Below are 65,643 nucleotides of genomic sequence, written 5' to 3'. Positions count from 1 at the left end.
TACAGTCTGGGTGTTCTTGCCGACATTCTCGGAAAAAAATCACAAGTTTAAAACTGCAGACTGATTGACGTCACACAGGCGACGCAATTACAACTTATCACCATAGGTGTCGCTCAAGAAAACCAAACATAAATCTTCAAAAATTTAACTTAAAGATGTTTGATACAGTGGAGAAGCAGTGAAATCCTTAAGTTACTGGACATGGATGATGACCGACACAGCACAGGATCTGTTTGCTATTTTCCTCCCAGCAGCTACAGTTTTATGCACCAAAGAGTTGTTTACTCTACCAAACACATTTCAAAGAGAGTGTGCCAATTCACTGAGCCTATATGGTCTCACAGACTCATAATGCTGTTCATATTGTTTTCTTTAGTATTACAATTTTGTATATGAAAGGTTTAAATTACTAAGTATAGAGTTAGAAAAGGTTGTTTACATATCTCAGTCCAAATCATATCAATAAATATATAAACACTCATACCTCAAAATATTTTACCTCTGAAGTGTTGAAGGGATTTCTCCTGCCATTTTTCTCAGTGAGTAATGTATTGAATATGTCTTCATTTTTGACATGCCTAGTTTTGTACATATCTTTTGTTTTCTTTTTTGTATTTGATTAATGCTGATTGGACCTGTTCAGAGTGACGCACCGTCTGCCTTCGTATTTCTAATGTTTTCTTGTGCTTGAGGATTATAGCCATTAGTTTCTAGTATATCATTTGTGACAGCACAGTAAGTGCATTTAAATTAAACATGTATTTGTGTAAAATTATACACTTTTAAAGATTGTGATTTCATCTGTTCAGACAAAACTCAAAGAAAGGAATTTATTCTGGAATAATGCTACTGCTTCTGTAAACCCTACAGTACATGTTTGATGAGAGCATGGTTGAAATCGCTACCTTGAACAAATGAGATTTTTCTAAATTTAGAAGTGCTTTAATCTGTTACCTTTCATTTAAAAGAAGAGTATAATGCCTTTTTATATGTAACTTTGACATTAAACAAGTGATGAAACCCACTTATGTGCGCACATTATTTCAGGAAAATGGAATACCGTCTCATCTTATTATTGATATCCACATCCAGGTATTTTTGAAAGAATGCAGTCATCTATGTAAACCTATGTAAATCTTTTTTATTTGTGTCTTTATTATAGTAGCATAATGACAACTAAGCTAACTAATCAGTGTCATCTGAAAAGTCCATCCATCTTCAACCGCTTGTCTCTATCAGGGTTGCGGGGGGGCTGGAGCCGATCCCAGCTGACATTGGGCGTGAGGCGGGGTACACCCTGGACAGTCTATAACAGGGCACATAGAGACAGAGACTGACAACCATTCACACTCACATTCACACCTACAGGCACGTTTAGAGTAATCAATTAACCTAACACGTGCATGTCTTTGGACTGTGGGAGGAAGCCGGAGAGAAGGCGACGGTGCTAACCACCACACCATCGTGCCGCCCGTTGAAGTCAACCAATGTAGTCTAAAGAACGTCAAAGTCTGTGAATGGGTCCCACAAACAGGACTTTCACCCAGCTATTCGTGGCCCGTGTCAAAGCAAAAGTCAGCGTTGGCATATTTTACGTTTCTTTACCTTATGCCACATAGACATGTTACGTAACAAACAAACTTATTTGAACCCCAACCATGATCTTTAGTAGTTTTGTTGTGTAAACAGACATTCATAAGATAATGCATGAAAAATTGTGCATATATTTTCGTAAGCTATCATAGGAACTATATGTTGAGTCATTTGGTCCCCATTTGCACTACTTTCAGGGTTCCTTTGATCTTCTGGGACATTATACGATGCTTCTCCTTCACTTCAGACTGTGTCTGTGCTCATTTTAATAAGCCACACTGGTTGTAACTATGACTGGGATAGCCGTGCTACCACATTTACATTACATGTTAGTTTATGTTGCTGTCCAAAGATCTCAACTCTAACATCAGTCTGAGTGTTTTGGAAGATCTTTACTGCACTGCTTAGTGGGTTTGTTTGTGTAAGATCAAGGCTGTAACTTTTAAAAGCAACTTGACCTGGCGTGACTTGATGTTGTTATGCCTTTCCAGAGCATCTTAAACGGTAAAGCTGGCTGTGAGGAATTAGACCCAAGCAGGATAGACACCCGTCATTAAGCACAGATGCAGCCCACATGCTCTCATCCAGGTCCTCAGAGGTCATGTCAGGTCACACAGGTCAGTAAGCGCTTCAAGTCAAGGTCGCTTACATTGAGGATTTTTAGTGTGTGAAATTATAAAACAACATATACATAAAATACATATTGATATATCCACATCAAATATGAATCACCCGTTATTTAGCCGTCCTTAAACAGCCTATAGAAAATGAAAATCTTTTCTACAATGTGTGATACAGTTATGAGTCACCCAATGTAAATATAACATCTATGCAGGCTCCAACAAGAGCATCATCCACCGCATTAAGGCTGGTGATTTGATCAGTGTTGATTCCTTAAATTGGCAAGCATTACAAATGTGTGTATGCGCAACTCTTTCTGCAATAAAAGCACACCATTGAGTCATGCGGCTGTTATCCTAAAGCACATCGAGGCATTAACTTGTAGCAATGAAGTGCAATAAATGAATGAAACCAGTTTCTGTCGATTCACATTATATGTATTAGCTAACAAAAACATGCTGTACCTCTAACACACGGTTTACAAATAGGTTCCAGGTTATCAGCCCCAGGGCAGGCCCCCTGAATTAAAAGCTCTTTGGTTTCTCCACGACTTTCGATTGCTATCAGTGCACATTTTCAACCGTTCCCACTGTGACTCATTCAGTCAGTTTCTTGAATAACTGGCACCGAATGAGCTGTAGTGTGTGTGCAGTTGGGGCCCCTTAAAAGAAGTTGTGTGGCAGTAAATATAAACATTTAGCAGTTAATAGAAATGGAAACACTTCATTGAAACAGAGCGGGGTTCTATTAAGGCCCAAGTATGCTTCAATCTGCAAGCGTCTTTGTCATCTTGATGCAATGTTGGGGTCAAAAATAGAGAGCTTCTTGCAGTTTGGCAGAGTTTAATATTTTAAATGAATAAACAATGAGAGTAGTTGCCTGTGGTGCAAAAAATAGTAAAAGAGCTGTCTCCATGTGACAGTGATTTGAAATGATCACTCAATCCGAAACTGTTGTTTTAAACTTGCATCTTGATTTTAGGATGCCAAGGGACAACAGATTAAAACAGGCCCTTTGGCTAATTCTGGCATATTTACAGCAATGTTCATCAATATACACTGCCCCCTGCAAATACAATAATGAATTAATTTATTAAATAACTAAAACTCATAGCTAATGAGGACTTGATGATGTCCCCGATGATGATGATGATGATGATGATGATGATGATGATGATGATGATGATGATGATGATGATGATGATGATGATGATGATGATGATGATGATGATGATGATGATGTCTCCGTAAAGAAACCCCTAGAGCAGGTATCTCCAATGCTGCTCCTGGAGGGCCACTGCCCTGTATGTTTTAGGTTTCTCTCTGCACCAACACACTAGAGTTTAATGTTCTGCTCGATATCAAGCAGTTTGAGCTTGTCCAAGGTTTGATAATCATTAGACTCAGGTGTGTTTCAGCAGGAGAAACCTAAAACATGCAGGACAGTAGCTCTCCAGGAGCAGCATTGGAGATACCTGCCCTAGAGCAAACAGCTTCAAAGGTACCATATTCTAAGAGTGAGGTTGGGGTGCTGTATAGTGAAAGTATCAAAATGCTCAATCCACAGAGAAATACACACAGTCCCCATTCAGAAACTGTGTCTTTAAAGTCCCAGTGAAATGAACAATACATTTCCTCAGCTTTAATCCTGTGTTACTGTGTTAATTGTTCTCTTATTTCTTGATGTATGCCAAATGTATGTCAAAAGAACATAATCATTTTTTTAATAATATTTTTCCTGCCTCTTTTCTTCCTGCAAAACAGTTTAAAATGTGTGATGACTCATCCTGAACTCAGGGGCGAGCGACTTTGCTGTATGAGGGCAAAAACACCTATATTCATAGAATCTAGAGTTATAGTATGTAACCACTACTTTTATTTTCAAAACAATGAGGCTGAGGTCAATTTCAGGGAGGCTTTTGGCCAACTCTGTTGCTGCAGGCGGGCTGTGTATGCTGACTTTTGCCGGGAGGTGGGCGGGAGCTCCAGGCAGCTACAGCATGGGGCATTGGGAGGCAGGGCGTTTGTGTGTTTGTGTGTGTGTGTGTGTGTGTGTGTGTGTGTGTGTGTGTCTGTGTGTGTGTGTGTGTGTGTGTGCGTGCGTGTGTGTGTGTGTGAGAGTGTGTGAGAGTGCGTGTGTGCGTGCGTGCGTGTTTGCATGCGTGTGTGTGTGTGTGTGTGTGTGTGTGTGTGTGTGTGTGTGTGTGTGTGTGTGTGTGTGTGTGTGTGTGTGTGTGTGCGTGTGTGCGTGCGTGTGTGTGTGCGTGTGTGTGTGTGTTTGCTGACTGCACCAGCATGGAGCCAGTTGAAAGCCGGTGGCAAGTCTTGAAAGTTGAAAGTAATACCTCACAGATGCTAAAGACGCTACAAGACCTTAGATGTGCCACGAAGACATACGGTTGCGATGTCACAACTATGCTATATATACTATATGTTTATATTGCCACTATAGTAATTCCCCAGCCGCAAAGGCGGTGCAGACGCAGATGCGGAAGACCTGGAAATGCTGACCAATCTGAGCAGACTGGGCTTTTAATCTCAGACATAGGTTGAAAACTGGCATAGTCAGATAGACAATATGAAAAACATAAAGTGTTTTTTTGAACATTAAAACATATAAGCGTGTTCTAGCAGAAACCCAAAACACAACTATGAAGCTGAAAATGAACATAATATGGGACCTTCAAGATGAAGACCTAACCTTAAATCAGGAGCGATGAGCAGATTAATCCGTCACTTTTATTTTTAATACAAATAAAAATCTTGGAGTTTTCACTGAACATCTGTGAAACTAAGCTGCTGGCAACGATGAGCTTTCAGAACATTAACTGGCTGCAACCCATGACTACCCACAACTGCAGAATAGCTTCCAGGAAACTGGTAAAATTGTCGGGGTAGCAAATGTGAATAAATTGTAAAAAAAAAGTCATCCTCCATGTGGTCTGTTTCCCTTTGCCACCTGAAGCTTTTTCTCTGTAATACTGAAAGGCTCTAATACACAACAGGCCTTTAATATTTATTGATAGGAAAGATTGAAGTATATTTTAATTAAAAAAACCCTAATTGAACAGGATAGAAAGCGTCTATTCACACTTTGGTTTCTGTCAAACATAAGGGGTTGGTTTCCTGTATGACATAAGGCCACAATAGAGCTACAACAGGAGGCAGTATTTACTGTCTCCAACTTCATCAATCAGTTTATGTATTTTTATGTCTTCTTCCATCACTATATTTCTCCAACATATTCTCTTAATGCGCCTGTTTAACACACAATTAATCGCATGAAAGCCATTCGGCAGCAGGGAGGCATATCACAAAGCCCATAAGTGGTTGTTGTTTCCAGGGCCGTCAGGTCACCTCTCCTGCCTGACTGGTCAATAAAGTGTATTAGTAGAAACTAGGTGGGTGGCTGAGTGGGGTTAAAGGGGCGCCCGCTGTTATTTATTTGTTTGACTGGGACACGTCTTGTCAGCCTCATTGGTTACAAAACCTGATCTCTAAAGACCAGTTCAGACCAAAGATTCGCAATGCAACACAACTTCTTTAGAACGTGCGTTGTGAACTTACCCGTCTCGTCTGGACTCAAACCGGCTGATTTTGTCGCCTCCGATTCAGCATGTCAAATCACCAGCAGCTGGTTTGAAAAAAAAGGAACACACATCACCAGTTGCAACAGCCAATTAAGTCCTAGCAAAGTCTGCTGGTCAAGTCACTTACAAACGGTCAGCTGTGTATGAGAGACAAAGAGAAAAAGAGACAGAGAGAGAGTGTTGAGCAAGCAATACAGAATAAGGAGAGCGAGCATCGTAATCCAGAACAAAGCAGTGAATCAGGGAAATAAAACTATATTTTCGCCGATCCTGGAGGGGGCCTGTGAGTATGCCCATTCAATCTCTATGTGCTTTGTGGATATGAAGAAGTTATATGACCGTGTCTTCCAGGAGATACTGTGGGAGGTGGGGGGTGATGCGGTCACTTCCAAGGGCCATCCAATCTCTGTACACTCAAAGCGAGAGCATTGGGGATCTCGTCTCCCGATGAGATGTTTTTTCTCAGCACTCACTGGATCGGTTCGCATGTGAAACGGCTGGGATGAGGATTAACACCTCTGAGGCCATAGCTCTCAGCAGGAAATCAGTGCAAGTCCTTACCCCAAGTGAAGGAGTTCAAGTACTTTGGGAGCTTGTTCACGAGTGAGGGGACGATGGAAGGTGAGTTTGATGAAAAGAGAGCTGAGCCGGAAGGCAAAGCTCTCGAACTACCGGTCAATCCTTTTTCCTACCTTCACCTATGGTCATGAAAGCTGGGTCATAACTGAAAGAACGAGGTAGAACTTTTACTGAAAGTAACACAGGTATCGGTGGAAAACACAGGTTGGGAGTCGTCGTTTCAGCCCAAATATGACGTTATCCAGCACCAGAGGAAGCCATGGCAAAGGGAGAATAGCATTAAGAGGTCAACAAATCTGCTAGCTAGCTAGCAACTACTTGTAAAATCACAATTTGTCATTTATACATTTCTATTAACATGCTAATTGTGTTCTCTACAGGTGCTAGTAGGCTGATTTTGTACTGTTGGACAGTGACAGGCTAGCTGTTTCCCTCTGTTGTTACTCTTCACACCCAGCTAAGAGTTTACTTGCTGTGGCTTCATATTAGCTTAGAGACATGAGAATGGTGTTTTTTGCTGCCCTCCATTCACTCAGTGTTTTATTCAAGAATTATATTTATTCAACAGGCACTAGTAAACATAATAATTTATAAGATAACATGCATCAATATTCATAAATATGCTATATCGGCAATGTGTGTGCCACTGCATGAATTGTGATTAATCCCATCCTCATTTTATGTTGGTCTGTGAGTGACCTGCGGATGTGATTTATCACATCACTAGAGATTTAATTAAAATATTAAAAACATTTGACTTTGTGACTGAATTATCATTATTAGAGATTATTCTGAACACTGACAAAATGACAGATTTGCGACACAGTCATTACATCATGACACATATGTGGTTTACAGGTGTCCTCCTGTGCTCCCTTTCCTGGTTTATGCTTCTAATTGACTCATAGAAAAAGCAGCAGAGCTTCTATTAACATCTGCATGGAGTGGAAGATGAATGCTTGTTAATGCTCAGAGCTGGTGAAGATTATTCTTGCTATGTTTGCGAGGCCTGGAGAGGGCACATGCGGGCTGGGGCTGGACTAATTTGTCAGTATGGTCGGGGCACAAAGCCAGGAAATTAGGTGGTCTGGGCCAATGGAGCTTTGCTAATATAAAACACAATATGCACATGCACACCCAGCGTTAGACCTGCAATGCATCTCTGTATCTCTCAGAGGGAGGCCGCAGAGAAGAGTAATTCATGATGACTTTAACCTGGCAGCGGCTGATCAAGTCCCATCACATGACTCTTGAACAGGAAACAGGAAATCAGGTTGGCCATATGGGTGCAAGCGACTCTGGCTGGATCTTGGCTCAGGGTTACAGAAGAATCATGGCTGCTCGCAATTTCAAAAACTGCTCCGATAAATGCTACTGAATAAGAAAGCTACAGTATGTTTGGGTTTGTCTTCAGGCAAAAGTGCTTTTGAGAGGGAAAAGAGGTTTGACAAGATGGTAGAATCATCCATTTGTTCAGTTGCAGTGACTTTTCTCAGATTAATATTGAGGCAAACCACAATATGGTTATGAACTATTCATTCTTTTTACACATCACTTTTTTTGTTATTGATTGTTTTGAAGATCTTATTCACATTGTATTGAAAAATATAAACACACTTGTGGAAGTTTTAACTTGAGCTGCTTTTTGGTCCAACTGTGGATCGAAATAATCATGTATGGTTACTAAATAACACAATATGAAAAATAATAGCGGGTCAAAACAACCCATTGGTATTGGGTAAAGTTATGTACGATCCTTCACCTAATTAAACGAACAATCTTATTATACCACACCTAATTTTATAATGCACATAAAATTCACCCTGCCACTCATCTAAAAACTAAAATCTTTTTTTTGACTGACTGAGGTGAAGTATAGTTTAAAGTTATTTGTATAACAATTGTATAACCTCAATACCATGAATATATTATGCGTTAGGGGGCTGCCAATGGTTGTGCTAAACAAGAGTTCCCTCTGCAGGACAAAATGTGGAAGCACCACCACAGCACACATCAGCTAAATGTTTTGATGACATAGTGCAAGAGAGAGGATTAGGCCATTGTTTTAGGGTCTCTGGATGTATATATCTGAAGTGTCTTATAAACAAAGAATTTCATTAGCAGTCAGAATGTATTCAATAGAATTAGTGACCTGCAAATAAAACACAGGAAACTATAATTGTGCATAACCTTTATTAGTAACTATAGTTTTGCTATAGCGCTTAGCACACCTTTGGTGGTAGAAGAAAAATAAACTAAACAAGCTGACTTATCTATTTGAAAAATATAAAGACATCTTTATTACAAGGAAGACTGTGCAAATTATATTCAGGCGTGTTTAGCGTCGGAAAATGATGGAAACATAAAACAGAAATGCAGTGCAGACACAATCATTGTTAAAATTGTGAAAAAAATAGCATTCAAATTTAATACGCAGCATAAAGAGAGCCTACAAAGGCCCTACATGTGTGTGTTTAGACAGTGTCACTGTAAACATAACATATTCAAATGTAAAAGCAGCTTTGAAAAAACACATAAAGCTACAATATTCTTTCATACTACACATGTATTGTGTATATTACCACATGCGTACTTGTACAGGAGGCGAGCAGTGTCTAATTAAAGAATGAATCTTGGCAATGTCTGTCCATCAGTGATTACTTGAGCTAGATAAGAAACAGCGACTCATTAAGCTGCAGTATCACTCTCACTACAAGGCTGCAGAGCTAAATCCTCTGCCTGGTCCACATCATTACACTGATGCATTTACAACAGTCACACATCTGCAGGTCTTTTTTAGGCTGTGTAGGGCAGATTAACATCAAAGCACTGTGAAACAAAAGTGAAACATTGAGCACTGACATTACACTTTTCCCAAATGTTCTCCCACTCATGTGAAAGCTGCTGTTGGTAACTTGTTCATTTGTTTCTAATGATATTTGCGAGATTCCGCCACGCCTGAACTAAAAAACAGAGCAAGTTTGCTTCCAGCTCGTGTGGTGGGGCTTAGTTTTTGGCACGACTGTTTCCAAAATGGTGGCCGGACCAAAAACTTTCTCATTTCACAGCTAAACGGCACAGGAAAAGATGTTTCTGGAAACGTTTGAGGTAATAAATAAGCAATGTAGTAACAGAGTCTCAATTGAGCAGCGCTTCCTTGTTTGACAGTTTGAGTTCACAAGCAGTCATGTACATTGCCTCAAAGACTCCTCAGCTCTGATTGGTTATTTTTTTTGTTGGGCATGGTGGAATCGTGCAGATGCCATTAGGAGCCCTAGGAGGGGGAACGTCATTTGACAGTTTCAGAAAATAAGACGCATTGCTTTTTTAAGGTGAGCAACTACAGCTAAGTATTTGTCTTATTGCTGTCCAAGGGGAGTAGAAAAGAGACTGAGCTGCTTTGCTACAACCAGGTGAACCTCACATGGGGGTCTGGTATAAAGATGCCTTAATTCTATGTAAAGGTACTGAAGGTATCAGAGATTAGCATTGCTAGCAGGAAAGGCAGTGTTTGAGCAGTTATTCAATACTATTACTCAATAGCCATGTCAGCCATTTGAATACTTTCCCGGGTTACATGTTATATTTATAGCCGAGCAAACTGATGAGGCTGAACTGACAGACACTCTTTAATGGATCTGGAGCATAATAAATCCAATCATATGGCTCTCTATTCTTGTGTTTGAGGGAAGATCTCTGCTTTTAATGTCCGTGTGTATAATCAAAACCATTTGTGTATAGGAGAGTTATAAGATGCAATATAAATCTATAAGAAGCATCTGTTTTTCGTTAACAAAACAAAAATACAAAATAACACAAAATCTATACTTATTCGGTCATTAATGATTAGATTGTTTACACAGATACTGTAGGTCCCAATTAAACTTATTTACACAAGAGACCTGATCAAGGCAACAGATTAAAAACCTGCTATTATAATAGAAAATGAACACTGTTCACTGTTGCATTTGTTTGCCATGTCTTTCATCAGATATTATCATGATTCCCTTCTCCTTTTGATAGCCTAGCATTGTAAAACAATGGTGTTCAAGGTACATTGGGGAGAATGACGTCTAATTCACACCTCACACCTTAAAGAACAGCCCAAAGCTCAATGAAAGGTTGATTTCATTCAGTCTAATTTATTGAGAGGGGTTTTCATGGCTTCTACTTTCTGCTTAAAAAAATAAAATAATAGAAAATAAAACTATCAACCATCAAACCAGAGTGAGTCACAAACCATGTAAGAAAGGTCCATTGTGTCGTGACCATGTAAAAGGGAGAGTTCACGGACTCAGAAGACCCACAGTCACAGGAAGTGACATCACCAGGGGAAAAAACCATGGCGCTGATTCGAACATTACACTGATTGCAGAGCAGATAGGAAGAATCCCTGTAGTAGAGCAGAATGGGTATTTAGATATAGTTTCAGGTGATGATTGGAGGAAACAAAGACCCGAATAACAAGCTTAGGCGAACTCTACTCACTGTGATGGACGGCCATGCTGTTCTCCTTCCAGCTGTTGCCCTGGTAGACCCTGCAGGTGTAGGTGAAAGGCCTTTCATCAGCCAGCGGGGCCCAGGTGAGACGGCACAGATTAGGACTGACCAGGCTGACGTTGCTCCTCCTGCGGTCCTCTGTGGCCACATAGATGACAGCGTTGGGGTAGGTGCTGCCCACCAGGCGACTGTCCTGCCGATACTCGCAGTAGGGGCCAGGAACCTTGTAGGTAGGTGGAAACTCACAATCCACCCTGACGTTTCGCTCCAAGTAAGTTAGACATGGAAACATTTGAGGCCCGCGAGGAGCGAAAAGAAATGTAGACACCGAGTTCACTGAAAGAAATGCAAACAGGATGTGAATCACAAAGTATCTCTGTTTCAACGTGGTATAAATGTAAAGAATGATACATTCTATAAAGAGCTTGAGAGCATTAACTGATTCAATACTGAATAATTAAGAGAAACATTATTAAATAAATAAACACAGGCCTAAGTGAAAGGATTATTAAAACTCAAAAATGTATTATTTTCATTGTAAAAGAGCAGAGTTTTATCTGACACTTAAAATACATGTATTTAATGGTGTATTTATAATTCTTCATTTCATAATGACACATTTTATTTCATACTGTCACTTGTCTCCACAGTGTTTTCACTGCCCTCACACCTTTTGATTATTATTTAAGGTTTATTTAAATAGGGACGGATACAAGAACATAGATATGCTTGAAAACGGCCATCTGATTTATGTATCACGTTTTTAGCAGAGGCTAATTCAGGACACCATTCCTCGTTGTGCTTTTGGTTAAAAATAAAAATAAATAAAATAATAATAATAATAAAATTGGGAAATGGAAATGAGATAAAAATGGAAATAAAAGAAAACATACAGAGAGAGCACAGTGTAAAAACTAAATATGAGAGCAAGATTGTTGCTGAATTAGCCACAACTATAAATTTCTTTTAAATGTTACAAATGTAGGGATACATTTCAAGTGGTCTGGCATTGACTTACAACAGTTTGTCCCTTTTACTGAAAAGGTAGTTTGAGCAAAAGATCTGCAGAAGGTGATCCTACAACTGCCTTTTGGCATTGCTTGGGTGGTGGATCTGGTACCACTATTCAGTCTGTTATTGCCTTGGAGAGCAGTTGGGGAGCAGCATTATTTGGGTATTAGGTATTTGAAGACCAATTTACCTATATGTAAAGATATAAAATGACCAAAACTTAGGATCTTATATTTGCATAGTATTTGGCAGTGATGATTCCTTATTCTTTTCTTGCCCAGGACTTTCAAGGCTCGGCTATAGAGACAAGGTATGGCCTTATTTGATGACTGGGGAGCCTGGGACCATGTGGTTAAGCCATAAGATATACCGTATGTGAGAAAATCATCAGTTAAAAGTCAAACAGTTTCTTATAATCATAAAACAGCTTAAGGTTGCCTTCATGGTTTTATTTTCATGACTTTTAATGTTCAATTGATAGTTTATAATTATTCCCAGATAGTTTACTGGTTTCCAGGCACTTGTTCAGTGAGCTCACCATAGATTTTTACATTCAGGAGGTTTGTTAGAGGTTTTTTGATGGAAAAGGTAGAGTTTGTTTTTTTAGTGTTCAGAGTTAAACAAGATGATGCCAGCCAAGATGATATTCTGTTTAAGTTAGCATTTAGTTTCTCAGTCACAAGAGTAGGCCTACAGGTTTTACCAAATGCATATACAACTGTGTCATCTGCATGCATCTGTACACCTATATTTGTGCATACATCTGCTAAATCATTGATATAGAGGCTGAAGAGTATGGGTTCCAAAACAGTGCCGTGGGGTCAATCACATGCCTCTCTCAATCTAGCCCGCTCAGCAACTCCTACCAAAAAATAGCCAGTTAGCTTCCGTTAGCTACACGGTTATTCTGAATCAACCAACTAGAGGCTGCTGCTGTATATAAACACAATACACAGACACGGTAACAACACCGCTTTAGATTGAAAGGCTTAGCTTAAAGCTTTGCATGCTACCTGCTAGCTATAGCGAGGATGGCTTGTTGTGAGTTATTACTCAGCATAAAAGTAAAAGGCTAGTGTAAGCAGTGTTAGCAGTCTCTTAGCTGAGCAACCACAGAGAAAGATTGCCTTTGTTTTTGCTCTTCTAAGAGTTGTGTGTTTTCTTGGAGTAACATCTTTAAAATTCAAATGAGGCAGAAGTAGGCTAACTGAATTCACCAGCTAACGTTAGCTGTTGCCGTTTACATGATCTCTTCACTTTGATGCTGAATCATAAATCATGCAGGATCATTTAACAACAATTTATTAATGTAATTATTCAGTTCATGATGAACAAGCTAAAAAAGACTTTAAAAATCTTGCATGTACAACTCGTTGTTCTAAAGTCCTGTCAATGTATCGTCAACTTATCCCGCGATGGGTCAACTTGTCACAAATGCACATCCTGCACTAACAATAATAAAGTGAGAAGTAAGAATCTAAAGATTAGCCCATACATTTGTGCACAATCATTTATTATTTAATTATATAATACATATAAGTGACTGGGATTTACTGGGACTGAAAAATGTAAGTGAAAGCAGAAAGTGTGACCAGATTCCCCGCTCTCACCTATGTAGGCTGTGATTAATGTAGGTCTTTATTGATCTCAGTGGTGAAATGTGTTTATGACACATAATTATTGGGTTTTCTTTGTCTGTCATGGACAATCTGGACATGGAATTTAATTATCTTCATTATGACATCTTTTTTGACATATTTCCACATTGGCCTTTATAAATCCAGCTTAAATAGATGGGTGCCGCACATCCAACTAACTTGTTTTCAAATGACATGTTTCTGAGCACAAACAAAGAATGACACATACTGTGAGTAGTTTGATGCGTTATCATTATCCTGCAAAAGAGGAGACAGGCCGTGGCGAACAGGTGCAGCTCCATGGCGATGATGAGTGTCTGTCCGATCAGAACAATAACCTTCACACCACCTTAAGGCTAGCAGAGTTCAGCATGGGACAACATGAAAAAGTTGCACACACAGCATCGGAAAATCATCACTGATAAATGCAGAAAAAAACATGAGGTGCTAATAATCTTCACAGAGTAAGTAAACATGCAACCTATAGGTACAAACTGCACCACAGTACGCCACAGGCGCAGTGATAGCGGGCCTGGGTGTACTGCTCCGCCTGCAGCCCAAATGCAGATAGGACGACGCCTATGCAGCAAACTGCCGAGCTCCCCTGACTGCGCACATTTTTCTTACTGCAGGTGAATAAACCGGACAGCCGCGCAGACATGCTTCTGATACACGCAAAAGCCAATCTGCAAATGTCAGATTCGCTACACTCACATGTCTAAGCCTATTTTCACTCTTCAGATCAGACAGCAGGTCTTACCTTCTATGTGGTCTTTAATTGTCCCGAAGTTGAGCTGCTGAGTGTGTCGATATGCGGAGCAGCAGCAGCAGGATCAGCATCAGCACCAGCGGAGCAGCGTTCACTGTTGGACTGAGTGCAGATATTGCTCCGTACGTAGTCACTCAAACACGCACACATAACATGTGGCTGTCACCCTAAAGAAGAATTAGAAGAAGAAGAAAAAGATCATTATCTTTATTGCACAGCAGGGATCCAGGAACAGGGAAATTAATTTCCCTTTCCTTCCATTTATCAGGGAGTAAAGTTACCCTGGCCAGAGATGTAATGCTCATCAGCCCATCATGTGTGACTAAAGTCTCATAGGTGACGTTTTAATGCAGAGTTCGTAATTTTAAAAGTTGGGGAACTGGAACTTTACACATAATGGTTATCAATTTGCTTTTCATATCATTCTCCCATCCAGAAGATTGTTTTAGGGGAACTGTTATATCTTGGTGCAGAAGAAGAGTTCCCTCTGCAGGACAAAAACTGCACCACCACATATAACAAATACAGCAATCAATGTTTTGGTGACAGCTAGTGTGAAAAGAAAGGTGTGGGTGGAGCACTTTCAAACCTCCTATGGCTTCAAGAGTTCAGAGTCTTTAATCTAAATTTGTTCCATCCACCACCACTCATTCATGCATGTTTTCGCTTATTGAAAGTTAGCATAATACAACTATAGGTCTAACTCTGCATTGGTTTCTCTACTGCAATCTCAGTCACATTAAAGGAAATAACAGTGACTGGTAAAATATCTTCCTACTGTCAATGTACAAATGCACCGTAGTAGCAGGAGGGATTTTTATTTCAAGCATTAATTATTTTCAGAGACCTGCCATGATGAATGCAATCACTAATTAAAGCAGAAGCACATATGATGCTTCCAATCCACATAAAAAAACAAAGTAATCCTGCAAACAGATTGCAGACCATGCAATATGTTACTGTATCCAACTGGTGCAATAATAGCAAACCTGGATGTGCTGTCCTGCCTGCAGACTAATGCAGGCTGCAAATGAGACTACACCCGGTGTCTTTACACTGTATACTGGGTCAGTGGCCTACTGGAAAAAATCTTTTTGCATTACTACGATGAAGATTAAGCACTAACATCCAGCTTCTTGGTATTGTTATGCAATACAAAAGGGGAAAGAATGCACCAAACCTTTAATATAGGCCTTTACATATAGCACGTATTTAAAGAGGAAAGGAAGAGAGGTAAATTCTATTATCTACTATCCAAAAAACCTTATGCAAATGACACTTTCATAATCAAAATAAGCTCTAGTCGATTTTTTTCATATCAATTTGAGTCAATCAAGCAAACATGGAGGAATAGGAAAACATTATGTAACATTGTAGGCTAACAGTAATTTCCAGCTGTTGTCTTTGGGGTGTGGGGAGGTCTTCTACACAGACTGGAGCTGAATGTCTAAGACCCAGCTGTGTGCTCTGCGTGTTCATGTGTCGGACATGCCTGAACTGGATCCCGTAAATGTAAAGCATGTATCAATACTCTGTTTTTCCAGTCTTCATGCTAGCTGCAAATGAAGTGTGCTGTTGTGAAATAAACTCTGGCTGGCATGAACAGTAGCGTGGAAGGAGAATCTGTGCAAAACAGTGCAGCTGCAGTAAAGGAGCCGTGTTAATTTAATGCAAACACACGTTAGGATCCTTGATCAGTGGAGTTAATGCTGCTTACCTCTCTGGACCACACAGTCTGCACTCAGGACCATCAAACTTTCCATGAACTTTGCAAAAAGCAAAGTCTGCAAACAGCAACTTAACTCTTTAGGATAATTTCCTTCAAAATAAAAGTTTTGGGTTTTATTTATGTTTTTACTTTGGGAAAGCAATAATGCATACAATGTAGCATTCTTACACTGCCTATATAAACTCATGATACCCTTTTAAAATAGTCCCTTTTTTTGTTTTGAAGCCCTTTTTCAAAATTTCTGAAAATTGATAATAAATAAAGAATTAGAGTAGCAGGGTTGGGAAAGTCATGAGTCCCCAGATTTAATACTTTATGGAGGCACCTTCTGCTTTAATTTCAGCCATCAGTCTGTTTGGATATGTCTCTACCAGCTTTGTGCACCTAGACTGGGAAATATTTCCCCATTCTTCCTGTCCTTTAGCCACTGTGTTGTTTTTATGGAAGTGGGTTTTGGGTCGTTGTCATGCTGAAGATGAACCCCCAGCCCATTTTAAAGTTTCTAACAGAGGGCTGCAGGTTTTCCTCAAGAATTTGGGTGTATTTGGCAGCATCCATTTGTCCTTCAGTCCTGACCAACTGCCCAGTCCCTGCTGAAGAGAAACAAGCCCACAACATAATGTTGCCACCACCATGCTTCACTGTAGGGATGGTGTGTTTTGGGTGGTGTGCTGGGTTTGGTTTCTGCCAAACATAGCGCTTGGAGTTCAGCCAAAAAGTTACATTTTACTCTCATCCGACCATATAACCTCAGAACCTTCATTATGTTTTTTGGCATACTGTAAACGAGACTCAGTGTGATGTTTTTCAGAAGAGGCTTTTTTCTTGCCACCCTGCCAAACATGAAGAACCTGTGAAATTGTTCTCACATGCACAGATCAACCAACCTCTGCCCTTAAGACTTATAACTCCCTCAAGGTCACCATGGGCCTCTTGGTAGCTCGGATCCTGGCTCAGTGATCCAGTCTAAAGGGGCGGCCCGATCTAGGCCAGGTCTGGGTGGAGCCATATGCCTTCAAATCTGGACTCTGAACGGTCCTCAGAGGGATAGTTAAAGCCTTTGAATTCTTTTTATATCCTTCTCCTAACTTGTGCCTATCCACAACATTATCCCAGAGCTCTTTTGAAAGCATCTTTCCAACCATGGTGAATTATCATTGGTGTTACCAGGAACTACTAGCAGATGAATCCTCAATGAACATCTGATTTTATTCTGAAGTAAAATCAAAAACACCACAGTTGATGCAGGTGGAGGCCAATTAACTGTGTAATCTGGAAGGTGATTGGTGATACCTGAGAACATTTATAATGGTTATTCTAAAGGGACTCATCACTTGTCCAACCCTACTTTTCTAGTTTTTCATTTTTTATTCATTTTCAGAAAAAAAAAAATCACTTGAATGTTGGATGGCAAAATGTGTAAATCACGCTGAAAAAAAAAATAATAAATAAATAAAAAATATATATATATATAATTAAATATTATCATTTCAGGCTGTAAAAAAGTGACTATTTCAAAGGGGTATCATGACTTTCTATAGGCACTGTATAATATGTAGATTGGTCAACTTTCCATAGTAGGGAAGATCTCTACTAAGGTAACCGCATCTCTGTTTAATTGTGCTTCCTACCACTTCCAGCCTCCCACCAGACCCTCCCCTACTAGATGCACAAGCCAAGATGTAGTTCTAGTAGTTGTGCCTACATAAATTAAATACAATACATTTCTCTTTTTAGAGCATGCAGATCCATTCACAGACCAAATGGGGTATCCATTAACACTTAGATATCTGTGCCGACAGTGAAGTGTATTTCAGTTGTACTAGCTGATACAGAGCCTCTTGCATCTGTTTCTAAATCTAGTTAAGGGTTTCTTCTAAATGTGAGGAGTCTGGCCCCTAAATTAGACTATGTTGATATTCTGATCCAACAGGCAAATCCTTATATTTTAGTCATTTCTGAGTCTTTGCGGAAGTAACCTGTTTTAGATTCTGATCTGGATTTTGAAGGTTACATGCTTTTTTAGAGCAGGCAGAAAAGGGAATGGTGGTGGTGTAGCTATCTATTTTAAATCATGTATTGTTGATGCATCTAATATCATCCTTATTTCCAAAAGAGTATGAATGTCTGGCTCTGTCATATACCCCCTTCAGCTATTAATAAATTAAATGTATTTTTACAATTGGGTTGGACTACATAATCAAATTGAAACCTGCCAATCACAATCGGAGCTTTCAAATGACAGGAATCCTTGACGTTGCTCTTTTAGTCTACTCTCTGAAGTGGATGTGGGTGAAGATAGACTCGGGTGCTGCTCTTCTTGACCCTGTCTTTTGAGGAAAAAAATATTGTATGTATGATATGTAACCAACATAGAAAATGAGAGCTCGGTCTCAGGGGGTCTTCCCTGGCTAATTAGACAGGATGTTGGGGCAAAAGTGCATGATTCAAAAAGTAGTGACTGAATAAATACTTGCAGTGCCATTTGATAATATAATGGTAGAATAGGACAGTAGAACAGTATAGTGTACAGTATGGAGGAGGAATGGATAATGGCTCTGTGTTACATCTGCAGTGTATCAACAGCAGCATCCAGCAGAAGAGCAGCAGAGATAGCAGCTACAGAATATTTAATGCATACTTTTGGCAGGAATCACTACGCCTGCTTTCTCTGCTTTTCAAAGGCAAGAGGGAGGAGACACATTTTTAAAGTCATGTTAGACATATAAATAAAGAACAGTGCAAAATGGCAGATATCCTCTGCTTGCTGCGGTATGTGCCTTTGAGAGAGCTCTGCAACACTTCCGTCAGTGTCCTGGGAGACTGCTTCAGCATGGCAGTCGTTCAGCAAAGACCTTGACAAAATGGATGAGCAGTGTGTAGAGGATAAAGTGGATACAGAGGATACAGTGAGAGGATAAAGAGGACACAGTGGGTCTATCTCAGGGGATTTGACAAGATGAAATCCTGGTTGTTTGTAATGTTTTTAGGCACACAAGCCACACTGTTACCTCATTTTCAGATAATAATATGTATGATTTCAATATTTAGCTTAACAATTGTGTCTGGTTTATTATATAAGCAACTATACAGTGCTCACATGTCAGGCTTAATAACCCCCTGGATTACTCCTCAGTTAACAACTCACTAGGGTCCTTGGATAAGTGGTATACTGCTGAGTGTTGTGGTGGTGTGTGATATAGTCAGTTAATAGTTCGAGAGCTACCAGAGGACTTTAGATATTCATTTTGCAATGATGTTGATGCCATTGACATGTCTGACATTAATGTAACGTCCTTTGGGAAAGCAATAATGCATAAAATGTAGCATTCTTACAGTTCCTATAGAAAGTCATGATACCCTTGTGAAATAGTCCCTTTTTTTGTTTAAAAGCCAATGATGTTGATGCCACTGACGTGTCTGTCATTAATGTAACGCCCTGTCTGTGTCTGTTGTATAGCATGATATATGGCGATGCAGCAACGTGCACAACGTGCCCAGGACAAATTTGTCTTCAGGGACAATCACATTTTATTTTATCTTATCTTATGAGGAATGATACAGGCCTCTTTTTTACTAACACTGACTGAGCAGTTAGGACTACCTCCATTAAGCCAGGTGTCTGTCAGTCTGGTGATCCACCACTCAGTCCCCCTCAGGATGAATTATTACTTCTACTCTTCATGTAGCGCCATAATCAGTTCAAAAAACTCTAATTTCTCAGATATTTCGGTTTGTATAAAAATATCTGCAAATTTCCATCTGCCTAAACCTGTACTTTGTGAACAGAATAGAATAGAATAGAATAGAAATACTTTATTGATCCCAAGCTGGGAAATTGCAGTGCTAATTATCAAATGTTAGCATACTAACAAGCTGAACAAAGACGGTGAACATTACCTGTCATTGACAATATATTAGCATTAGCATTTACCCCACGGAGCTGCTATAGTAGCATGTCTGTAGACTTGTTTTCAGTACCTGTGAAAATGACCAAACCGTCACTTCAGTCAGGGGATGACTGTAGCAGCACTTCTACCTGTATATAGTATAGATGTGACATCACAACCGTACAGAAGTCCTGACGGCTCGTTTAAAAGCCGTTTCTGAATACAAGCTGTGTGCATTTCTCAGTGGATTGAGCGTTTTCATGATTTTACAGTATTCATGTAAAAACACACCTTGACCTACTTTGTCATTTAAAAATTACTTAATCTAAAACTCTAATTTTTGACAATAGGGGACCTTTAATGTAATGTAGTCATAAATGATAAGACTATTAGTAAAATACTCAAACACATAATAAGTGTCATTTTGTTTTATTTTAGGCAGATGTAAATGTAATTTAGATTTTTAATACATTAGTTGAAATGAATTTCAACTGTGTGCTTGTGTTTAATATGTATATATTTTAATTTATGTTGGCAAAAGCAGCAGAGAAACTGCTGACATATTGTATTCGCACACTGAATGAGGAAACAGCTGCTGAGGCGTCTCAGCCATTCAAACCCTCGTCACAACATTTCCTTTTTCTCTGTCATTCAGCAAAAATTCTATCTTTCAACATGAGGCCAGATGTTTGTGTGTTGGTAGATGATCCTCTCCTCTCTCCTGTGGTAAAACACAGGGTAAAAATCAATAACAAAAAAGAAAACCTTACACAATACTGACAAACATCCCCAAAGTCCACTGGACTGGAGCAGCATTCCCCCCCTCCTCTTCCCCCACTCCCCTCCCTCTCTGTCCCCCTCCCCTGCCTCTCTCCTCTGTTTCTTCTATAAGCCGACCTCTACTGTATCTACCCCTGGCATCACACTGCAGAACACTGAGGAAAGCTCAAACTGCATCAGACAAGGTGAGAGTGATTCATATACTATTATTTTCTAGATCTGAGCTATGGTAAATATTAAACTGTACTATGCACAGTGCATTTATTCTGGATGAAATACCACTGGAGTCAGCACTAAAGCAAATATTTGAATGAAGACGAGGGGGTTTGCATCAAGCAAACGAAACAGAGATGAACTGCTTCAAGCATTTTCTTAACATTAAATACAAGTGGGCAAATAATAAGCATGAACACATGAATGTGTTAATGTTGACAATTAACCAGTTAAGTTTGCAGTTCATCTGTTTGCGGCGTAAAAACAGTGATGCTGTATTGTACTGTAGTTGTTCAGTTATGGTAGAGTGGCTTTTCTCCAGTAACCTCTGCAGAAGTGTGGTATTCATGTCTGAAATCTGACCCTGCTCTTTACAGTATAGTCAGCTATATCTGATTTGAATTTCAACAAAAAGACACGACAGCAAAATAAATAAACTGTTTGGTTCTGGTGTATAGTAATTGCCATGGTGTTGGTTTGCACAAAATGTTTTATTCTTTCATTTTTTGCAGGATAGTTGGGAGGATGTTCTATCTTGCCACAATTTTACTTTTTGGTAGGATCATTTATGGTTAACATAATGTGAATAGAGGACTTTTTCCTGATATTTGCATGTTTTTTGTTCTTTCTTAATGAATCATTTTCAATCTGTTTTTAATGTCTTTGGTAAATATCTGATCATCTCTACACATAGGCTTTGCGTCAGCCCAGAAGGTGATTCAGCTGTACTACTGCTCAATAGATGAGCACACCCTCAGAATGGATTGCAAATACGCAGTTCCACCTGAGTCGCCTGAACCGTTTTGCAAGTATACAAACGGCGAGAGACTCTTTGACACCACCGACCCAGAAGAGGAACAGCACGCCCCCTTCAAGAAGCGTGCAAGAGCCCGCATCTTCCCGGGCAACAACTGTCGCCTGCTGTTTAGAAACCTGCCCAACGGCAAGTCCAACTTCACCTGCACCATCAAACTTCCCGATGCAGGCACAGCATCCAAAACCACAGTGGTTGAGAAAAGTAAGCTGCTTGTGCACATCCTGTTGTTTTACACAAAGAAAACATTTGATTGATTGATGAACGAAATGCTCCTCCCTCTTAACCTGCATTACTTTTTCTTATTGCAGAGCTCCTCCTCCCATGCTCGGCGTGGAGTGTCTTGTTACAAAGCTGCAGTGGCCTACTGCTGACCTTGATGACACTTCCCATGCTGCTGGAAATTCACTGGCTGTGAGCAAGGAGCCAAACTGCTGCATACATTAACGCTGCACCCATAATCATCTGGTGACTGCTGTTAGACCCTCCTGAAGTTGTGTGTATGCACAAAGTGCAATGAGTTGAAATGATTGAACGTACAATATAAAGTTGGTACGTCACAGGCCTGCTAACTCTGCATTATGCACTCAATACCAAGCACACGTACTACCCCATACAGTTTATACTCTCTCACATATAAACAGTTACTGAAATGTGCACTAGAGATCTGTTGAATCCATGTTGATTTCCGACAGACATGTCTAACAGAGTAAAAAGCATGAATGTGACTTGGTCTTAAACTCTAAGTCTATATTCTGTAATATTTATATCTACATGCAATAAGTGATTTTTTATTAAACGCAATGGAAGATATTGAGGACAGCAAACAAGAGGAATTTTAAAGAGAATTTCAATTTTCTCAGCTCAGAAGTGATGCAACGTTGCGCTCCGTTGTGTGGCATTATTGCAGAGTATCATCACTTTTTAGGGAATGCAATCTAATTTGCTTGACTGAAATCTCTCCCCTGTGTCTCCTTCTTGGCTGTCAAACGATGAGAGCAGACAGAGGCGACCTTGTGCCACACAGGCCCACTAGTGGAAGATTGTGTTGTATTAGTCGATGAGAACTGGGCAGGGCAACAAAGATAGCTTTGGCAGGATTACATCTAATGACAAGCGGAGAAACAAAAACTTTCAAACGGTTTTTGACTGACTACTAATAGATGCATGAACAATAAAGTATCTATTCTATTGTATTCTATTTTGAGGAGAAGTTGTATAAAGTCACTCAATTACTGTTGCAAAGAAAACCAAAACACACGTTTTTCTTATGTTGCCTTTCACTTGTGCCTGAGACACATGATCCATGTTCAGCTGAGGCTTGTTGTCATAAATATACAGTATGTTTCTGAAAGTTATAGTCAATTCCACATGGTTCTATTTATAAACTGAATACTGTATGCTTTATATGATGCAATGTTTTCTCTGATAATTTTAAGGATTTTTACTTATGTATGTAGTTGAGTAGGTAGTGTGAAGCCAAAGCACAATCATTTAACTGCACTGAAAAGCACTGCTATACTATGTACTGTACAATGACAATAAACTGAACAACTGAAACAGCATCAAAGGACAATGCTCATTAAAGGAAACTATCCAACCAATAAAATGTGTCATTGCATGAGCCCTATCATGCATGTCCCCAGTTAGTATGTGCATCATGCTCAGGGTGCTGCTGTAGTCCTGTAGAGGGTAGCACTGTGTCAAACTGGATTGTACTTGAAAGTGTCAAAATAAAAGGAAATGATTGCATGGATAACAGCCATGAGGAGACACCAACATTTAGAAATATGCAAAGCAGAATATTGTGTCCGAGCAGATAGTTTAGGGTTTAACAGCATGCACTTATATAAAAATATCAATTTAACCGCACAAATGTTTGTGTTCTTACAACATCCTGAAAACAATCAACCTTAGAGCTAGCAGTGGGGGGAGATGCATTCAGATCCTTTAATTAAGTAAAAGTCCTGCTTTCAAATTCTTACTTCAGTAAAACCACTAAAGCATTAAAATATACTTAAGTACCAAAAGTAAAAGTACTCATTATGCAGAATGGTCCATTTTGGAACAACATATCATATAATTGTATAACAGTTAATTGGTGGATTAATGTTGTAGCTGCTAACAATAATAATAATAATAATACATTTTATTTATAGCCGCCTTTCTAAGCACTCGAGGACACCATAAATTCGTTAAAAACAGGGCAACACAAACAATAATAAAAATGGGGAGTAAACAGAATCATCAAATCAGGTTAAAATAACAACACAGTGCAAATAAGATCAAAGGGAAAGGGCAGTTTTGAACAGATGGGTTTTCAGTTTGGATTTGAAGTGAGGTAGTGAGGTAAAGCATGGTCAAGCTTTTTTATTACTTTATATACAGCCTGCCTAACCTATAATAATACTTCATAATTGATTAATAAGAAAGTAAAAAGTATAGGAATATACTTAAAATGTAGCCTGTATACATACAGGTATATATATTCATATTCAGTATATAGTAGAAATAGTAATGCAATGTGCAAGTACCTCAAAATTGTACATATGTTATGTACAGTACTTGAAGGACAGCACTAATACTCTAGCGGTGGTCTCACAAATGAGAGCTGCAGTACCACCACTCAAATAAAGTATGCAGATGCTCGTTACAACGTTACAACCATTTATAATTGTCTAACATTTCATTCTAAAACCATGAGTGTAAATATGTTACTTTAACAGACTCCACACCTCTGGGAAAGACTCCCACAGTGTGTCCACATACTTTTGGTCAGTTAAACGATGGAGTGTGACAATATCTTGTCAGTTATATTTCCCTTTTGGTTAATTTCACACTTTACAGACAATCTGAGGAACCTCCCAGACTTGAGTCCACTCCGCAGTCAGGAGCATTTCAAAATCTGCTTTAAATACATCAATATGTGCACACAATATATGATTCTCTCTCTCTCTCTCTATCTCTCTCTGTTGTTTTAATAAGCAACCGTGAATATTTTGGTTCAAAATAAAATGTGGTTATCATTGCTTACATTTAGGATGAAAATGATTATTGCTGGCCTCCATGGGCCCCATCTAGTGGCTGGCCCTGAGAAAGCTTTCCCCTTTTCCCCCCTTATGGGAAGCCCTGCTGCTGTGTAGTTCTAAGGTATTCTTCCAGACGACTAAAATTATGCACCAGACTTTGTTCTGGTGAGTATAATATTCATTGTTTCACTTTCACACTGTTCAGGTGGTATGTTTTGACATTAATGGTGTGTTAATTAAATTAAATAAATGCAATTTACATGCATAGAAAAGAAACAGTATCCGTTCTTTAGGTCGTGAAGCAAAAACCTTTCAAAGTACTATTTCTGGGACTAAGCCGGTTCAAACCTCATATTTTTACAATGCCCCATTACTGTGTCCCCCGTTCCAACAGATCTGAGTACAAGAAATGACAGAATTGTCCTTTTACCACTTTCCTATTGGTGAAAACGTGTCTCACTGAAGAAAGAAGTGATCGGGAAAGTTTCACAGATTTGGCCACAGAGCGGTTGGTCCCGGGAATAGTATTTTAAAAGGTTGTTACGTCAGACTAGTGTAACTTTGGGTCTGAGCCTAACACCACCCACTGCATAATTTTGACAAATGCAACAAAGTGTGCAAGGGGCTCAGAGGGGGGCGAAGAGAGGACTAGGGGCCAGGGGCTGCTTGATGAGAGGGCGTTTTTAAATTTGATGATGTAGAGACGTCCCAATCGGTCGACTCTACCTCAGCATTGGACTCGCTAGGCTGATTTATGAAATGTTGCACTTTGCATTTATCCACAGCATCACTGTTTCAAATAGGCCTACATTTGTCATACATGTACACTGTCAAACACTTCCCTCCGGCAGGAGGCTGAGGTCTGTAAAGACCAAAACCTTACGCCACAACAACAGCTTCTTCCCCTCTGCAACTGGCCTCTTCAACATTAAGGCCCGGGTCCCCCCATTGACATGCACTCTACCTCTCACTGCCCCCTGAGTCCCCCCACCCCACGCCTCACCACCCCCTACCATTACACGTTATATTAACGTCCACATACTCACAGTGTGTTACATCACCTGCACATATGCACATTTTAATTTATATTTTATATTCTATATCTATAGTTCTAATGTGTAGTATAGTATATATATATAGTATAGTACTAATGTCTTCTTTTTTATTTAGTTGTTCTTGCTTAATTATGTGTATTCTTTCTGTGTTTTTCTATGTGTATATTTGTATATTTGCACAAAATCACCAGGTCAGATGTGGTATGTAATCTGCTTACATACTACATACAAAGTTGAATCCGATGCCACTATAATACATTTGAAGTTAAAACTTCAAACAGCTACCCCATAACTACAAATGATGTTAATATAATGTCACACCATTTTTATTCATGGTTTTTGCATAATAGCTTTACTTTTGCTGTCATATCAAGGATGAGCAATACATGTGGTGTGCACGTGATGGAAACATAGCAGCACGCCTTTCATTTCTGACTCATCGTGGGAAATACCCCTACCAAGAGGAGAGAAGGAACTGGAAAAGACTGCAGGCATACACATCTGTCACAGTGGTGGAGAGTTCAGAGACCTTAAACTCAACCTGCGCTGTGTGTGAACATTGTCTTGCTAATAAACCACCACGGGTTTCTCTCCATGTAAATGTGCGCTGTGCAGTCCAACCTGTTCCTCCACTCTGTCAGCGCTCCGGCACCTGGCGGAGGATCCTATTACCGGAAGTGAGGTTGTTGTCACCTGGGCGGACTCCTCAGGTGAGAGCAGGCGGTTGTTGCAGGCAGAAACCTCGGCACAGTGAACTAACAGTTGGGAACTATAAGCACCTTGCTATTCACTTGACGAAAGGAAGATTTTCTTCGCACTTTCCGCCGCGTTTTCCTGGAGAAAAGTTGATAAAGGACGCCGTCGTGTGGCAGAAAAGGGGCCGAAGTGGTCGACATGTTTGCCAGCGGGTTGGTTTCGGTGGCTTTGTTCTTTTGCGCAGCGACAGGTGAGTGATTTGTCATTAAAAATAAATAAATAAAAGAGTTTGAGGAGAGCTCAGTAGTCTTTCTTGTTGAACAGTGTAGCCAAGCAAAAACAATCACAAAAGTAGTATGTTTCTTGTCCCTAAATGTGAAATGAGCTGTTGGCAGTTGTAATTCCCAAATGAGCCTCGGGCCTGAAACGCAACGTAGGCCTGTTCTGCTTATGTGAGCTCAGGATGGGGAGGTGACGCTTACATTAGTGACCATAAAATGGGACACTCTATTGCAGGGTATTTCAAAGTTTTACGACAATGTCCCTTTTTTAAGATTAAATGACAGCGCTAGAGCAGAAAAGTAGCTTACTCTCTTGAGTGTTGGAGCAGCTGTAACACCAGCAAACAACAAAAGGTGGAAGTCTCCTGTTTTGTAACAATAGCCATTGTAAGTTGGTCATAAAAGTAGGAAGAATGCTCTACTAATGGAGTCACATGTATTTCACATTACTGATCCTATGGTCTTTACACTTAGATGCAAAAAATTAAAGTCATGTTTAAACTGATTGAGTCCCAATGAAGCTACATCAATAACACTGAAGGCAACGAAAGAGTCGTTTTAGCTTTCCACAGTGCAGTAGTTCAATAAAAGTGTGTCTAAATTAAACTTGTACTCTCTGAATTTATGAGATAATTATGTTCATAAATCTTACTAACACTTATCGTACGATCAAGGTGTTTGTATGTTTATTTGTGGGTGGACGGACTGTCCATGCCAGTGAGTAGCCTCCAAATTATGTTCTGGTTATTAATAAAGTACTACACACTGTTTCCAAAACACTACTGACCAAAGTATGTCTTAACTATGAACCTGCAGCATTCAATTTACAATCTCTTTAAGGATTGTCATGAACATCGAGAAATCTACATTGTAATTTGTTCAACTCAAACACTATCAACAAGAAACATTTAGTAGAAGTGGCTCATCACAGGACTTTGCTTGTAGGCCAGGAGGCGGAGTGGTTAGACTAGTTAATGGGCCTCTTGTGTAACATTTCTTCCAGCTGCTTTCCAGGTTGGTTACTGTTTGTCTTTTCTGTAGTGCTCATCAGTGCACCTGCAGCACAGTTTGCTGTATGAAATGGCCTCCTTACAACGCTTCAAACTTGTTGCACTGAGCAGAGAAATTTACTGCTGCGCTTTAAATTGAATTACCCGTGGCTCCCTTTACCTTGAAGGACACTATCACCCCAACCATGAAACTCGGAAAGTATGCAAACAAAGTCATGGAGTGCTCTGGTTTCATTTTACCCTGGAGGCTTATCTCCAATACCAAAACTGTGACTCTGCTGCCTTATCTCAGCTGAAACGGCCTGGGAGAAACATCTGCAGGGCGTTGCAGGGCAATTGTATTTACGTATGTACAGTAAAAATATAATTCGCAAATTTGAGTTCACAGTGTAAGTATTACGTTGGTACACATTCATTTGAGGTCTAGCTATTTTTTATACTTTCATCTTGTAGTCAATTTTGGAATGAGTTACACTGAGTTAATGATTAACTTGCTCCGGCTGCTGTTCCCTGTAGTTTAGGTTTACACACGCACACACACACACACTTGTCAGATAACAAGGTAAATCATGTAACTCCCAACACTTACAGTAAAGTAATGACAGTGTGGTATAATGTAAAGTGGTGCAATGGCTGCATTATGTGACAGACAGGCCCGTGTCTGCATGCATTAATAATTTAGTCAGCGCGTCTCTGTTTTAGCTGCACTGCTGGGCCTGAAATGACCCGGTTTCATTCAGACTGTTGACAGTTTCACCGGAAGTTTTCTGCCTCAGCACACAGGAATGAGCCACTTCTTTCTTTTGTCCACACCTTGGTGGCGTGTGAGCATGCTCTGTGTGTTTGACAAGCTTCGTGATCGGAAGAATGTCATACTATTGGCATTTGAGCTTTGAAAGTACCCTTTCATTTATTGGTAACTCTGCTCTTTTAAACCCTAATGAAACCCAATATAGTTGGAGTGTGTTATAAAATCTTTTTTGCTGGGCTGCTTCTCACTACTCTTTTTAAAATTCATTCATCTTCCCATTATTTTCTTTATTAATCGATACATTATTCTGATTTTAAAGTGTCAGAAATGCATAAAATCTTGTCATCTTTTGCATTTTTTCCTCGGCAAACAGACTCATTCAAAAAGATCCAAACAACAGTCTAAAACTCAAATATTCCGTTATTATAACTTCAGATATTCAGTTAAGAAATGTAGTAAATATTCACATTTTAGGAGCTGCTACCAATAAATATTTGGTATTTTTCTGTAGAAAATCTTGAAAATACTAGTTAAGTATTACTGAAAATGTTCAGGTTTAAAATTGATGCCCAATTCTCAAATCTTTCTTCTATCAATCATTTTTTATATAAACTGGTCTTTCTAAAGCAGACCAAGCAGAGCTTCACAGACGTTATTCTCTAATAAGAAATCTCCATTCAAACTGTAACATCCTCAGTCCTACCAATCTCCTCGTGTTCATCCTCATGAATATTAAAACACAGAGTGCTTTAATCTCCCCTCTCACCCAGCCTCATATCAGGGAGATCTAAAATACAGGCTGTTCATATTTCAAGCCACTTGAAAACCCCGGATTCCTGCAGTTTCCCAACTTGTGAAATACTCATATGCCTTTAATCTTAAGTAATTTCATACATTTTGAATTATGTCATCCTTTTTTTCTTTTTACATGGTTGATTTTACAGTGATTGTAAAAGCCCAGTAACTACAACATGACTGTCTATTTTGTGTCTCTTTAGGGAAGACTCTGCAGTCACTGACTTAATAATCATCCAACAAAAAGCAATAGCTGTCAGGGAGGGAAGTAAGAATTTAGACTCGGCACACTTTTTAAATTCTTATGTGTAAAATACGTCAGTAAGTTTGTAGTCTACTGTAATATTTGTCCACCAATGCGGATTACAGAGATGTTGTTATAGAGACAGCATGTTGGTTAACTCAAAGTCTAATTAATGATGTGGTTTTTTTGAATCTCTGTGTCCAGGTGTAAGTGGCTTTTCAGTCACCACCAGCAACAATGATGTGCGGGTGAAGGAGAATGAAGGTGAGGCTTGAAAAGGAAAGAAAATATTAAGATGTAGAGGAGCCATTGTATGCCTTAATTATGTATCCCAAAGTAATTGCGTTTCATTCATTTCGCTCTCATGACTCAACGGGAGACTAAAGTCTTTTATTCTTTGTCATAGAGAGTGAAGCGTTGCAGTGGAGATGGCTTTTTTTAATGTTTGTTAATAAAAGTGAGAATATAACTGAGCCTTTTTTCCAATTTTTCAAAACCAAAATCTCCAGCTTTATGTCCATAGCTGCCATAGCCTCAACGTATAGACACATGCACTTTGTAACTTGCAAGACAACATTCACATTAATTTGTAACCTGTGAAACACAAAAGTTAAATAACCATAAATAGCCAGTGCACCTACAGCATGCATATTTTAAAAAACACATCTGTGTATAAATAGTGTCATTTTAAGGTAAGTAATATGGCCAGAATCTGATTTCCTTATATAAATCCTTAATACAATGAGAAAACATTAACTTGTTACATATCAAATTCACACAGGAGTATACAAAAATATACTTTACTGTGTGGTTATTTCATTTAGACTATGCTTTGACTTACCAGAGAATATGCTATACTGTGACATATGAGAAATGAAATGATTTATATCGGGACAGAAGATTTTGGCCACATCGTTCAGCCCAACCCCATCATTGTTTGACACACATTTTAATTAAAACACTTTTTTTTCTTGTTCAATTCTGAAATAAAGGAGGCGATACAAATGATCTGAATGACTATCTCCAGACTCCCATGTCTTTTTCTCTGCCAATGCTGTTTTATGTCCCTATTAATCTGGGTATAGAGCTGATCTTAGCAGCACTACAGCAGCAGCTGTGGTTGTAAATGATACAGTTTCTGCTCTTGATAGAGACAAACAAAGATTGAGCCTCATGCAAGAACCATTTTGTCCTTAAGTGGCTTGTACGAATGATTCAGAAGAACCTGCTGCTTTCACAAATTTTCTCGGGTTTTGAGTTCTCTCTTAGGTACGAGCACAATTTCAGTCCAGACTTGTCGTAGCAGTCATGTACACTTAGTCTGGTGTTATCCAAAATTACTTTGCAGCAGTTTTGAGTTTAAAAACATGTTAAATGAGTCTTTTTTTTTTACGTGTGAGTCATATATGTTTGTTTTTATGACTTTTTAATGTCAATTCGAATTATAATATATTTCTACCTGTGCTGTATAGTGTTGGTGTTGATTCTGGTGCAGCATTTTCCCACCACTGTCCTGCATCTCATTTTTGTTCAGTTTTAACATGATAAAAGCTCTTGTGACAAATTGCAGTAAATGTGTAAATGCACAAAAACAAGATGGACAAATTTAAAATTGCATTTTTTAAATTTAATAATACCATTTAATTTTAACCACCATGATTGTTTTGTGAACTCTGTGATTTCAGGGACTGACCTTACATGCACACATTCAGCCGACTTTGCTCCGGCCAGAGTTGAGTGGAAATTTAAGGACCTGAAAGGTTCGCAGACATATGTGGTCTTTGATGGGAAACCAACAAGTGAGTAGTTTCACAATATTTGAGTCTGTGTCCTTTTGTAGCATGTTGACAGTTGGCAGGAAGTTTTTGTTTTTGATCTTTTGTGTTTGTCTTTCTCTCTGTTAGTTAGAGGCATATTTTAAAAACGATTTAAAAAGATTTGAATGAAGTTGGTAAGTAAGTTGGGTCAAGAAAGAACTGATCAGTGTTATCTCCTGATGTCCTTCCTTGGTCCATACAGTTTTATGTAAAACAAGTCAAACCCACATACACTCGCTTCCCACTTTATTAGGCACACCTGTACAGTCTCATGTAATCCAATAAAACAACTCTGCTGTGAATTTTACTTCTCATCTCGGCGTTTTACATTTTTGTGGTGTATCTATTAAAAAAGCCATGATATTCTCTTATGATTGTTCTTGTGGCCTAAGCTGTATATAATAACATGACCTAAGTCCTAAATGCATTGTGAAATTGTCAACACATTCAGGTGACACATTTGCATATGATGACAGCAGCAGATTTCAAATGTCAGTAAGTCAGTCGATGCTTTTTCTTATGTCATGCTAATGCTGCCATTTTTCCACAGCGTCGTATTCCAGCCGAGTCACAATGTATGGGAATAATCTGAGATTCTCCAAAGTGACCCGCAAGGATAACGGAGTGTACGACTGTGAGGTGTCCGGCAACGGACAGTTTGGGGAAGTCAGAGTTAAGATGACTGTTCTGGGTAAGGGTCTTTTGTAATAACATTCTGCAAACACATCTATAATCAACCCAGACACATCCCTTATATATAATTTCACCAAAAATTCTGTGATATACGGTATATTTCTTTGTCTGTAGTGTGTATTACCGTACATGCTGAAAACTGAATGTTACGTCCTGCAGTGCCTCCGTCTCCACCCTTGTGTAGGGTCCCCACCTCTGTGACGACTGGCAGGAAGGCTCTGCTGACCTGCCATGACAACGATGGCTCACCTCCGCCCACTTACAAGTGGTACAAAGATGGCACCCTTCTGCCCACTGATCCTAGCAAGATTGCTGCCTTCAAAAATGCCACCTACAGGCTAGATGCAGCCAGTGGCAACCTGGTCAGCTACAACTTTCTCCTTCGCACCTTTGTCAGTGAGACAGTTGTGGACTCCATGGCCTTAAAAAATCAAATTATCTCTGTCTCTTCAGGAGTTTCCTGCTACAGCCAAGAAGGACTCAGGGCAGTACTACTGTGAGGCTGTTAACAATGCTGGTGCTCCTCAGCGCTGTAAAGCCCTGAAAATGGAAGTCCGTAAGTACTTTTCTCTTCAATTTAATTTAAAGCATGCGTTAGGCTCCGCTTACATATTCAAGAGGCAGTCATTTTTAAACATGTTTCAGCTGGTGTAGTGTGCTGTATGCCAACACTTAAAGGATAGTAAACAGGTTTGGCTGCATCAAAGGAGACAATAATGTCTAACTGTATTTAAGCTAATGAACCTTATGTTTTCTTCCAGGTGACCTCAACACTGGAGGAATTGTTGCTGGGGTAATCGTGGCTCTGTTGCTAGTGCTCCTGCTGGGAGTGGGCATTTGGTACGCCCACAAGAAAGGATACCTTCCCAGTGAGTATTCTACATTATATTAAATTCATGGCATTTCCCTGCATCCTCACTATTCAGACTTTCACTGTTTACACAAACCTTGGACGTCTGAACAGTTTTTTTCCCTTTTTTTAACAAGTTAAATAAATGCTTCACCGCCAACATGACAGCAACCTTTTTTCTTTACAAATTCAAGGCAAGAGCCTTGAACTGTTTTCGTCGTATGCATCCACATTGATTGAATAATCTAAAAATGGATATGTCTTGAAGCATTAAAGTAATAGGGTACTACGTTTAACAACAGCAAAACTGTATCAAAACGACATTTTACAAACTCTTATTCAACACGTGCAATAAAATGCAGCTACCCAATCATTCTTTAGTTTATTTAATGTTTATTTGTATAGTATGTAGCATAAACCAATGCCACATACCACGGCAATTTTATCCTAAGCACATTTGCAATGCCCGTCCCTAGAAGGGCCTTTAACATACATAAAACTCTGCAACAAATATATAAACACTCAACAATAGGTACATACGTTTAACTCTGAACTCTACAAGACACAAACTAATACAATGAAGCACCAGATGATTCATGATTACATGACTGCTCCCCCTTAAAAGAACAGTTTCAGTTAGAAATCATCCAGATCATGATTCCAGTTGCCGTTCTTTAGGTGAGAAAGTCTACATGTTGTTTTGTTATTGCATCATGGGGAACATTGTTTATGTTTGTCATCTGTATTTAAAGTTTTAATCTGTAAGATTTTCATCTAGTTAATTGTCTGTTAAGTTCCTATCTATCAAAGAGTGAGTTAAAACAATAGTGATTGATCATATGAACCACTAATGAAAGCACTTGTATTTGCTGCTTGCCAAAAAAGACCAGCGTCTGTGGCAACCTTCCCGCGCTAAAATCAAATGTGTCGCACAGTTAGTGACACTTTTTACGTTGTTGCCATTCTCTCTTTGGACCTCCTATCAGTGTGGAGCATGTGAAGGCATTGCGCCGCATCTCACACTGGGAGAGCTGCCAATCTACTGACGTCATACAGTCGACACTCCAGGAGATGAGGTCCCAGAAGCGCGCCTACAATTACATCTTACTGCCTAAGCGGCAGCTAGAATTGTTCTTCTCAATTCTTACAGATTACGACTTTAAAAAAAAAAAAGTCCACGTGTGTGCATGAGCATGAGACTGTTTATAAAAATGCAACATTTTTTATCATAAAGAGTCAAATCATAAATTTCCTAACTACGCCATCTAGAGTGGATTAAATGCATACACAAATTGAACCAAGCTTTTTATCCCAAGACCCACAGAATGCAATAGAAATCTAATACTGGATGGGAAATACTAAAAGAGCAATAGTTATAATTACATAACTGAGACACTTTTCCATCAGCTGCAATGAAAAGGGCAGACTTTTGCGTGTCCGTTGCGTATTTGTAATAAGTACTTTGTCCTACTGACATGGTTTCCTTTCTTCCCTTTACAGAGAAAACTGAAAGGTAAGAGGATTTTCTTTTTTTTTCTATTTTCTAGTGGACTTTAGCAGATAATCCATAGACTGGTTTGCAGCTCCAGACTGACTTCACACTACACTATATCCTCAGGGAAATGCTGTTTTCCCTCAGATTACATGTATAAACTGGTCTGACCTCTCTGTGGCTGTCTCAACATGTTCTTATGATTCTCCCCGCAGCAAACCAAAGCCCAGCGTGGTCTACCAGCCCGCATCGTCATATGCTGGTAGTGGTCTTGGCGGCGGTGATGATGAAGACGTAAGTATGAGCATTGTGGTTAATCCTAATGGATTTATAGCACATGTTTGTTTAGTTTGGTGTTTAACAGACTGAGAGCTGTAGGACAAATGTTCTGGTTCTGATGTTTGATATGTTCGTTCTCAGGGGGAATTCAAACAGAAGTCATCGTTTGTGGTATAGTCTTCAATAACGACGGGAGAACGCCTTGGTTTTGAATGTCTCAGAATGTTTTTACTGACGTTTTGCTTTTTATTTGCTCCTGAATTGCAGTTTTTATAGACAAGTATCTGTCCACTTTAGTGGCTCACATGCATCAAGGCTGTAGGACACAATTTACTACATGCAGGTTAGGAGACGTTGATAGTTTTTCTTTTTTTAAATAGAACGAGCTGTGGCTCCCAGTGACCCATTTTAGACTCATGCGGTTTTCCATCTATGAGGAGTGTTGGATTTTCTGCACTACCTTTTTTTTTCTTGTTCAAATGATGCTCCTGCATGTGAACATAACATCAAATTGAGTACAACTACTCCCAGTGCTGGTACTAGGAGCATGATTACAATAAATCTTGGTAAAACTCTAAACAGGCATATTTTTTATTACATTAATTGACCCATCTCCTTCATTTCCCCCAGTGCTCTTTTATCAGTCTGTGTCTCTATGCTGAAACATTGAAGGAGCTTATGTCATAGACGGATCATAGATTGTCTCGTTTTGTTTAACAAACCATAAATCTGTTGTAATGTACAATATTGTTGTTTTTCTATTGAAGTGTGTTGAGTTTGTTTTTCTTGTAAATAACAAAAACAGTTTTTACATTTGTGATTTAGAACACAGTAAACATCAGTTGGTTAACGTGAAGCTACTGCTTGTATGACACTAACATTTTGGGTGCACATTCTCTTTAACATATTTGTAGTTGAGCTAGGATTATAATTGTGTGGCAGTGTTGCCTGTGACATACGTTTGTAAACCTCTGAACTACATTGGCTAAGTGAACTGGAGTTTAACAGGGTGTGGACTGACAGTGCACGTCCTGTTTAAGCGAACAGATGTTTGTGATGCTGCACTTTGTATGTGTGAGTAAATAACGATATATTTTAAAGGATTGGCAGCCTGTGCATAAAGCACCATGCGTTGCCTTATCATATTTACTAACTATCCAAACTGTTTGTCCTAATGTTGGTTCTGTCTACCTCCAGACACTAAAGTGACGCCCACGACATCCACAAATTCTCAGGTCGTGTTTTTAAGTGGTTTGATCAGGTCAGACATAATCTGTCACGTACAATATCTACATTAGGGAAACACTTCAGTTTTCTACATTGTTTGAACTTTCCTTTTTATAACATTTAGAGCCGATGACTGTAACTTTACCTTCTGTATTGGTTAATAAAATGTTAAATTGAGTCCACTGTTGTGTCAACATGGTGTTATTCAGTTTTGCAAATTGCTTATCTTTGCTACTTCTGCTTTTATTTTTGTGAGGTTGTCAGGAAAATATTTTTATTGACAAGGTCACTGGCTGCAAAGAATTTAAGGTGACGACTGACAACTTAGTGTACTTAATAAGAAATCATATGACAAAGGAGCTAGGGAAAACAAATGAACACAAACTGCAAAATATATTTATGACCACGACAGCTTGATTACTCCAGTGAACACATCTGAATTTGACCATCCCTTTATGTCCAGACAGTATTTACTGTAGACTGTTATTATGACATTTAGAACTTAAAAAAGCGTGGAAATAACACAAAATATGCAATATATTTTGAGATTTGGGAGTTTGAAACCTTGTTCGTGCAGTGAACTTTGCAGGTCTAACAAACAGGATATAAACACATGTATGCCTCCCCAGCCTTCCACATTAGTCCTAATCCTCAACGTGATGGACCTAATCAAACACTTCATTACAATGTTATTGAGCTTTATTTTTGATTTAACTGTGTTCACTACACACAGCAATAGTCACATTAACTTCCATAATATAAACAGAGATATCAGACAGTTTCCACACATGAGCCAGGCCAAAATGTCACCACAGACAAGTTTCAAAATAAAATGTATTCACCTAAATGTACCATACAGAAATTAAATACCATTAAAATATTATGCTTTCTTTAACTGTGCCCAGTTCACCTGAAACTGTAAATGCAAAGATTAGACAGTTTTCCTTATAACACAACAAAGACACCAGTTATGAGCTGTGGCCAACACATTTCAAAATAAAATGCATACTCTTACACAGTGAATAGTAAACTAAATTAGACTCTGAAAGTTTTATATATGTATATTTGTAAAAATGATTTATAAGGATATTTTTTTTTACAAAGTTTACCACCCGTAAGTTGCTATGGCAACTGAGGATGGCGTGCTGTTGTGCGCATGCGTGGAGCGTCGACACCCACCACTTTCGCAGACAGGAAGTGTGACCAACTTTTTCCACCATCCAGCCCTTCCTCCACACGTTTCAACGCGCTGCCTCGGCCAATGTGGTTTATTTTAGCTGCACAAGTGTAACAACAGCGCGTCTAACCGAGAAAAGCGTGTGTTACACTCAGTTTAACCCCATAATCCGCCTGGAAGTCGCACACACTTCCTGTCCTCTCGCTTAAACCCGTGTACTGTCCCTTTAAGTAAAGGGGCCGCGCAGTCGGATTTGCAACCTTTTACAGGCTGAACCTCCGCTCACTCAGGATCCATTCATAAATAAGACATCGTGTGGAAAAAGGAAACTCATACAGCATCTGATTTTTTTCATCCAGCGGACCGAGGGGCGGACAGGAACCAGACATGTCCACCTCGGTCGGGGACTGCGTGTTGGGGGCACGGCCGAGAGAGCAGAAGTGACTTCCCATGGCTGACCCCCCTGCTGATGGTTTTGACTTTATGTGCGAGCCGTCAGGAGGCAGCTTGATCCAGCTCAGAGCGTTTGTCAAAGCCTGAAAATGCTCGTTTCCTCACAGGGTTTGGTGTTTTCTACGTGCTTCCGCCTTACACGAGTCGTCCCGGTGTAAACAGTCTACCGCCTCGATCCAATTTTTTTGTTTTCTAATAAATGAGCATACACCGGAGGAGCCGAGGACCTGACATGCCGATGGAGCAGTGAGTTATGATGGCAGCTAAAGAGGACCTGTATGCCAAAGTGACGCCGCGGAGGCAGCGCCAGAGCCGGCCAGTCACCATCAAACATGGGTCCACTCTGGACGTGCTGCTGTCCATGGGCTTCCCCAAAACCAGGGCGTGAGTACCACACACACACACACACACACACACACACACACACACACACACACACACACACACACACACTGGTCACTGTAGCCAAAGTTTCAGTATCATCATCAGCTGATCTGCAGCATCCATGCTTCTTGTTAACACCTCATGGCCTTTTAATCTTTTAATATGTAGTTTTTGCTTAGAAATCCACAGACATGTTGCATATTATAACTATATAGATGTGTTATTACATGATTGTTGTTGTTGTTGTTGTTGTGGTTGTTGTTGTTGTTGTTGTTGTTGTTGTTGTTGAGGACACTAAATGCATTGTAGATAGGTGGACGAAGTAGTCAGATCATTTTAACAATATATTCAATTCAATTTTATTCACAGTGCCAAATCATAACAAAAGTTATCTCAAGACACTTTACATATATAGAGTAGGTCAAGACCAGACTCTATGACTTATTCATGATTTACAAACCAAACTATTCCTCCATGAGCAGCAGCAAGTCGCAATATCTATAATAATTATGTTCATAACAGTAATATCTATACATCAGTGCAAATACACTTAATTCCAAGTAGCCTACAGCATTTACTTATAAAAGTGTGTATAACTGACTTACATTTACTTCAAGTTCAAAAGTAAAAGTACTCACGTGTACTTATACGCAGGAGGCCCTGTCAGTTTTATATTCTATATTAGGGCTGCAACTAATAGTTTTTTTCTTTGTTGATTGATCTGTTGATTATTTTCTCAATAATCTAGTCGTTGTTTAGTCTATAAAATGGTGAAAAATGTCGATAAAGCCCAAGACGACGTCCCCAAATGTCTTGTTTCGACCACAACTCAAATATAAGAAAATATTCACATTTAAGAAGCTGAAATCTGAGATTTTCTATCATAGAATATAACTCCAATCAATGAATCTTTACATAAGCTGTATTATAATGTTATAGACAGTGATGATGGAGCTATTGAGTTAACTGTACTGAATATGCATCATATTTTATAAGTCTATTATGCTTATCATCTGCAATGTCCCAAGTGACTGCTTAATTAATGTAATGTGTAATAAATGTTAATGTAGTCTATAAGTAAAAGTAAACAATGCCTCTAAAATTCTCAAATAAAGTAATAAAGTAAATAAAGTTCTATTTAATAATCAGTACTTTAAAGTGAATACGTTACTGGGCTTTTGTTACTTTCCAGCACAAATGCAACTGAAAGTGTGCACAGTCTATGTGTGTGCAGCACATACGTGTCCATATGTTAATTGCACATATTTCCCAATACAAAAGAAAACTACGAGAGATAATGAGTGTTTTCTGAGTCACGCGTTTCCCTCGGTTTTTCAATGTGGACCTGATCCTGTGGGCATTCCTGCGTGCTCCTCAGCGCTGCGCCTCATCCATCCTTGAGAGAAGGCGTTGCCAGGAAACAAGCAGTTGGCTTGTGAATGAAGTGTATGGATTATGTAGTTAAATACATAAAAAAACACTGAGTTGTATGTTTGCTACTTAGTGGCTGTAGGTTCAAATATAACATCTCAGTTCAACCATTCATGATTATTGAACGTACGTTTTACGCAGGACTGTAGAAGATTGTTTATAAGACTTTCATTAGGGAGTTTTAAGCATTATTTGGCACAAAGTTTCTATCTTGGAGAAAACAAATCGATAAAAGCATTTCTCTTTTTAAAAACAGAAACTAGAGAAATAGTAAAAATATAAAATGTGGAAGTGCAGCAACATCGATGAATGGGCTTGTATCCTTTTACACCTAAATCCAGCCTTACATGTAACGCAGACCCTGAAAATGTAACCACATTTTAATCAAAGTTCTGCGTGGCTCAGTTTTTACATCTCAGCCTCCTCTCTACCTAATCACACAATCTATAATCATAAAGTCTCTTCTCGTTGTTCGTGTTGTCAGTGACTCCCACGTTATATATTAAGGCAAGATAACTTGAACAGCCTTATCTCACGCAAAAGCCTTTCGGTTTGTGCAGCGTGCCTCAAAATTGTGTCCCGTGTAACAAAAGGAAATCTGAAATACTTCACTTTGAGTCTCTGTCAGCAGAGGCAGTAATCTCAGAGCACCGTCATTAACTCCAGGATCTGTTTCTAGTTCCAGCATCTGAATTTTAGCAGATAAAACTGTCTCCCCATGTAAAACAAGAGACTAGGATTTAGGAATGACTCTTGACAGTTATCAGAGCTTTGCTAGGCCTGAAAGTGTCAACAGTCTTTCTTCTTTTAACTAGACGGATGCAGTATCTCAAAAATTAAGCCTTTTATCTTCTTCAAAACTGGCTCAGGTCATCCAGGCTTTCATTGTTCCAGACTGCAGCGCTCTCTGCTCCTGCCTAATGAACCACTGCAGACACAAAGAGGGACTGTGGTTTGTTATATTTGCACACTCATATCTATTACGGAGGACATCTTTGATCGAAGCTATACAATGATAATGTAAGTAGGATAATTCAGCGTCATTATCTTCAAGCCTGCCTGGTGTGATGACACAAGAACAATGAGAAAACATAGATAGTTACGTGATACAACACCGGTGAGGCTGCATAACGTGTATGCACATTACCCTGGGATGTTTCAGTTGGGGGTGTTGGTTTGGCTTGGTTTTTCTATCTGCAGCTTATGGCACAGAAATTATTAGAAGGGATATTATTTGAAAATCTTCCATGCGAGTTTTGATACAAATATACCAAAAAGATACCTTTTTTGATCCTTTACTTTGAAGAATATAACTTATTATACTTTTAAAATCCTTTTCTACAACAACTTCTCACATACTTAAAGCTGCACAAATGAGATTTCTCTATAATACCATTGGAAGAATTGTGAGCTGGCGAGCTAATGCATAACTGGCTGACTGGCCCCGTTTGCATTTATTTATTTGTTTGTGTTTATTTAAACACATCATTATTTTTTCATTTATTTCTTTGTTTTTCAGTTGAAATATTTAGAGTCCTAGAAAATAAACAGTTAAAAAGACAAGTTCAAATAAAAAGTCAATGAGTAATTGTTTGAAATAATCGTCATCTCAATATTGACCCAAAATAGTCATGATAATGATTTTTGCCATAATAATCGAGTAGCCCTAGTTCTGTGAGCTAATGAGCTTTCTTATTATGCTGTTTTCTATCCTGGTGTCTCTGTACGCTGCTTTCATCAACCATGTGTCCGCAACAACAGGCCACTGATAAACCCGCGTACCTCCACTGCTCCAAACAGCACACAGATGTCGGAGATTCAAACCGAGCTAAAAGGACACCGAATATCGGACACTTGATAGGTGCAAATGAACACGACTCCAAATGAAAGCTAATGTTGGTACGTACTAGATCAATGCGTAAACACGAAAACGTTTTGCTAACACGTTCGCCATGACAAGGTCAAATAAGTCAACAATATGTGTCAGTGGTGTGTTTACAGCTCGCTGTGCTGCCAATGAGTTTTTACAGTTTGTCTAAATTCAGCCACTTTTTTACAATCCTCAGCCACCGGCCCAGACGCATTTCAGTGAAACATCAAAAATAAACCTTTGAGTTGCATATTCTGCTATCAGGTCGTTCCCTAGAAGAAGGAATGATTGGAAAATCAGTTATCAGTCATAGCTTCAGAGAACAAGGGTTTCATTATGTTTGGCAAGTTTTTTTTTTTAAGCCAGTAGGGAGCATGAATCATGTACACACACACACACACACACACACACACACACACACACACACACACACACACACACACACACACACACACACACACACACACACACACACACACACACACACACACACACACACACAGAAACAGCCCCTCTCTTCAAATTGCTGAGTCATTAAGGAATTGACGACTGTAAGAGGATGGCTGGACAGTGGTCAGTCTACCCGCTCTGATTGTGTGCGGTGGTCAGAAGCAGGTTTGGAGACAGACACATGTGCCATTGTGTTTGTTTTGCTTTTGGCAGAAAAGCATGATAGGAAATGTTTCCTCTTTCCTCAATAATCTGGTTTAACCGGAGACATAGCCAAGAGTTGAGAAACACTGAGGTCAGGTCTTTTTATTTTAATTGATGATGTTTCCCTGGGAAAAAAAACCACCTGCCTAAAGAAACATCATGCTCATTTTCAGGTTTATACTTGTATTTTGGGGTTCTACTAGAACATATTTACACGCTTTAATAAAAAAAACCACAAACATTATTTTTCTCCTACTGTCTGTCTGAATATACCTGTATTCACCCTCTGCATGAAACGCTCAGGTTTAGCGCCTGTCTCTTTAAGACGCATTTCAGAAAAAGCCCAGTCTGCTCTGATTGGTCAGAGTTTCCAGGTCTTCAGCATCTGCGCTCTCTGAATCTCTGCGCCCGGGAAATGACCGTAACGGCACTGTGGCGGCACTTTCTACCTACATAAAGTATAGTTGTGACATCAAAAACCGTAAAGTGCTGACGACTCGTTTAAAGACCCAGTCTCTGAATACGGGCTGTGTGCATTGAGCGTTTTGATAAAACACCTCAGTCTGCTTAATTGTTGTTTACAACATTGATACTACTAAAATCAACTAAAAAAATAACTCTTTCAGAACTGAAAACAGAATTTTCTTTATAATTCATATCCAATTACATAGTTAATAAACTGTAAAATACTATGCAAAAATGAAAGCCCTTTTTTTTAATTCTGTTGTAATCCAGTTAAAACATAATTTACATGTAGTCTATATTGTCTATTTTAAGCAAGAATTAGCCAGAAAAATACCCACCGTGTGCACTTTTTTAATGTAAACTCTCCCCAAGGTTGCTAACACTCCCCAAATATTCCCACACAAAAAACTGAAGACTTTACCTCAGTGTCTTCATTGGTTTAACATTAACATTTTTACATTATAATAACTATCTATCTAGGTCCGGTGAGTAAAACAGACTCCTCTGAGACCTCTGGGGATGGTTCAGGCCCAACAGTTTGTGACGGTACTCTCTTTAATCCATGGGAACCTGCTCCTACTTAATGATTACTAATCTAGGTATTTTCCTTCAATGTGTAAACTATGTGTTCTCTGACGTTTTTTAAATTGTACTTGTGTGAAGGGGATTTCCTCGGGATTTCATTGTGACCATAGTTAAATATTAATTCCTTGTTGTAGTTTATTTCCTTAATATTTTCCACTCTTTCCTTTTTATAGTGCTTGTGCAGACTCATGCAGGGTATTCAAAGTCCCAAAAACGGTCCTTGCTTTGTCCTCCAAAACATTTTTGGTTTGTCTATCTGTTGTACCGTATACAGAACATACTGTGTGAAGTTTATGTGTGTTGGCGCATGTATCGGAATCATCTCTAAAGAAACATGATGATGGTGTGTGTGTGTATGCAGTTTTAAATGTCGTGCTTGTGGCCAAAACAACAGTAGAGGTGGTGTGGAGAGTCACACCCCTGAAAATTGGGACGACAATTTGGAGAGCTGTGTAAAACAACTATGTTGCAGGGTAAAGATTTGCGTATAATCATCTACTTCAGCTTTGTTTTGTGTTGTTACACAGAGGAGAAATGTGACAGTTGTGAGCAAGGGAAACAGGAAGTCAATGACAAAAAAGTAACAGATCATCGAGAACAGGGCCTTTTTACTTTATCTGATACTAGCACGATGTAGACGGAGGCACTGAACCAGAAGAGAAGTTTCCCCTAAGACTATACAGCAATGTCATGTGATTAGACCCATCACAGATGTGGTCACCGGATGTTGGTGTGTGGAAAATTCAACTTCTGTACTTTGGTCAGAAAGCTTGTGCTCACAAAAACAGTATGGCCCTTTTTTAGAGGTCAATTCAAATTTAATACAACAAACAATATAGCTATAATGCCACGTAAAGAAGAAATGCATGCACCTCTATCATTTCCACCTAGAATCTGTGTGGTATAAGATCTATATACATTCTTTGAGTTGTTGGCCAATGTTTGTGCTTTCTTTGATACATTTCACTACAGTATTGTTAAAGATTTGGGCAGCACGGTGGTTCGAATCCCAGCTGGGGCCCTTCTGTGTGGAGTTTGCATGTTCTCCTGTCTAAGTGGGTTTTCCCCGGGTTCTCCGGCTTCCTCCCACAGTCCAAATACAGTACATGCATGTGTTAGGTTAGGTTAAGCTACGCTAAATTGCCAGTGAATTTGAACGGTTGTCTGTCTCTGTTTGTCTCTATGTGCCCTGCGATAGACTGGCGTGTGGTACCCCGCCTCACGGCCCGCGACACTGATTGATTGTTAAGGTCTTGAAATAATTACTGTGGGAAGCATGATGGCCTGACTACTGCAGTTGAAGGGATGTTCCCTCCATTGCATGCATTACAGTAGTCGTATGCCATCGTAGATTCATCTATAACCGTTGACACTTTTAAATTGCTTGTGATGTCCGACCAACAGTACAAAACCCAAATATATATTCAATTTTCAACGGCAGGAGCGCAGATGTGGAAGACCTGGACAGGCGCATAAACAGAGTGCATCTGACAGAGGGTGGATACAGGTATATATTCAGACAGTATGAGAAAAATCATTATTTTTTTAGATTTAAGTATGTAAACATGTTCTAGTAGAACCCCTAAATACAAGAATGAACCTGAAAATTAGCATAATACAGGACCTTTAAGTGTAGTAGTAGGATATATTGTCTTGAATCAGACTGTTTATGCAAAAGGGCCCTTCATTTTTGAGATTCTGCGCCCCCATCTTGGTTGATAATGAGCTCTAGTTTATAAAACAATGGCAAAATTGAAGTGCTTATTTCATAGAAATGAAATTGTCGTTAGTCTTTCACATGTTTGTCGGATTCATTGTGCTTTTAAAGCAAAGACTTCAAAGCCACTGCGGTTACTGGGCTGTAACATATGGAGCTGCGATAACATTATGTACAGTCGATTTTTTTTTCTTTTTTCACCCTGCCTTTTGTGTTTTAAAGAGGAAGTCTGTGTGCAAGCAGACTGTTCTCCTACCGACATAAGACTCATAACTCATGCCATAACAACTACATGTCTCACTCAACTTCTCTCTAACACGCACATGTTAGATAGAAGCATCATGAGAAACCACTTAAGCTTATACGAGAGCAACGCAATAATAATTACCACACAGAACTTTTAAATACATGTGACACTTTGGTGCCTGTGTGTGCAGCTTGCAAGAACAAACTCTTAGCTTGTACTCAAGACAACCAAGAGGAAGTCGCCCATTTCCGGAAGTGGCTTGTGACCTTTAGTGAGCGCTCTGTTGAGCCAGTGGTGGGCGGTGGTATCACGTACAGATAGGAAAAAAGTTGGGTTATCATAGTTTAGTTTTTCTCTTATAAAGAAGGCCTGAAGATCGCAAAACTTACTGACTGGACAGAATAAATGCTCAGAAATCTTGTACTTCCTGACAGTTTCTCTTTCAGCTCATCTGTGTGACATTTCAGTAAAATGAGTAGGTCTTGATTGAGCGTTGTTTTAAGACATCAATGTGCCTACAAACCACGACCGTAACTCAAACATATGCTCTTAGCTTCCTATGACACATCCTGGGACTGTGAAGAGCGTTGTGTGTGATGCATCAGTATTTTGGCACTGTGCCTCATATATTCTTAGTGAAACAATTTCTTTTGTGCACTTTGACTTGTTTCACTGACGTTTCTCATGCAGCGCTAAAAATAACACTCATGTTAACTCATCATGCACACTTCATTTTTGGTTCAAAAGAAGCGCTGAGAATCATTTGTTCAGTCTGATAAGCTTGATGGACACCTAAGGAAAAATATCCCTCAGTTAAACAAAGGCCCACACAGTTCATTTAATGGTGTCAATCTCTGACTTGCTCTGTCTGCCTCTGTGGATTTCTCAGCTCCAGAAATAATGAAGTGAGAAGAGGAGACGCAGTTCCAGACACTGGCTGAACACAGCTAGCTCTGTTAAAGAGAAAACGTTTGCCTTGTCAGCTTAAAAAGAAAAGCTTTATGAGTGTACAACACCAGAAGCTGGGGTGGTTATGGACCCCTAAACAAAATGTTGTGGTAGCAAAACACTCAAACAATAACCAACATCGATGGAAAAGTGTGACGTTGTGTGAAATACGCTTATTCACTTAGTTGGATGCAAAGATTTACTCTCATGTCTGTAAGTAGACTGTATAAGATATGGACATAGCCTCTGTGACGTCACCCACAGGTTTCTGTAAAACCAGAATGAAGCTCATAGTGTGCGTCTACCCATCTTGAAGCCTACATTAAATGCTAGCCTGTAATTATGCATAACTTTACTCCGTACAGTTGTCATTAACGGGGAAATTTGCTAGACCAAAACCGTGTTTTGCACCAGGCTGCAAACATATTAATGTCTGCTGTAAGGTTGGACATTAACTGGCTTTTGGAGCTGTCACAAGTGGCCATTTGAGGAACTGCAGTTTTTGACACTTCCGCTACATTTTTCAGCACAGCAGGTGGCCGCTTGGGTAAATATAAAGCTATTGCTAGCAGCCAGTTAGCTTAATGAAGCTACTGCTAGCAGCCAGTTAGTTTAATGTAGCACAAAGATGGTGAGACAGCTAGCCCTGGCTCTGACCCTGCTAACACTTCTATATAATCAGGCCGTATTTAATCCATACACAAGCAAAAATGTAGAAACAATTTGTTTCAAGTACGAGTGCAGACTCCAATAAGTCACTGAGGTGCTGTTAGCCAGTTAGCTTTATGTTTCGATTTCTGAATGGCTTAAACAAAAAAACTTCTACATGTTGATAAGTGAGCTTTAGCTTGAGTTGTTTCCATTTGTTTCCAGTCTTTATGCCAAGCTAATGGATTCACAGCTCTAGCTAGATAAAACACAACCATAAGAGATATGTATCAATCTTCTCATCTAAGTCTTCGCAAGAAAGCTAATTCGTGTATTTTCCAAATGTCAGCCTATTCCTTTTGATGACACTAACTTCATTATGCGTCTCTTATTATGGTGGCCCTGAACAACGGCTCTAACAAACAAATATTTCAAATGGAATATCAGTTGGTAAGTGTTATTGCTTTGCTGACGTGAAAGCATCAGCCTTGTGTGTATATTTTTACTCCCTGTCCTGGAGTTTTACATCACACTGTATACAGATGTGTTGCAAAGCCTGTGTCTCTGTTTTTTTGTGACTGGGCAGTCGGCTCGTCAAAAGGTTGACAAAAAGGGCGGTGACGTCTGGCTCGCCGTGGGCTCACAGGGCCTGAGCATTGTCGACCGGCAAATTTCCTCTGCTGACGGGGATCTCCTTAGGGTGCAGTCTGGTGTTGGGAGCAGCAGTGCTCTCAGCGCTGCTGGGGCGATAAGTGGTTAGTGATGAGTGTTCACGGTCGCTTGTAAACAGGAAATGTTGATTCGCCCATACAGCTGAGTTGGGGGTGGGGGTGGGGCTTGGGACTGTGTAGCTGTGTGTGTGCTAACATAGGGTGACATGGTTTTGTTAACGTCAGTTCCAGATGCTTGTTACTTTTGGCTTTAATTTATGATTTCCTTTTCCCTTCTTGGCTAATATACAGTATAGCCGTGAAAGGCATGGTATTTATGTTCCTTGCGATAAATTCAAACGCAGTGTTTACAGGAATCCAGAGAGCTCACACTCATGAGATAAGAAGTATGCAGATTGCCTGATATTAAGCACTAAGTTTCTCTAGCAGCCTGAAGTTTAGCAAAAAGGTCAGCTGTAATAAACAGTCCAAAGAATGTTTACATGTATGGAAAAAAAAACAGAAATGCTGCCGTTTCAGCACGCAACAGGCAGCCAAAGCATTTTATCTGTAGTAGGGTTAAATGTGGAAACAGGAACTGAAAACACTTGCCATATGTGGCAATAAAAAATGAAAAGCTGTTTCCAATATTGCCTGCAGCAGTGGTACATGTGCAAATGAAGTAAAAGCCATCATCTAGTTATTAATGCAAACAGTACTACGGATGTAAAGCCACAACAAATCCAGAGCGACTCTCACCCTAGCACTCTCCAACCTTTTTGTCTTCGCCTAGCGGTGAACAGGAAATGCAGTTTCTAAATAACTTTGACTAAGAACATAGGAGATGCCTCCAGGTTAGCTGCAGTGATTGAGGACAGTTTTCCTATGACCGTTCCAATGAATATTCAGTTCAACAAAAACAAACTCTAATAAAGAATTCTTTCTTTGGTTGCCCATGCAGTAAAAGGCCAACAGGGGCACTGAATTGGGGCCATCTTATCTGCCCCCTCTGAAAGGGGCATTATGCTTTTTTATCTTCTAAGACTCCAAGAGAAGATCCAGACACTCGTGTCCAAAAAAGAAAGATACTGAGAAAGTCAGCAATCTGAGGAAAAACAACTGCATCATAATCTGTGTTGATTAGAACCAATACTTGTTACCATTATAATAGTCAGCTTCATTTTAGATTCCAGCTTCTAAAATGGGAATATTTGTGAGTTTTTTTTTGTCATTTATTATGTAAATTGAATGTCTTTTTGGATTGTTCGTCATGTTTCTAACATTTAACCACCAAACAATAAATGTGTTTCAGCAGCACGTCTGTCACCAAACCTGGAAGTGAAAGTGTCACGCAGTGAAAGTAAAAAATAAGGTTGAAATATGCTGAGGTTTCAGATTGTGCAGGCTGAAACACATACAATATCACATAGAGCTGTGCAATATGGCGATATGTATCGCATGACACATATTGTTGCTCTATTGTTTATATTGCGGTGTCATAAATCATGCAATTCACAGGCTGGGGGTGTGTGAATCTGAAAGGAGTCGCTCCGTGCGTTATGCACAGCCAAACTGCGTTTCTCTCTCCATTAAATCCCCAGAAAACACACACAGACCAGTCTGTACACACCAGACGCAGGGCACACACACTCTGACACGGGCTGCAGTGTTTCAGTGGAATTAATAAATGATCAGCTGGTTATGGCTGTGCCGTCAGTCTGACAGTCTGACACAGCGCCATGAAATCTACCGTTCTAAATATACTGTTAGCTATTGTCAAAGAAAGTTACAAACAAAACATATTCATGTTACAACCACAAATACCTTTAATAAGCTGCCCGTATTAGAAATCACAGACCACATCACTCAGTTACCAACTGACGTGACCGCGAGCAGCACTGGACTCGTGCACCCGCCAGAATGAGAATGGGTTTATTACGTTCAGAGTAAAAAATAGAAAATAAAATAATAAATAGTCTAAGAATGCACTGGGAAAACATATTTTGCAGTTCACCTTTATTGATAGCCTACATTAATTATTAATTAATTAAAAAAATAATAATTATTTTTTTTTTTTACAGAAAATGTGCTACATTGTGATATACAGTATATCATTATTGGGATATGAAATGACCTAAATAGAGATTTTGTTCCAGACCAGATTTTTAAAGTAGCATTAAAGGCGCAATGAACAGTTTTGCCTCTATGATAACCACTGTGTAGAGTGCTGACCCGGGTGTTAGCACACCCTGGATCCCTCAACAACAAAAAAACCAATGAGATTCTTCCGTTGGATTTTGGATTTTTCAGAAAATAAGATGTAGCTTCCACCTTATTTCACTTGTGACACATACAGAATTCAAAATTCACGGGTGGGATGTTTACTGATATCTTTTATGTCGTAGAACAAAACAAAACAGTTTCTTAAGCCTGTGTTAACCAAGGACTTTATATCAGGCATCTAACCAAAAACTCATTAACAAAAACATTGAGACAAGGGGACTAAAAGTGAAAAAATGCTAACTAACTTCCAGGTTTTAGGACTCATTCCTGGAACACTTAATACTGAACATAAGCTTGTGTTTAGTTGTTGACTAAGTTATTTGTGCATGTGTAAGAATGGATATGATAAGTGGGGGATGGGCCCATTGAGGCTGCATTATGCAAAGGGTACAGATTTTCAGACACTGTGCCAGTGAAAGAGCAAAACTCTCACCTTTAAAATGTCCCTGGCGGTGTGCTAAGACTTCCTTCTGGTTCATCACCTCAGTCTGAGCCAGGCCAGATGTCTTCCTGCTGTCTCTGTATAAATTAACAAGGGGGATATGTTTTTTTTTTTTGTTATGAACTTTATCTACTGGATCCAAAAGTTTATACAGACATAATCCCATACTTCAGTACCAAACACCTGCAGCAGTGGTACATGTGCAAATGAAGTAAAAGACGTCATCTCGTAATAGTCACTGTTACTAATGCAAACAGAACTGCTGATGTGAAGCCTGAAAAGCTAATATTTAAATTGAATTTAGAAATTGAATGAAAGAATAAAGGTTGAATACAGTGACGTACAAAATGAAGAAATGTGTCCTGTGAACGTGTGGGGAAGAGGACTACTTTACGTTTATTTCTGAGAAATCTCATCGTTTTAATGTGTGTGGATTCAACATTAGCTTTCAAAGGGTTTTTGACATCGCATAGTGAGAGCAGCTCAGACATTGTTATTGAGTCTACTAATCAGATGAGTTCAATTTTTTTTGGAAGTTTCACTGTGAAGTGTTGAAGATGAAAAAAAGCCCGCGATCAAGCATTATGGTGCGAAGATGCGAGGAAAATGTAGTTTTGAAAAAGAAAAAAAAAGCACAATCCACAGTTAAAAACAGTCAGTAAGTGGTTATTTACCCACAGGCACACGAGCAATCTAGTTATCTAGCTTGGTACACAAATAAACAAAAAAACTACTTAAGAATTTAAATTAAAACTAAATGTGTAATTATTCCCACTTTTCATAAACATTACATGTCATTTTCGTGAATCTTATGTTAATGTTTTCTGTAGTCTACATATGCACTGAGCAGCTGTATTTTGAAAGGGGTAAATATACTAAAAATAAAGATCTTGTAAGACCTTTTCTATTATTTCATGTCTCAAGATTTCACTCTCATAAAATATCAGCGAGATAAGAAGCAAGCAATCCAAAGTTATAGCCTGGATTGGATTTTGTGACGTTTCAGTCACATCTGCTTGTAATCCCATCATGCTTTCTGAGAGAAAATCCCCCTCTTCTCCTCCTCCACACAGCACCAGGTGGAATCTCTGAATAAGAAAACTGTAGCCAGCAAATGACTCTCTGTCTTAAGCGTTTTACATGCAGCAGTGGTAAAAATGGATCAGTGAGGTTGAATGCTGCATATCAGTTACAGCCTGATAAAGGGAACAGACAGGAGACGTAGTTTTTGTCTGTGCTTCTCTGTCTTTAATCCAAGTTCGCCCTGCATATATTTACAGTATGTGTGCATGTTATAGTAGCTCAGTGTGAGCCATCTGTTACGTTGCTGTGGCCTTGGCGTTCCCATGCTGCACACTGCGCTCTGTGAGGGCACGCACTGCCCCGGGGTTCAGGGACTTTGTCGTTATCTAGGACCCTCTCAGTGGGACAAATTTAAAAATAGCTCATTGAATTTGAATTCTAGAGTGGCAAAATGTCACACTGTCAACGTCGGCACACATAGAGACCCTGCAACTCTCTGTATCATGCTGCGAACGATTGATTATCAGTTATTCAAATGCATTTCCTGTTACATAACAAGGAAATGAGCCATTCACAACATCATGCAAACATCGTTTACTTTAGTTGCTTGTCAGGGATCCAATTTTTTGGATCATAAAAAAAACAAATAAACAAAGATAAACGAAGAAGAGATAAATCTTTGGAAAGTGGCCACTGTGGTTCACAGAGCCGAGGTGTTCCTGGTGTTATTTGGTTATATCTGCTTTGCATGGAGAAGCTTTAATAAACAGACACCGCAATGTTTTGCAAGCACATACTGGACTTTCAGTTGCAACCAGTTCTTACCTAATCTGCTATCCAATAAAAGGCTTAAAAACTGCCAAAAAAAATCATCTTTAAAAAAAAAAAATACTGTATATATGCAGTATATCAACATGATCAGGGTTAGGATCTCTTCTTAAGTTCGTAGGCCTGGGGTCATCTCTGCCACACCCCGTTCCTGAATTCACAATGGGATTTTGACACCTATTTTTCCTTTAACAAACGTTGCACCTCCTACAATTTCGATATTGCGCTCTCAAATATTGCGATTTCGATTAATTTTCCAGCCAGAGTCCAGTGTATTAAATAAAGTCGCATCCAGACTCTGTGTCAGTCGTCTCGAGGCCAAAGAAAGCTGCTGGAACAAGCAAATCCCTTCAGATGTTTTATAAAAAGACACTAATTAGATTTTGAGCACTCAGGAGTAATCATGCAATCAGTTCTCTCTCGTTTCAGTCTCAAAAAGTTCTAGTTTTATGAAATGACACAGATAAATCATGGCTTTTTTTCCTTTTTAATATTCATTACACTACATCCCATTATACTTTTATCACCGGCATATTTAGGGGGTCTTAATATTGTGACATTTGAATTGTTAACCAAGACTGTGAGCTGATTTTCTGCCAGAAAATCCTCTCCTTTTTCCTAATCATTGACTGAATCGTGCCCTGCATGCGGAGATTTGCATCCACTGAGCTGAACACACTTCATTGATGATATTTTCTTAGCCAACAATATGATTCATAATCAACATCAGTGCTGTTTCATGAACTTCAGGTGTGAAAGATAAACTCGTGTTCTGAATTCAGGGTTTTCATTTTGCTGCTCTCACAGTCACATGGAAGCGCAGCAATCTCCTCCTGATCAACAGATCCGGAAGAGAGACTATTGATTTAATGACTGTGCTTTGATCTCCATTTCTCTTTCTCCTTGCAGCTTGAAAGCTCTGGTTTCGACTGGAGGGAAAAACGTGCAGGCAGCTTGTGACTGGTGAGAGTGACACACACATTTTTACCCGCAGTTATAAATACACAACTGGAATACAAACAGAACCTCTTGTAATGGTATATGTTCCATCGACTGACCTGAACCCTTAACTTTGTACTGACGTGTCACAGTGCTGTTACAGCAGTACCGCCCTCTGCTGGACATGAGCCGTCCTCTCACTCGTCTTCCTGTCTGTCGCTCTAGGCTCTTCTCCCACGTGGATGACCCGTTCTTGGATGACCCTCTGCCCAGAGAGTACGTGTTGTATCTGCGACCCAGTGGGCCGCTGCTCCAGCAGCTCTCGCACTTCTGGCAGCAGTCCCGCCTCTCCTGTGGGAAGAATAAAGCGCACAACATCTTCCCCCACATCACCCTCTGCCAGTTCTTCATGGTCAGCCTGTGTTTTTTTCACTACTTATGTTGTGGCTGTTTATAGCAGTTGTGCAATCGATGACTTGCTGTTTTATTGTCTTGGCACTCGTCAGTGTGCTGACGGGAAGGTGGAAGCTCTGACCGAAGCGCTTCAAACCACTGTGGCCAAGTGGAAGGGTCGCATACCCATGCCCCTCCCCCTGGAGCTCTACACCTCTTCAACCTTTATTGGCCTCTTCGTGGAGGAGCAGATGGCGGAGGTGTTGAAGACATTCGCTTCTGATTTTGCTACTGAAGCAACAGCAAAAGCAGGTTTGAGGCCCCCTGTGTCCCTTTTAATGGGAATAGTTCAAATGAACAATGTCTTTAGACACAGTGTGCAGGGTAAATGTCCCCAGGCCTTTTAGAGAAATGATAACATCCACATCGTCAGCTGAGCAGTGTCACCAAATGATACATTTGAATTTTTTCTGTCTCAATGGAGAATCCCAATCTTTTTGTCTTCTCAGATGTTCATGTCGAGCCTCATAAGAAACAACTTCATGTCACTTTGGCGTATCACTTCCAAGCCAGTCACCTTCCGATTTTGGAGAAGTTGGCCAAAACCGTGGACGTGTCTTCAGGCTGCGACTGGCTGGCTGTGCTCTTCTCCCGGGATATTCGGTTCGCTAATCACGAGGTCTGATTTGCTTCCTTTTGAACATTAGTACCTCCTCTTAACATGTATGATTCCCACTCTGACTTTCCTGACATTAAGTGAAAGAAATGTTGCCCTAACTGTAATTATTCCCAGATTCACGTTGATCCCACAGTACCTCTTTCTTATGACTGTTAATCACCTCCCCTGTAGACACTGCAAGTCATGTACCCGTACGTGCCTCAGAACGACGATGAGCTCGAGCTGGCGCCGGGAGACTTTATCTTCATGACTCCGGTGGAGCAGAGCAGTGCCAGTGAGGGCTGGGTGTACGGCACCTCGCTGGGCACGGGGCTGTCTGGCCTGCTGCCGGAGAACTACGTCAACCGCGCAGATGAGTCTGACACCTGGGTCGTCCATGGGTAAGAAAGGGGAAGCACAATACAACTCCATCTTTCTTGCATTTAAAAAAATCTATAGAGCCATACTGGGATAGCCTGACTCCGCCAGATGGATTGATTCGCATTTGCTCAGCATATCCATCTGGGAACTCTCGTTTGGAGATCATTTGGGAAGGGGCAAAAATACTGGTTGCTGATTGGATAAACCATCTGTCCATCACCACGTATGTTGGTGATAGACGGGCAAAATCAATCAGATCAAAGAAGCGTATGACGTACTTACAGAGAGTCCGTAAAGGATATTTGCATATTTTCCTCCTAGAATAGCCTCCAGTGCCGTTTTTTGCTCTTCTTGCAGAGAAGGAATGCTCTCTAATTCTGATAAACATTGCTCGATAGCTGCGCTCATCTCATCCTTGGAGGCTGCCATGTTTTTTACACTGGACAGTCACTTCTTGGGTGTCAGAATCAGAATCAGAATTCTCTTTATTGTCATTATACAGTACTTAGTACAATGAAATTTTGTATGGCTTCTTCCGTACACATATAAAAACAATGAAAAATCTAAATAGTAACAGAAACACAAAGACAAAGTCAGTAGGCAGCAGCTGGCAAATAGCGTGGAAACAAAACGCTTTTAAAAATGTTTCAAATGTATATTTACAAAAGGGTACAGTAAATTATAAGTTAATAATGCAAATAAGTATCAGTCAGTTAGGAGGTGGGTTGGTGCGCAATCAGAGGCCACAGCTCTGGGGTAAAAACTGTTCCGCATCCTGCTGGTGTTGGATCTAAGTGCCCTGAACCGTTTACCGGATGGCTCAAACAGAGTGTTTGATCCTCAGTATGCTGCGTCACATTTAAACCCGCCTCAAAACCAGCGCTGATTGGACATTTGCTTTCTCTGTCACACGTTACCAGACTGATCTGCGAGTAAAATCGGGAGATCAGGATGGTCTCACAAGGCTAGTACTGAGATTCCCTGGGATCACATTAAACCAGTGAAGTGAACACGCGAGTATCACAATAACAGAAATAGCAAATTATCACAAATTTCCCCTCAAGGCCCCTTTTTGCAACCGCTTCACAAAGACATCAGTGGGTGTTCTCTCAAACTAACTTAAGTGTACATTTTGTACAACTGAGAACAAATGCACGCAAATCAGGGGGATGTTTCAAAGCTGACTGGAAAGATTAAAGGGAAAGAAAAGAAAATTAATCATCTTGTCGGCCTGCTTCTTGACTAATCCTTTGACTGGGCTCCTTCGCCCACATTACTGCGCTACTTTTACAGGTTATGTTCCCTCCCTTCTTACATCCATTCATTCTTGTCACTCTGTTGATGTTTTCAAGAAAAAACCACTTTTACTCACTGACTTTTAACTGTGCCCTACTTTTGCTTATTCCAGTGTTTCTCTACGGTCATGTTACACTGTATGTCTATTAGAGATCGACCGATATGGATTTTTTTAGGGCTGATGCCTATTTGTTTTTCATCAGCCTTAGCCGATGACCGATACGGACTGCCGATTTTCTTGAGCCGATATTTGGAGCCGATACTACTTTTGCTCTCTCAATTTACATCATAAAAGTGACACAATGATGATAGCAAATGTTACTAGTTTCAAATTTAATGAAAGGAACATTTACTGAACTTAAAAAAGGCGTCTTGGGGCGCCTGGTGGCGTCCCGAGGCTAGAAGTCCTTGACACAGCGGCCCGGGCTTGATTCCCTTTGCTGCATGTCGCCCCCCTCCCTCTCACTCCATTTTCCTGTCATCCTTCAAGCTGTGCTATCCAATAAAGGCATGAGAAGGCCCAAAAAATAATAATAACAATAAAAAAGGTCTCTCCAGCAACACAGAACTCCCAAATAATGCAGGGAAAAAAGATATCGGTAAACGCAGCAGCCCGCATCGCCCGATACCGATTCGGTAAAATCGGTCTATCACTAATGTCTATAGGAGTTTGTTGATCATGCGTACATCTTCTGTTGTTTCTTTCTCTGCACTTTGGATAAACAGTGTCTTATGCGTCTTAAGTGCTATGTGAATAAAGTTGAGGTCTCTGTGCTCCTCAGGTCTCACTCTATGCTCACCTGTGCCTCTCCATCTAACTCTGGCAGCACTGTGGCTGGGTTATTGTTTGATGGACAGCTGAATAACAGTCTGCTTGACAGTCTCATGGATCCTCACGGCCTCACCGGCCTCTGTCCTCCTATGCAGGTACAGTGCTCTTTTAATATTTGACTCTTCCTATGGCTTACAAAAAAGCAAAATTGTCGTCAGGCTGCGCACTTAAGTGAGCAAACATCCTGAACCTCACCTCACAGTGGTATTAACACTGAGTGTGTTAATACCAATAATTATACCCATATTGTAAAAGGTAAAAATGTCCACGCTCACATGGTTTATTTCTGAGTGGGGCTTAAAGTCACTAGCATGTAGCGTTTCAGACAGAGTGTGAATCCAGGTATATTCAGACAGACAGCATGTGTTCTTTTGACATTAAAGCATTTAAACATGTTCTAGTAGAAACCCAAAATACAAGTATGAACCAGACAATGAGCATAATGTGGGACATTCAATGCTGTGCATTTCTGTAATGCTTTGCGATTTAAAATGAATCTTTACATCAGGTTTCAAGGCCGACCAGTCAGTCTTCCCTGTCCAAGATGAGACTGTTTGTGTGTCGCCATGGGGAGAGGATGGATGTGGTGTTTGGGAAAAACTGGGTCACTCAGTGCTTTGACTCTAAAGGTTAGCACACCAGGGACATTGAAGAACATTTTTTTTTACTCTGTAGGCTTACGATAGACACTTTCCCTTCTTGTGTTAAATCCTAATTTGTGTTTGTGTAGGCCGATACATTCGCTCTAATCTCAATATGCCATCCAGCCTGCCAGCCAGGAGCGGAGGGCACCGGGACTATGATAAGGATTGTCCAATTACTGTGTTTGGCTCCACCCAGGCCCGTCTTGTAGGTCAGTACATTTGATATCAGGTTTATTTTGATGTTGTAAAAAAGGTTACTCTAGATTACTAAAGGATTTGGGTTTTTAAGGATCGTTAAATACAGGAGAGATTCTATTTATATAACAGTTATAATGCATTGCAATAGGATCACACTGTGTTTCGGTCCATTCCAGGTGAAGCCCTGTTGGAAAGCCATACAACAATAGACTTTGTTTACTGCTCTCCTTCTCTTCGCTGCGTCCAGACTGCTCAGAACATTCTGCAGGGTAGGACCTCATCAACACTCTGACCAAAGTCACAGACAAGTTACACAGCATCTGCTCATTTGTACACTTCAAAAAAGTTACTGCTACATGATAATGTTTGATTTTTAGTGTTAGTTTTGGATCTGAAACCTTCAGTTTGGCTTGGATCTCAAAATGGTTTGTGGAGTTAGGCTTTAATGAATTACAGCAAAACCTCTCTTGTACCCAGATACATCATTAGGAAAAAACTCAGAGATAGGAAAAGAGAGAGGTTTAACAGGAGGTAACTTCTTTTCTTTTAACATAGAAAACGCTTAATGAATGTTTTCTTTGTTTAGAAAAGAACAAATCTTTTCTCTGTCAAAGCCTTTAACTTCCTAGTCATTTTGTGCACATGGAACCTACACAATTACTCATCGCATGTCTTACGTTTCATGTGAAGATGTATTTATAGATTTTCTGTGAAAAGGTGCTTCACTCTGTGTCAGGTCTCCAGCAGGAGGGAAAGACAAAAATCCGAGTGGAACCAGGATTGTTTGAATGGACCAAGTGGGTGGCCGGCACATGTTTACCTGTCTGGATCCCCCCAGCTGAGCTGGCCGCTGCTAACCTGAGTGTGGACACAACATATAGGTAAACAGCGACACAAACACTACAGCATCTATACTCTTTTATCTTTGATGCTGCAATTTAATACAGTCTTGTATACCCATCGTTTTGTCCTTAGACCTCATATTCCCATAAGTAAGCTGGCAGTGTCAGAGACCTACGACACCTACATCAGCAGGAGCTTCCAAGTAACCCGAGAGATCTTGGCAGAGAACAACAACCTGGGTAAAACTTTACAAAGCACCACATGTTGGCAATAATCAATGGCTGCAAAGCCCGCGTTCTTTTTAAAATTGCATTTATTTTAATGCTTCTTGTTAACTGATGTTTTCCCGGTGGCCACTGTACATTGAGCATGAGCAAAACTAAACAATAGGATCTGTAATGGCTGATGGCTAATGGTGATACATATTGTTATCAAGATATGAACTCACTTTAATCGTTTGAAGAATTTGGCCAAAACGCTCAGCCCTAATGGTGACAGGCTTAGGGGTTTGGGATGATGGGAGAGATGTGGGCTCCCCACTTTGTGACAGTTTAGAAAAAAATCATGAAATCAATATAGAACTGCCCGTTATCAAGCTATTCAAGTCACTCAGGGATATTTATGATTCCTTTCGATAATGGAAATTCAAGATCAACTTATTATGATGTGTTTTCGTGTGACTAGTGTTTTTTCAACAATAAAAGCATTAGTTATCCAATCCCTAGTCCCAATCTTTTTATAATTGCTGGGTCATAGGTCATAGAATCTGCAAACGATCAACTACCGAGTGCCCATAAACAGTATAGAAAGCTAATGGTATCCGTGGAATGTGGTTCTCGGCCCTCTGCTTCTTTCACACAGGAAACACGGTCCTGATTGTGGCCCATGCTTCCTCCCTGGAGGCTTGCACTCGCCAGATACAAGGTCTCAGCCCCCAAAACTCCAAGGACTTTGTCCAAGTTGTCCGAAAGGTCAGTTTGCTGCTTTAATTACAATGTCTCTTCTATGTCTATCCTCTCATTCTTGCTTTGATAACATGCACTTATTTCTTCTCATTGTGCAGATTCCTTACTTGGGTTTTTGTGCTTGTGAAGAAATGGGAGAAACTGGGGTGTGGCAGCTGGTCGACCCACCCATCTTGCCTCTGACACATGGACCCAATCACAGTTTCAACTGGAGGGAAATGCTAATGCAAGACTGAAGGAAATGCTGTTTGACTCTCTATCTTTCTGTGGCCCTGAACTATTGAAGAAATATTTATTTTGAACCTACTCCGCTATAGATCCAGCCCAACTACCCAAAAACAGAGAGAAAAACACGTCTGGCTTCCGTCAAAGACATCATGCAAAAAATGTGCTTTCATTGAAGCAAATGTATTCAGACCCACTGCTCAGGAAGGAGAAAATACAGTTTGTGTGGAGATCACACCAAAAAAAGAGCTACAGATCGGGCGTCAGTTTGTCGAGTTTCCCGCAGCGCTCCGCTTCTTCTTCCAAAATGTGGAGGTGCTACAAGAAATGTTGATATTTCTTGATGGTTGCTGATGAATCAGGTTATATACCAAGAGAAGGTGTCATTAAGTCTGTGGATCCTCCTCAGGCAGGGCGGGGAAGACTTTGTGTTCTGCTGCCTTCTCACACACTGTGACAAGAATTAGATGAGAAAGACTTCTACCACAGAAATATTTTTCCATGTGTCAGAAATTATTATTTAACTTGTAGCTACGACCTTCCTGTGAAAAAGCACAAAAGAAATGCTGACAATCAGACGGGGAGAACTGATCTTCATTGTTTCTGGTGCTCAGGTGGGCGGTTTACGATGCCTGTTTTATTCCTGTAAATGTCATATCATTAAGTGCTTCTTCTAAGTTAACATTTATGTGTCCAAATGAGTCGTTTTACCTTCCTGTAATGCAGTTTGGATTTACCACAACAGTCACAACCAAGTCAGTATGAGTTGAAGCTAGGGGAGGCAGAATGCGATAAATAAAACCCGCCAGAATTTGAAGCAGAGTGAGACCTCTTCCCGCAGCTCTCCCTCTCCCCTCTCTTTCCTGAGACCCTCATCACACAAGCACAGGCTTCATACAGTATGAGTGCTAGCCATTCATTTCTCCCTGATACCGTTATGTAGCTATATGAAGCTCTATGAAGACTAGCATCCTGTTTTCTTTGCAAAGTTTTTTTGCAAAAGCATGAACTTGAATTAGCCACAGCCATGAGCATTTGGTTACAGTTAGCAAAAGCTAAACTATAAGCTACATTTATCCATCTCTGACATGCTTTGCAGAAATTGATACTTGTTTTATTCTATTTTATACAGCTTGTGTTTTTTTTGCATTTGTCAGACTCTCTTTTAGACTCTGACAATAACCTTGTCAATATCGGCGAAGCCTTTAAGAGCTGAAGAAAAAATGCTGCTTATAGTTTATTCTGCTAACGTTACTCATAGGCTCACAGAGCAGTCTTCATGTATGCACTGGCCTCTCCCGGTCTGATAACCACAGCGCTAAATGTTGATATTAATGATGGTGCTCATCAGACATGGCTAGAATTTAGAAACTGAATTTAGAGACCGATCCCGCGCAGGTGGGATTACCCTTCAGCCTATCTTGAAAACCGGCTCCTCTGCCACGTGTACGTTTTCTCGTCCGTATGAGCAGTAGGCTTCGATGTGGCTTTGGTCTCTGATCCTCGCAGAAGGGTAATGCTGCCATCTGCACCGAGACGCAGTGGCAGCATGAAAGGACACGTAAATACAGCAGATGAGCCGGGCTACCATAGGCTAAAGGCTAACCCCAGCAGCAAACCAGCTCTCTCCACAGTTTTCACAGATGTCCACCACCTAGACAACAAACTGGACTGTTCGAACAGTTTTACACAGTTTACACTGTAGATGGATAGCAGCAAAGTCTCTTATCTGATATTTTGACCTTGAATCAACTGAACAGCATTTCACCAGAAGTAGCGTTTGCAGAACAGCCAATGGGAACACTCTCTATCTCTCTCTCTCTCTGAAATGACCTGTGATTGGCCAAAGACTCCCGTCATAGACAGATTTTTGAAAGGCTGAAAACGGCCCAGGAGACGTGCAGAGGTCTAGTTTTCTCCAAAAGCACTTGAATTACAATATGATGAAACATTATTATGGATTTTGTGCCCGTAACCAAAATGAAACTGCCTATCCCAGCTTTAAGAAAATTAATAATTACAGTCTGCTTTTGAGTGCATTGACTAAAACTTTTGCTTGTTCACCATGACCCTGGCCCTCTCTGTGTGTAAGCCTGATAACCACACTGCTTTTCAAATACTTTCCTTTTTTTATCGGTTATGTCAGATGATTTAAGTGCTTACTGCCTGTACCAATTATGTGTTGTATGACTCAGAAAATCTATTGCTACTCTCAAAAATGAATAAAGTAAGGTTGTGGAGTTATGAAGGCCTATATATCGACCTGTTCATGTGTTATGTATAAAAACATCATTTTCTTTACATCAGTTACTTTGCTTTTAAATACTATTGTGCTCATGAGCGGGCATTGCAGCGCTAACTAAGTAACACTGAAGCACTTACTGTCCTACCCAATTGTGAACCAACTTTTAACTTTACTGAGGACCAGTTGCAATATCTGCCATAGAATAACAATTTTCACTTGTCAAAACAGGAATAGCACAGATGTCATTTAAAACAGTTTTGCAGTCAGTGCCATTAGGTGTCAGGAGGACCTTCCCTAAGTGGAGTGCAGTCATCAGTAATGTTATTAAAGACACCTGTGCTTTTAATTTCCGTTTGTAACATGGCTAAATGTCTGCTTGGTCTGTTAGTTCTGACACTAACAATTATGTTAAGTCATGTAAAGTTAATGATACATTTCAGAATACTGAGCAATTCTCTTTTCTTTCTCTCTTCACGAAGAAGCACTTTTGGACAGTTTGAACCCTGACCATTGCTACTTTAATATGCTTGTAGTGTCTGGAAAAAGGAAAATAGAAAAGAGTTATTATTACCTCTTAATGGCTTGGGAAAGTAAAAATGTACATGAAATCAAAGTGTCTCACTAAGCATCAGTGAAAATGCACGGTCATGACTATTTAGAAACTGCTCATTTTGCTGTTTAGACCATTTCTCAGGACTGCGTGGGCATTCGATTGAAGAGCTCCCATGGCAACCCACAGGTACTTTTGCTAACCAGCCGCCATCACCGTTAGCTGGCTAACTGTCACGGGCTTGAAAGTTAGCCGGCCGTCTCCTTCTACCGCAGGTGCGGCATTTTGTGTCTTGGTAAGGTGTTTGTAGTCTGCTAAAATTAATTTTATCTGAGGTAGCGTCAACCAAACATTGGCCTCACTATATGGGTAATGTTAATGTTAATGGCAGACAGAGCTTCAACCTTTCAAGACATTTATTGAGGTAAGAAGTACCTGCAATATATATATATAAAAGTTAGCTAACGTTAGTGTGCAACACTGCAGAGAAGCATTTCTACTAACGTTAAAGCTAATAGAGCTAAGTTAAGGTTATTTCAGTGTCTTGCTATTGTCAAAGCACCTCGCTTATGCTCTTAATTGTGTAGTTTAGTTAAACAGTTTAACTGGAAACGCTGCTCAGCACTTAATTTCAAGCTAACAATGCTCTTGATACTGTTGCTTTCAGTAATAGTTAACTGAGTGAAATGCCTTTAGTGGTTGTATTGTTGCTGATGATGTTAACCCTGATTGTAACACATTTATGCATGTAAATTATTATTATTAGGCCTATATTAGTTAACCTTAAAAGTAAACATATCTGACATTCGTTTAGTGTAAAGCTGAATTATATTTTAATTAATTATACATGAATTATACTTTTGAAATCACTGTTAAGGCTTAATACACAGTTTAACCACATTCAATATATTTTTAATGCATTTTGTCATGTTTCAATGTGATCATAATGCTCCAACCTTAGCTTACAATTGGGGCACTTTCTAAGATAACATACAGCCATTCTTGAAATTGATAACCTGCCTGAAATAGGCTACAACAAAATAAAGTAAATAAATAATTCAGAACTTATTATAAAGGAGCCTTTTGTGCACTGAAATGCTGCCAACGGTAAACCCAATAGATCATGGTCCTGCACACCCTTTGAACATGGTAAAACATTTTCTCTGATGGTGTTAATTATTAATTTAGGTTATTTAATAATCAGAGGCCTTCGATAACAGTCTGAACACCCAATGAAAGTCATCTCAATTCACGTTTAAAACACATTGATTATTAAATTGGAAGTATTGTTGTTTCAAAATATTATAAAATGAAATGAACAATAAGTCTCTCCACTCATACAGTATATACCCACACACAGAATAAGCATCAAACAAACACTAGATGGGGCTATTTGATGAGCAAATTCAACACCAATCTTTCCATACTGAACTATAAATATTTTTTAAAAGAATAGAGTTTCTGTTTGATATTTAAGACCCAACCAGATGAAGAGGTTTTATTCTTCCAACCTGATAAGTAGTGATGTATAAAAAAAAAGACCACATGTTAGTTGCAGCATATGTAAAGATAAAGACATCTGAAAATGATTATTGAAACGGTAAACTCAAAGATGGCATGGATGATTCTTTGGATCAGTAATTCATTACCACTGATAATCCCACTAAAACAGCTGATACTGAAAAAGTGTTATGATTTGTTTTTAAGATTTTAACTGGTCTAACTCCTCTTTATCGGCAGAACTCATGCAAGTCTGTAATCCAGCCAGGGATCTACAGTCATCCAGTGAGTTGTTGCAGGATGTACCAAGATCAGAATTGAAGACCAAGGGCGATATAGCCTTCTCTGTGGCTGCTTCCAAACTCTGGAACAGCTTGTTTGACATGCGCGATCCACGGAGAGGTTTAAGTGTGCTTTAAAAACAATTTTTTTCTCATTGGCCTTTGGATCCACAGGGACTTCTAAACAAGCCTAGTTTTGTACAAAATGTCTATGTGCATTTTCAACATAACCTTGCACTGTTTATGTAGCCATGCACGTATGTGTATGTATGTGCATATGTGCATATGTTTGTATATGTGCAGGTGTTACATGCATTTGTGTATGGGTATGTGTGATGATATGCTTGTCTTCTTGTTTCTTGCATATGCATTGTTTTTGACTCTTCTCTGTGAAGCACTTTTGATCACTGTTACAAGTCTTTTTAACTGTGCTATATAAATAAAAGTGAACTTGGACTTGAAATACATGTTTTAAGACATTAAAATGTCTTAAATTTAAACACTCCTCATAAAATAGCATGGGTAAAATAAGTTAGCTTAGTGCTTACTGCTTGGTTTACACTTCATCCATGCATTTCCATGCAGGGGTCAGAAGTCAGAGGGCAGTGGCAGCAAGGACCAACATCCCTGCAGGCAGCAGGTAGGTGTTCAGTGACGCATTCACTTTTTTGATTGATATGGTTCTTGTCTGTCTAACTGTACTGGTGTTTGAAAATCTGACAATTTAAAGTTACATTTTTAGGTAATAAACAACTGATATTTTTAATCCAATACCGCATTTTGTTGGCAAGTAGCCATGGCGAAGTAATAAAATACACCATAATATGTAGCCACTCTGCCACTCTTAAAATTAAATAGCAGACCCTCATGAAAGTAAATGGAGTTGTCATTGGCCAGTCATCATTTCCAGTGAGAGAAAGAGACTTTCCTGTCTCCCTCCACCTACTGTGTTTTTCCATCAGTCAGCTGAGTCTTTTAGCGTTAATATGATGTCCGAAAACTTCAAATTTACTGTGATCTGAGTTTTTTGTCAGAATATCCAAGAGCTGTATTTAGAGCTTGTGTCACTGCTTGAGAATGTTGTTTTCTTCTTCCCAAATCTGGCTTGTTACTTAATCAGTTTTAGATATTTGGTAGCATAGGGAAACTTGTAAAGCAATATGATTCATGACCCTTTACAGGGTCTGTACAATCTACAATAAATAATAATTCTGGTATGGAACAAAGTCTGAGAGAAAATGTTAGGTATTTTTACTAAAAAGTAATTTGTTTAGCCACTAGAGGGCAGTGCAACCACTGACCAGAAGCACTGACATACTACACCTTAAAGCGTTAATACGGTGTCTGTAATGGGAAACAATGTTGAGAGCGCCAGCGAATCAAAACATTCGATCGTAAAAGGATAACAATGATCTGAAAGCTGCTAAAACCTTTTGTAGAACCTTTGGTGGTTATTCACTAGCATAGTGCAATAATTATTTGATCTGTTCACATAAAAATATTGACTACAGAAGGTTTAATTGTTATGCGAATGTCATGAAAATGTTCACCATTAAGTTTTTGTCAGTGGACAAATCAATTGATTCACGGATCAGAAGCTTACTTGTAAGTTATTAATAAAGTAACATTCATTACTTTAATAATTATTGAATTATTTTTTATACCATACCATATGTGATATTTGTTTGACCGATCGAGAAGCATAACAGACCTAGTTTGAAAATGCCCTATCCCTTCGATCTATTGCTTGCACTGTTGCTATTTCCAGTGCTGTTATGACAGTGCATCTTAGAAGTAATTTGTAGAAACAACAACAAATGCAAGTTTTATAGCATGTCTACACAGAAAGCTATTCATCCGTCTCACACGTCTGACAGAAGTGATACACACATAGTCCAAATAACAGCTACACGTGCACACAAGCAATCTAAAGCACATTTTTAT

The 65,643-nt window shown here is 39.6% G+C and overlaps 3 protein-coding genes across 3 annotated transcripts; 2 read left to right on the top strand and 1 right to left on the bottom strand.

Annotated features, from left to right (window-relative positions):
• Nucleotides 1–8,651: 8,651 nt before the first annotated feature.
• LOC310956411 (uncharacterized protein) lies at nt 8,652–16,060 on the bottom strand. Its single transcript, XM_083926615.1, has 5 exons — nt 16,017–16,060; nt 14,291–14,466; nt 13,760–13,886; nt 10,871–11,218; nt 8,652–10,775 (listed from the first exon to the last, which is right to left on the bottom strand). Exons 3-5 carry the CDS (start codon nt 13,830–13,832, stop codon nt 10,669–10,671), a joined length of 528 nt encoding a protein of 175 aa, XP_083782741.1. The 5' UTR covers nt 13,833–13,886; nt 14,291–14,466; nt 16,017–16,060; the 3' UTR covers nt 8,652–10,668.
• Nucleotides 16,061–26,387: 10,327 nt separating this feature from the next.
• On the top strand, nt 26,388–36,126 carry f11r.1 (F11 receptor, tandem duplicate 1). Its single transcript, XM_083926953.1, has 10 exons — nt 26,388–26,755; nt 29,791–29,850; nt 31,272–31,385; nt 31,954–32,094; nt 32,256–32,458; nt 32,550–32,652; nt 32,858–32,965; nt 34,447–34,459; nt 34,654–34,732; nt 34,859–36,126. The coding sequence occupies exons 1-10, from the start codon at nt 26,704–26,706 to the stop codon at nt 34,892–34,894; spliced, it is 909 nt and encodes a 302-aa protein (XP_083783079.1). The 5' UTR covers nt 26,388–26,703; the 3' UTR covers nt 34,895–36,126.
• Nucleotides 36,127–37,485: 1,359 nt separating this feature from the next.
• On the top strand, nt 37,486–61,328 carry LOC310956204 (ubiquitin-associated and SH3 domain-containing protein B-like). The gene is made up of 14 exons (XM_083926365.1): nt 37,486–37,958; nt 52,659–52,712; nt 52,914–53,100; nt 53,195–53,393; nt 53,591–53,760; nt 53,932–54,140; nt 56,199–56,343; nt 56,757–56,877; nt 56,979–57,101; nt 57,267–57,359; nt 57,827–57,971; nt 58,066–58,172; nt 58,795–58,904; nt 58,997–61,328. The coding sequence occupies exons 1-14, from the start codon at nt 37,828–37,830 to the stop codon at nt 59,132–59,134; spliced, it is 1,932 nt and encodes a 643-aa protein (XP_083782491.1). The 5' UTR covers nt 37,486–37,827; the 3' UTR covers nt 59,135–61,328.
• Nucleotides 61,329–65,643: the final 4,315 nt, after the last annotated feature.

This window comes from Echiichthys vipera, assembly GCF_963691815.1.
Source record: "Echiichthys vipera genome assembly, chromosome: 14".
Classification (NCBI taxonomy): domain Eukaryota; kingdom Metazoa; phylum Chordata; class Actinopteri; order Perciformes; family Trachinidae; genus Echiichthys; species Echiichthys vipera.
Note: the sequence above shows the minus strand (reverse complement) of the source record. Positions and strands in the feature narration are given on the sequence as shown.

Bases quoted from the DNA above. Each gene is read 5' to 3' on its own strand.
- LOC310956411 (XM_083926615.1), bottom strand. From the start codon at position 13,832: ATGGAGCTGCACCTGTTCGCCACGGCCTGTCTCCTCTTTTGCAGGATA. The intron at 11,219-13,759 runs GTATGTGTCATT...CATTTCTTTCAG, and splicing joins AACGCATCAAACTACTCACA to TGAACTCGGTGTCTACATTT. The intron at 10,776-10,870 runs GTGAGTAGAGTT...GCTCTACTACAG, and splicing joins CAGCATGGCCGTCCATCACA to GGATTCTTCCTATCTGCTCT.
- f11r.1 (XM_083926953.1), top strand. From the start codon at position 26,704: ATGTTTGCCAGCGGGTTGGTTTCGGTGGCTTTGTTCTTTTGCGCAGCG. The intron at 32,459-32,549 runs GTCAGCTACAAC...CTGTCTCTTCAG, and splicing joins ATGCAGCCAGTGGCAACCTG to GAGTTTCCTGCTACAGCCAA. The intron at 32,653-32,857 runs GTAAGTACTTTT...GTTTTCTTCCAG, and splicing joins AGCCCTGAAAATGGAAGTCC to GTGACCTCAACACTGGAGGA.
- LOC310956204 (XM_083926365.1), top strand. From the start codon at position 37,828: ATGATGGCAGCTAAAGAGGACCTGTATGCCAAAGTGACGCCGCGGAGG. The intron at 53,101-53,194 runs GTCAGCCTGTGT...GGCACTCGTCAG, and splicing joins CCCTCTGCCAGTTCTTCATG to TGTGCTGACGGGAAGGTGGA. The intron at 54,141-56,198 runs GTAAGAAAGGGG...TGTGCTCCTCAG, and splicing joins GACACCTGGGTCGTCCATGG to GTCTCACTCTATGCTCACCT.